Here is a 72,089-nt window from a genome sequence, read left to right as displayed (position 1 = left end):
CAACAAGTAGTATTAAGTATTACCTATCAGTAACTTTTATTCAGATTTTTGGCACAACTGTATTGTCTCACTGGGGCTGGAGTTGTAGTCTTTGGAAAACGACAGAAAGACTCTGAACCAAAACACTGACATCAGTTAAAATAATGTAGGAGACACAAGGTTTCTGGCTAGGCTCATGCAACATTACCTATTGGCCCTGATTTTGGCTGGAGTGTACCATTGTTCACCCCTAGAAAATCCCAGCTCCAGCATTATTCAGGTTTTCTGCCCTTCCCTAATGTAGCCATGTGGGCTGGTTCACGAGGCTGGAGAAAGAATTTTACAAAGGCTCACAGGAGAACAGAAACAAGCTTTGTGGGGGATATGCTGTGGTAATTAAAACAAAATCCCAGAAGAACCACTTTCCCTCGAAAATACAGGCCAATTTGTAAATAAAAGCAAAGTTTCTTCTTGAGACCTACAGGAGAGAGAAAAGAGGTTGGTTTTGGAAATGAGCCTAACTCCAACAAACTTCATCTGATATTTACAAAGCTACTAAAGTGTAAATGAGTAAATGACTGGACAAATCATTTCACTGCAGCAGCATCCTCATGTTACTTAGCTACTTGTCAAAAGACTAATTTCTTGGGAAAATATGTATTCAACATTGCCAAAGATAAATAATCAATTCATGAGTATTTCTCTACAAAAGCAAATGGATGCTGCAAGAAAATTAAGACTTTTGCTCTACTACTACTGTCCCATACTGTGCTCACGGGTATTTTGCACAAAATCTGTCATTGCACAAAAGTACTTTTAACCTTTCCATTTTTGAAAGTTCCACTCAATTCTGATTATCTTATTTTATTATTTAATTATTCTGCATAATATGACTTTGAGTGGGGAAACAAAAATAACCTGGCTTTATGACCGGTCCTGAAAATTACTAATATGCTATTTTTACATTTTTCTTTTTTCTCAATGAAAAATGCTATGGTTTTGGCTTGTCTAAGGGTTTTTTTTTTGGGAGGGGAGGTGGGAAGGTTTACAGGACTACAAGTGTAACCTGTCTGATATTAGCAGTTAGTATAAATTAAGAACTTGGCTAGAGAAGTTCTGCTCTTGGTGAAGAAGTGAGGTAGCTTCATTTAGGATGAAAAAATTTCTTAAGAGTTTATTATCAACACTGGACAGAAAGTGGGAATTTTGGGTTGGACATAGGAGAGCATAGGCCTTCTAGGTAAAAAAATTCACAATCCAGCAAAAATGTATTATAAATCTGTCTGGAAACTGAGTATTAAGAATTACTGCAATACTACTAAACATTAAATGGTATTCAGAGTATTGATTAAACAATAAAAAATTTACTTTGGGAAAAGTATGTGACAGAATCACTACACAACTGGAAAAAATTCGTTTCAGTTATAACTTGAGGGTTTTACTGAAAAGAACTTTAAGACAAAATTCTAAAGATCATACCAGCATTTTATACTGCAAAGTATTTGCCAGTTTTCACTCAGGTTTATAACTGAAGGAGTATGTTAGAACTGACATCAGTCCTTTTAAGTAACAGCAAAGGATAGGAGCTTTTTTCCACCTCCATTTGGTAAAGAAGATGCAGCTGTTTCCTCTAGCTGTGGAGCCGAAATCCATTGCCTTTTTTTTTTTTCCTTCTTCTCTTGTTTTGTGGGCTTGCTTCTTGTACTGTTTGCTTGGAAACCTCATACCTTGGTATCAGAAGGAATGAAATGAGGATCATTCCTTTGGAACTCTCATTGGGCATTTTTTTTTCATTAATGCTTCTCAGATTTACATCAAAACTTATAAGCAGAAATTCCTGGAGTGAATTCTGTTTGTGCAGATCAGTTTAAGTCTTTAAGTTGTTTAGAATACCTTTTGGCCAGAATTTCAATAACCATAAACAGTCCAAATATTCAAGATAGGATTCTATTCTGAAGCCCATGTAAAGCAGGTTTAACTGTCTCAGCAATTAACTTTCCTTCATTGATGTGCCAGGAATGATTTGTTGATGATGAGAACATGTTGCAAAATTCCTCTCTAGTGTGGTAGGCAGTTTGGGAAAGGGAGAATGGACATGTAGGACAGCTGAAAGAGTCTAAGATTTGTTCTTTTAAATGGATGACAGATGATATGTGTTTAATTAAATTCTTCATAAGTGAGTTTGGTGTGGAAATTTTTGATTTATTCTACAGATATACAGAGTAATAGATACATGCATGCTATTGTAATGAATTAAAGATATACAATATATAACTATGCTTATGATTTGTAAAAGAAGCTACAATAAAAAAAGGATTTGTTCAAATAATTTCGATCTTGAGGACAGTGCATGTCATGAGATCAATAAGCATCATTTATTAAGCAACTCTGTTGTAGAAGAGACAGAATTCTGGCTTCATTGAGATCTCACTGGAAATGCAGGCAAATGGATGAGGTGGAAGAGACTAAAGGTTAAACGACTAATGTAGCTAAGTGGAAAAAATAAAGCTATTGAAATGTGTCTACTTGAATTATAATTTAATCAAGATGTCATTTGTCCTCAATTACATAAAGATACCTATAAAAATACCTATACTATGTCCGGTGCAAGTTTATTACTTTTTAATATGAACCCAATTGGCAGTCATATCCAGTTAAAGGATGAAAAGATGTAAGATGGAAAGTCTTATTGAGAATATTAAGGTGTGTAGATCTGCGCTTTTACATTTTTTACCATTTAAATCGCAGTGGAATGCAAGTCTTTGATGCCTGTTAGATCCACTTTTTATGAGACAGAATTTTTAATATTAGAAGTTGGATAGCACTACAGCAACTTCTGAATCCCTGTTGGTAGGTTAAAAAAAAAAAAGGAAGAAGAAAACAAAAAAAAGAAGAAGAAAAAAAAAGAAAAATATTTGAGGAATTTGGTGATGAAAATAATTGGAGCATGCATTAAATTCTCATTTCAGCCAGTGGTGTTTCAACCCATTTTGGAGTATTTACAAGTATTAGAAAAATTAAGCTGTATTTAGTGAATATCCACACTTGGAGGGGGCTGATAAATATTTTCTTTGTGCGAAACTAGCATTTGTAATTGGCTAGTGCATTTTTCTATGCCATTTTGGTATATCTTAAAATTATGGGCATCAGAACTTTTTGTGTACATTACCTCCATGTTGAAATATATTCCATATTGGGACTTCTGCATTCTTTATTTTGCACTGTATCCAAATTGTGAGGAAACATATGAGTCGGGAAACCAACCAGCAGGGGTTCAGTGGTTCAGTTCTGTTACTGGAACACGGACATTGATGACACCTGGGATTACCTGGGCCACCACGGATATTGATGCCTGGAAAATACACTCATGATCTGTAGAAGACCCCAGGGACATCTCTGGGCAGCTGGAACCCAAGGGAGACACTCTGCAGTATATCCACTTGTCACTTGACGGGCAGCTGAACCGCATACCGAGAGTGGAATTCAGGCTTTCGATTCTGCAGCCAAAATTTAGCTTTCCATGCTGAAGACATCCATGTGTGAGTAAGGTGTCTATGCTCCCACTGAAGACAGATTTAATCTATCTTAAGGGCTATTCAGAGCAGCCAGAAATATGCAACTTAGACTTCAATTTATTCAGCCACACTTGAGTGTCTGGTGCTTTTTTTAATGTCTACTGGAACTTTGATTGGCCTCCAGCTATCAATTCAGAAAGGCAAGGTATCTCATAGGTTCTACAATATGTCCAGGAGGTCTGTATGGATTACTGTGGTGTCTCATATGATGTTAAACCACCCTGTGTGGACAATCAAGTCCTCACATTTAACCAGCTTAATAGCTGTCTGTACCCCATTCATTGTAGTGTTTGTCCCTCACTGACAATGTATGGGTATTTGGACATAATGGCTCAGATGTTGACAGTCTTATTTACATGTTGAATCTGGAACTGGATGCCATCCCAGTTTTTTTCAGAACAGTCACAGAATAATGGTGCCCATGGAAGGCTTAGCTGCTGATGGAATAGGGTACAATAGTTCAAATTGTTTACACAGGAGTGAATTCCAAACAGGCACCAAATAACAGATTTAACATGCCCATTTTCTCTACGTGTCATGAGAGCTCAGCTGAATGAGTTGAATGAGCATTTTACCTGTAACACAGTGTAGCATTAGCTGCAGCTAGATGGTTTCAATCTGGAATTAATTTTCATCCATGTAGCCTGGAGTCTAGGAAGAGAATGTTTGTGATTGCCAGTAAAAGGTATGTACATCCTTGAAAGAACAGTATCTGCAACTTTCCCCTTTGAGATTCTACCAACAGAGGTGAACAGAGTAAACAAACTACCTTCTTCTGGCAAAAATACTTGTTACTCTGCATAATAGCAATGAAATTTTGGAAAACAGAGGAGCCTGGAAGATAGTCCATGTTATACTTCTTTATCTCAAGGTTTGCCATCTACTCTTGGAAAGCTGAAAAGACCTCACTTTCTTACTATTCAGGCATCTGTGCCTGTCTGAGGAATTTCTGAACTACAATTTCTCAGGTATTAGACAGAACTTTTATCCTCCCTGAATTCTTTATTTTCAGTTCCTGCATTTTGGTCTGTTTGAGTAGGGCCACTCAATCTCCTCCTGCAGGAGTGACTCTGTCCTCTAAAATAGGGACTAACCTTCACAACATTTTGTTGGTTTCTGCTTCCACTCTGTTATTCAGTGATGTGGACATCTTGGAAGACCAGTGACTCCACCACCATCACAACTGTGCACGTCTAGCCTTACTTAAAATCTGAAGAGTAGAAAATATAGCCTGTTACTTCCTTCAGTGATCATCTCTTTTGTTAGTCCCCAGCACAGGGGTCCTGACCAAAAATTCTGAGCATTAGGGCAAATTTCTTGTAATAGTACTGTTAAAATTCCTACTGCTGCTACTTACAACTGCTACTACCTGAACTTCATTTTACTAAGCTAGATAAAAGTTTTTAAATACAATAAAATCATCTTTATATTGCCAGATGTATTAGATAAAACCCTTTTTAAAAATGAAAAGAACTACTTTTTGTTTTGGAAAATGCCCTTTAATAAGAAAGGGTTTTTTTCCTTTTAAAAACATTCAAACTGAAATTTTTCATCAGGAGTACCATGTATTATCAAAAAAGAAGGGAAGCAGGATGGATGGCCACTGCAAAAAAAAGTTACTATTGTGATTCATAGTCACCAAAGAAACTTCAGCTTTATCATGGTGAACGGTATGCACTTCCATGGGTAAAGATGAAAAATAAAATAAACCATAGCACACAGAAACTCATTGTTGCAGTATGATGACTTGTCACTGCTAAGGCAAATGCTGAATTATCTAAAGAAACTCACACAGAACAGAATGACGATAAGAGACAGACTTGCATACAAATGCTCATCTTCATTAATGCTGAGCTGAAAATAGGCAGTGTGCCAGCTTAGTACATGAGTATTAAGGTCAGATCATAATCTTTTCCAATAACGGCTACAGGTACTTTAATTAATTGTAAAATTACAGTGGAATTCCTACAATGCTGCATATCACATTTTCATGAATACCACATTCATTTTTGTTGGTTTATCAAAATAATAGCTGCATTAATAAGGACTGGTCATTTGTTTCAAAGTGATCCTGTCAGCTAACACATGGAAAATCCTCATTCATTCCTTCCCTCTTCATTGTATTAACATTATTCATGCCAAACCCTGCTGGCATGCATGCAATAGAGTATGGAATGCGAGAATATTTTGGCATTGAGCAGCACCCAATTATGAGAAATTATTGACATTAACAGAAATGACGCTGATCCTCATTTTATCAGCAAGGAGTACTTTGCCTCAGTTCTAGCCACATGATAGCTCTCGTAGCCTCCCCATTCTCTTTGTTGATTAAAACCAAAGCACAAGTGGGTGAATTTTTTTCTCCCCCCTGCCCCACCACCCCGCCCCCAGCCCAGTATCCTGATATCTGACTAAATTAACACTGCCCTCTGATCACCAAACGAATGGTCTTTGTGGAACCAAACCATGGGTGATCAAACAGAACATCCGCCTGGTTTGACAGGTACAGAGCTGAGTTGCACATGTGCCTCTCCTGTGCCTGACATCAGCAGCAGGAGGGGTGGAGCAGTCCAGGGAGTCAGTGCATTTACAGTTGTTACCAGGGAAACAAGAAAAATTGCAGACGTTCTGTATTATAGATAGTGTGATCTGAATCTGGCTGTATCACAGCAGCATTTGGCTAATATAGCAATGTACTGCGCAGTATTAGCAAAAAAGTCCAATATTTTAATGGCTGTAGCGGGGACCTCTTATGTAAAATGTTAGTCATTAGAATTTGAATTAGACTTAAAAGAGAAGAAAAATGAAAATATCATGTTCAGCTATCTCCTCAGAAAAAAATGGCCCTACACTGAATTTCCACTGCAACTTCATTCATCTTCCCAGTTTTGCATGGCCAGCAATGCAGATGGTGCTTTACTCTCTGAGAGTTCCCCTTCCAGTATGCCCCATATTCTTCTCTCTGTGCATGGAGCCTAAATTTCTCCTTAGTATTGCATAATTGTCACCAATTTCATTCCAATTTAGACCTTTCTGTTCCCTCTGACACAGCTCACAAGCACAAATAGCTTGAAAAAAAAAAGGTTAAATGAATAACTGAAGATAACTGGAATCAAATTTTTGACATGGCAGAAGAAAAGCAATTTTTGCAATCTCATTCCTGCCTTCTGTGGTGTTACAGAGCTACATGGTGTCCCACAGTCAGGACAGTAAAGATGAAAAGTAGCAGGTCTACCGAGTGAAGCAGCTGGGGCTTAAGAACTAAGGTCCTCACTGTATGAAACTTTGACTTAAACTGTCTGGGAACTAACTAAATCAGCCTGTAAACTAAATTCCTGCTAAGGCTGCACTGTGTTAGACACGTTCCTGCACTGCATCCCTCAGTTTAGTTTCATCTGATGCAGTTTTAGCACTCTGAGCCATTCTATGGTATGAACCAAATAACAGCAAATGGGGAAATTGGAGATTTTTTGGTTGAGAGATAAACTCTAGATATGAATTGAAATGCTAATGCAGATACACCCTAAGTAACCCACTATCTTAATTAGCCAGTGAAAAAGCACAAAAAGATATTCTGCCACTTACATTCATCTATCCTTTCTGCCATCTCTTCTCAGCAAAAGTGGTGTGATGTTATACTTGAATAGTGTATCTTATGCCCAGAATAACTAAACCAACATATTTCTTATTTCTCCTAGAGCAGAATGTCTCTTCATTTTAAGCTTTGTTTTGTCTTGGCTATATCTTTAAGGTTTTATGTTTATTTGTTTAGGTTTTTTCAGCAAAGCTGTTTTAGGCTGAAAGACAAAATTGTTTTTCAGCTGTCTGAATCAGAGATCTTTTTTAGATCCATCATAGATATCTCTATAATTTAAGCTAAAGCAGTAACTGGTGGAAATAGAAAGCTGCCACTCTCCCTGAGTTATAAATACTTTCTCAGTGCCTTGTGCCAAGCCTTTGTTATATGTCAAAGGAACATGAAAAACCATGAATTTCAGCTTTATCTTTTGTAGCCTCTTTGCTGTAGAGAGCAGTCAAGTATTTTTCTTGATAAATTCATCCTGAATGGGAGACACATGCTCCAAAAGAACCACCAGAAAGGGACTCTTAGCAACTCCACAGATGTCTAACTTTGTAACCTAATTGCGAGATGCTAGCAGGGTGCACTTCAGAAGTGAGAAGCAACAGAGTACAATTATCCACAATCAGTAAAAAAAATTTCACCATTTCACTGTTTTTGAAGCATCAAGATGATCACTTTTGATATGAGTTGTGATTTTTTTTTTTTTTTAAGATGGATGTTGGGTAGTTAAGCAAAGGCTCAGACACCAGGATTTGGGACTGGAGCCTGCTCAGTGCAGATTTAGAGATAAGAAGTCTCTAACAAGCCCCACTGCAGGTATACAGCTGCAGTATATAAACTGATATATCTACCTGTTTTAAAAGTCTATAATCTAATCGAACCCATCTGGTTTTCAAGGTGACAACAGAAGAAAATATTTTCTGCAATATTTATGCTAACTTTCATCTTCCAACCAGCACTCCCCTGAAAAAGAAATGGAAAATTAATTTAACACTATCAAAACAATCAGTAATTCCCTACCTTTCTTCTTATAGATGGTTTTCACTTGTTCCTGGTGTTCTACGGTAACTGAACCTTTATGAGAGGAAATAGTGAAAAACTATAACCAGTTAAATTTGCAGAATTATTGGCTAGAGAAAGCAGACTAAACTAAAAAGTGATAGACCTGCTCTGTGCCCAAGTTCTAGCTGGCATTTCTATTTCTGTCCAGTGAGTAGAAGGTGGCTTACAAATGTTCAGGTGTTAAAGTTTAGCACCATCACTCTGACAGGACACTGCAGTGACAGGCGGGGAGACACGGACTGCAGCTGCTGTAATTCATCGGAAGTGCTGGGATGGGAGCTTTGCTGACTTCCATCCCCTCCCCACCACCCTCCCTTCTGCCTTGATAGTGGGCCCATCTCAGCCTGCAAAGTGCGTTAAACACAAACACTATCCAAATCATGCCAGATCCCTCTGACTGACAGCAGCACTTTGTCAGCCTCAGCAGCTCCCTGTGCCTGCATCACAGGAGGGGTGTGAAAAGAGGATGTATGGAAGCGTATTTTAATTACAGACATTTTTACTCGAGGAGAGGAAGTAAACATGAAAAATGTAGAAGTATGACAGATCTACATAGTTAACTGGGGCCCCAATGAGACTGACTCTGGGTTGCTGGCAGTCACTGGACTTAGTAGCAATTTGAGGATGAGGAGAAGAAAAAGGAAAGGCACACAGACACTGGATTGTATGTTTAATTGAGAGCATATTAAAACATCTCCACTATACTTGGTCATCTCACCAAGCTACATGTTCATTTAAAAATATAAATAAAAAATTAAAACAGTTTAATTATTTTCTTTTAGAATTAAAGTCATAAAAAATCCCTCTGAAAGACTTTTTAATCAGCTTCCAAGAAAGCCTTCGAAAAGCAAGCTCCCCCTTTCACTTTTTAAATGGAATTTGTAATCTAATGAGGAAATTATTTATGAAGTATTTGCTCTGCACCTGAAAATACCTCCAGTGAAATTATGTTTGGCAACCTGAAGCACTTTGAAGTCGATGGAGTGGCAATAAAAATTAGGCCTTCATTAAAGAGCAATGCTTTTTCTCCTGTAAACTGGCACTGCTTCAAGAGGTCAAACTCTGGGAAGGCCACAGATCTCTGCCCAAGCTGTGCCTCTGCACCACACATGGAAGCAATTTTGTCCATATTCTCTGCTGTTCTTTATGAATTTCTTCTTCCCCTCCTCCCCACCCTTTTTTCAGGCTTCCCTCAACAGCTTTCATGTTGCATTTAGGAAATTAACAGTAACTGTCAAATTACTCTGCAAATAGGAGAATATAAGTTTGGAAGGAGTAGAACTTGCCTTTTGCCCTAGGGCCAAGTCAGTGGAAAGGCAACAAAGGGATCCTTGAGAAGTGTTTGGATAGACTGTTTTAGCAAGCCAGGCTCTTATTTTATCAAGTGCACACAATTTTTCCATTGGCAATTTTTCCCCCCTTCCTGTAAATTATTCTTTCCCCTTGCGCACCCCACTTGCTGCATGGATTGGGAAAAGTACTGGGAAAGATTATACCTGCAAAGACTGGCAGGGTGGGTATTAACCCTTGGAGAGAGATGGAAGAGGTCCGGAAATGGAGGATCCTTGTGGGATTATGTACAAAAGGTGGTTTTGGTCGAAAAAACTACCCCACTTCTGACATGTGTGTACAAAGACGATGTAAAGGAGGGAGTAGTTACTTTAATTAAATACTGAAATCTTTTGGGAAAAAAAGTGAGAGAAGAAAGCTCAGAGGAATTGTAATCTATGGAGATGTAAGCTAATTACTTAATCACTTGCATTTGTAAATCTTATTATTGGAAAAGAAATTCCTGTAGTGATTAAATTACAGATATTTATCTGCTAATAGCCCTGATTAACTGGTGATGCTAATCTGTCATTCTGAAAGCCAATATTAACGGCATCAATCTCACAGAACAATAAACAGTTTATATGAAAGAAAACTTTGTCTGTGCAGAGTCCAGATGTGCGAAGGGAATGTAGGATGTGTGAGATTCTGGAACCAGTTTGCTGGACCAAAACAGCCAACACTCTCAAAATGAGTTGTTTTGGCCCATTAACCCGTTGTCAGGCACAATGACTTACTTAGCTATGAACAAGTGCTGTCTTATACTGCAAAAGCAATTTAGTTAGCAGAACTTCTAGAGTAAATAAATAAATTCCAGGCCTAATTTATTACCAGAAAGTTATTAGGACTACGGCAGGTAAGCCAGAGTGAGTTGTTACTACATCTTGTTTGCAGGTCCTGAAAAGAAAAGGTAGCTGATAGAAGGCAAAGAGAGGTATAATTTATTTATTTTTAACAGATACCTGACTGATGCTATTGATTTTCACTTTGGCTAAATAAACTTTTTCTTTTTAATCAGTGTTTCTTACCACGAGGGAAAGTGATGAAGAGGAAAAGTGGAAAGACCAGTACCTTAATTTCCTCTCCATGTTGCAGGGCAGGTTTTACAGGGAAATGAAACTCCAGCAAATAAACCCAAGTTAGGCCTTCAGAGGAAATTTGCTGTGAAGCAGACAATGGCAAAGTACCCAGTGAAGATCAAGTTTCCTATTTAAGCTGTTCAAGAAGTACTGCAGGAAAAAAAAAAGTGAAACAATTACTGTAAGTGCTCGCCGTACAGAGGTCCTATCTCAAATATAACTGGAATTTACCAATGTAATCTTTATGATGACCAGATGTTACTATTTCTGGGAATGTCCTGAGTTTTCAAGGGCTGCTCGAGTTTCCTGGCTGATTATATTGAAACTGGTGTTTGCCTTAGTTAAAATAAAATCTGCCAGCTGGCTCATCTCATCCTACCAGTGCCTCCCATTGCAATCTCCTTTATCCCAACAATTTAAGCAAACTTTCTTTGTGCAGAAACCACTACAATAATCTTTAAAAAAGACTCGAGACCTTTTGATTAAATTGCATTGGGTTGAGAGTTACTGGTAAAGGAAAAGGAAGTATGGAAGGTGAGAGAGCATGTGTTCCTTGTGCTGGATGCAAAGACAAGGGTATACTGACGGCATCGACAAGAAAGGGTAAGAAAATGCATTCACTTCAACCCAATACACAACTAGTCCTTTTTTTTCACCTCATTATTTTCTGTGGTTTGTCCTAATGAATTTTCTTTTTTTTTTTGTTTCTCCCCTCCTCCAAGAATGACAGAGATTTTGCTGAAACTATCAAGTCAGATGTAATTAGGCATTTACAATAGGTCTGAAAGGCTGCCAGAGAAATCTGCATCACCCATTCAATACAGTTCTACAGTATGAGCTCAGTGAATCCTTTCAGAAAACACCAGATTCGTGGCCCGTGTTAGGCCCAGTCTTTAAACACCTGCCCATAAAGTTGCCTGTACAGCAGTCCCAGATAGCACTTGCCATGATGAAAACACTCCTTGCAATGAATGTAGGCCTATGAAGTAAATCTGAATTATCTCAGACAATGTTGGCTTTATGGTCTGAGTGTAGGCATCTTGTGTAGGCATCTTGCGTAGTGCATGCACCAGTATTTTTGTGTCATAAGTATTTAGAGGAAGCCCAGTTTTCAAAGGTTTTGTACTCAGTAGGAAGAACAAGCGAAAAAAATGAAAGAACAATACAAAAGATTCAAGAGCCTGAGCATTCAGAGAGACTTTTTGAGGAACAGAACCTTGCCAGCTATCTGGTGGGGTTAATAATGGAGAACGCTTCCATTTTGAACTAAGTGTGATACACACCTATGTGGTTAGGAACATGGGAGAAAAAAATACAGAACTGCCTGCTTCTATTGCTCCAGGCATACACGAGGGTGATAGTCTTGATACCTAGAAACCTGAGGTGGTTGGTAAGGTTTGGTTGAATAATGGTACCTATTTGGCACTCTCGGGCAGCTCAATGTGATCTGGATGTCACCAGGAGTGTGAGACAAGCTCAGGGGTCAGATAACTTGGGGCCTTCTGAAAACCTGCAGTGGTAGGTGAAGACAAGGTTGGGGGACCCTCCCATTATCAGACAAACACTGGTAGGGAAGAGGAGACCATGTTTTCTTGTAATGCAGAAATGCTCTCAATTTATGACTGTGCAGACTGGGAAGTGGAATAGAGGGCAGCTCTCAGGTTCCCTGTCAGGTTTCTCTTCCAGAAAGTTGGAAAGTGCAGAAAACCCTGTGACTAAGGAGTGATATTTAGTGGCCATTGATGAATGTTTCTGGTTTCTGTTGGCTGCAGTTTTTTGTGTATGTGGAATTACTTCCCCAACAAATAGCATGCCTGCTATGTAAAGGTTCTTACCACAAGATTCTTACCACACAATGACAAAAACTTTATCCTTGGCAGTGGTGACTTGATTACACAAAAACACTCAGATAAAAGGGATCTTCTATTTTTTTCATCATATTTGAATGAATATGTGTTTCATTGGAAATGAACCACAGCAAGCAAACTCAAAAGAACGTAGTGTAATGGAAGCTCAGTGAAGTTCAGAAAGATGAATGGGAGCTCAGTAAGACATTATCTTTTAGTTCAATAAATTATAGGTGAAGCTCAGGAAAAAGAAGGATCTCCAGTGAAGATTTCAAAATAATTTTCGTTCACGTAAGGGAAAAGAAAGGCACATTCTTTATTTTTCCTGAAATACTTTAAAAAAAGGTCTGTTTTTATAAAACCTTGGTGGTAAATGAGAAAATATAAAAATTCTTCTTTTTAAATTAGGCCCTTCATTTTCCTTTCCAAGTGTCTTGTTGGCATATTTTCTCTTCAGTGGTTGTACTAATTATGGCACTATTATAAGCAGAGTTATCCTTTCGGTAGTAAAAATGACAATTATGACAAACAAAAAAGCTTTATCTCATTTTCAGTTTGTCTTGTCTCTTTTGACTGGGAGCTCTGCAAGGCACTCTCTTAGTCTCTGCTTACGGAGTAGGGATACAACACAATTCTGCTGTCAATGGGAACTGCGGGAATTCTGTAATTACTTCTAATGTTCCTGTTTTGCTGGTAAGGGAGCTGGAACAGTGTTAGAGCCAAGCACACATCTTGAGTGTCTTCTGAACATTAGGAAACTGAGACTGCTTCATCCCCCTGCAGTCCTCTTTAAACAAAGTTTTATTTTTTAAAAGAAATACAGTTTTCAGGTTTTGGTGCAGTAATGGTTCATCAGTAGAGATGATGGACAAGTATGGAGGAAAAGGATGAAAATCTTGTTTTCTAATTTATATGGTATGTGCAGCAGGAACTCTTATTAAAGTTGAAATATTTGGGCATAAAAGAGGCACATCAGTTTTTATCTGAGCTTAATGGTAGTTTCCCAGTTTTGTTTCCTTCCTGCAAGTAGTAGTCTTTCAACCATAAAACACAAATTCTAAGGGGCTTTACAAAACATTGTCAATATTTATAATGATGCCTAAATGCAAACCTGCAGTCAATGTTTGGACAACAGCTCTGATGTTATCCTTCTTTTTGAATAAACAGGTCTAATAACATACCATTAAATAAATGATTTTTCACAGGCTTTACCAACTGTAGCTGCCCAAACAGCAACTTGAGCAGCCTTACACACACAAATAGTACGTTATGAGCTATAAAACTGCCATGAATTCATTTATGAGAACAAAGTCTTTACTGTGCAAAATATCAGAGGATAAAAATATATTTCTCCATGTATCCTCCAGGTCTGTGATTATAAGATGAACTTGCAGAAGTTATAATTTTGGTTTTGCAAGCAGGCCCATAAGATTTCAGTCAGTGTACATGCAATGTGCCAAAACATTTTTAGAAGTATAGCCTATTCTGGGGAAAGACAAATCCTTCTAAATCTTCTGGATCTGGATGAAGAAAAACAGGTGTTAAGAAGAAGCATGAGATGGGACTAGAGTCACAATCATCACTGTTGTCCAAATGTTTATGTTCAAAATCTTTCTTATATATTATTTGCAAGAGCTGTAGAACTTCCTCAAAAACAGTAACCACGCATCGTCATTCTGTCACCCCATTATAAGACTGTCTACTGAATTTGAATACCTTGACTTGCTCAGGTTACTGGTCCAGTTACAGAGGCAATTTTCAACCATTTAGATGTGGGTGCAGATCCTCTGACCCTGGTAGCTGCCTGTTCACCACCCCAGAGATCGATCTTTCCCCAGGCACACTGGGGCACTCCAACCTCATGGGTGTGGCATGACCCAGCATAGCAGAATGAGGAAAGCGGGCCCTGCTTTCAAAGATTTGTAAGCAGAGGCTTCTTAAGGAAACATGCATGAACTAATCTTTGGTAGAAGGACAGTCTGGAAAATTTATTCTGGGTCTGAATGAGAGATTACCTTCTGCCAAGCTGAAAAGAAGACACTGAGATCCTAGAAGTTAATGAAGAGTGTTTTCCCTGGATATGACTAGAGCACCATATTGGTGATCAGGGTCACAGGTATCTGTGCAGATAACCAACCTCTCGTGTCAGTGTTGGCAGAGTCGTTGAGATTTTTCCGAGGAAACCCTGTAGCTTGGTCCATGTTGGAGAGCAGTCAGGTTATAAAGCACCTAACGTCAAACACCTTTCATGCCTGACTTGGAGGAGGTTTCCACTCTCTTGTGGGTATCTTACAGGGGTGTGATGGCGCTTTCACTTCCTTTATCTTGTAAAAAAACACCTAGACCTGTTCTGAATGTACCTCCCAAAATGTAAATGTTCATTTAGAGGATGCTGTTTTCAGGGTCAGCTATTAGTCAAGTTTAATTTTCACACAAATTAATTACAACTATTGTGATAATTCATACTTAAGTGAGGCAAACTTCCACATACAAGAAGAGGGGGCAAAAAAGGGTGCACCCCATAGCATCACTGTAGTAACAACTGCATAAAGATGTCCCAAACCAATAATGTGTTAATTCTGTCCTTATCAAGAAATATTTTTATTCACCTAAAGTCTTGTTTTACCTATAAATAACTGTGTCCCAGTTAGGAAGTGCATAGGAAGGTAAGGAATTGGATAGTTTTAACCTTGCCTGTACATCTTTTCTCAACAATCTCTCTAGCTGAATAAAATCATATACTTTTTCCATCTTAAAAAAAAGGAAGAATCAGAAAAAAGTATATTCCTGTGGATAAATTGTTAAGTATAGAAGATCTGCTTTCCTGTACTTACCAAATACCTCAATTAGCTAAAATTATGCTAAATTTCTAGAGATTTCAAATGGTGATGTTGTGTCAAAATAGATTTTGCTTCACTGTCACACAGTTTTAATTGCCTTTCAAAAATGTAATTTTACTCCTTTTGATTCTCAGAAGTGAAAACTAGAACTAAGAAAAGGCAATACATTATAACTTAACCAAAATAACTTACATTATACGAAAAGTGCCCTTTTCCCATAGCAATTTTTAAAAACACCAGGAAAGTAAAAAATTTTAGTTGGCTGGGAAACAATTTCTCAAAATCATTAAAAAAGGTCTAAACAAACCCAAACAAAACCTCCTAGCAGACCACAGAAATGCTATTGATTGAAAGCACAAATTAAACTCTTAAACAAAGTACAGGAAAGGAAATTAAAGACTTAGTAAAGAAAATCAGTAGTACACATAAACAAGGCAGAAATACCAATACAGTTTTGTTCAGTTTTGCTCATTTTGTACTGATCTGCTTGAAGAGGATAAATAAACGACAATGTCTTGATTCTTACTGCGCTGTCAGATTTTTCTAACAAAAACCAGCAAACCCAAAAGCAATTTTTTAAAAAGGCCATGTGTCAATTCATGTAGGTATGTGTGCTCCAGCTGGGTTAAATTGCCAGTGATATTTAGCCATCAAGAAATAGAGACAAAGTCTGTAAGTATGTAAATATATACGTATAGTATTTGGGAAAGCAAAAATGATGCAGTTGCACAGCTAAAGGAAAGAGGGCACAGTTTTCCCATGATATAATTCATTATTTTCCTGAGTTTAGTTAAGTGGGAGGTCTATTTATGTGGTGGTTGAGGTGGCTGTCAAAAGGGCGCTTGGCACTTCTCCTCCTTTGTGCTTTGAAGTTCACTTCCTACAGTAACAGGTTCCAGTCACAACACCTCCTTCTTCACAGCTAAAGTCAAGTCTGCTAGTCATCCCCCTGTGCGTCAAAATGTAGAAACCATAATTTAGCCCTAAGGAAATAAACCAATTACAAGGAACCTGGTTTAACTTCCTGCTGTGGCAGACAAATGGAGATCTACTATGAAAGTAAGCCTGAAAGCTTAAGAAATATGTGTAGGTATTGAGCAATTACAGTCAACTGGAACATGCTAAGCAACAAACCAAATCCCCTCCTGAAAGGACCAGTTGCTGCACGTAGCATCTGAGGATAACGAAACCATTATGGTTGCTGCACTCTAGAGAGAGAGGTGTCTGAAATTTCCTGTTCTGGTTGTAGACTTTGGTGTTTTCATGATAATGAAATAGAAGACTACTCTATAAACTGCAAAGAATGTGGGTCAAAAAAATAGTTTTTATTTCTGCCAACAGAAAAACAGAGGTATCCTGCAGAACTTCATAAACATAAATGTTATGGATGTATTCACAATTAAAGGCTTAGTCTAAAAACGAGTAAAATTCTGTAGTAGAAGTTTAAGATACTCATTGCTTGATGCCTGAAAATTTAATATTTTATCTGAAACCTGGGAAATATCATAAATTCTATCAGTTAATAACATCAGAAGTTAATAACCTTCCTTATTTCATCTTCTAATAGTGCTGGTTTAGGAATGGTAGTCCAGGAATACAAAGTAAAATAACCTTTTATGACTTGTCTCTACAGAATTTTCTAATTTATTGGCTGGGTTTATATCACATGTAATCCCAATACTATTAATTTTTTTTTAACATTTAAGAATTTTTCTTAGAAATTATGGATCACTTTTATCCCAATAAATAAATAAGGTATACTGTGTGCACTCAAGACAGACAAAAATATGAATACATGACCATGTCATACTATATTAAGAATCTGGTTTAAAACAATATTTTTTAAATTATTGCAGTCAACCTTCTACAGATACTAATATAAATATTCAATATATTCTGCAAACATTTGCAAAATGCCTAATGATATCAGCAAAACTGGTTTGCTAATGCTGCTTTCTTGAGAAAAAATGTTTTAAACATGACCAACTAGTGGTTCATAAACATTTTTGAAAATACTCTCAAGTTAAATAGGCTGTGTTACTTATTTTGCTGTTGCCTTTTGAGATGTCACTATATAGTGTGCTAAACAATGTGGTGAATAATGTAAGCAGTGCATAACAAAAGGCAATATAATGCTCTGGAAAGAAATTATTACATTTTTATGAGTCCCATTTTTTGGGATTTATTTTCATTCTAAAGCATAGAAAAATTAAACAACAAAGTGTCAGAATAAGGCGAGGTGGAAACTCCAAGCTTCAAGATATCCTACAAATACTGCAGAAAACTGGTAGACATTCAATCAGATATCTCCAACACAGGATTCCTCATTTCTTGTTTACTGGATAGGCAGCAAGCATTCTTTTTTCCAATGGAATTTATGTAAATTCCTTTAAGCTGAATGATGCCATATAGGGCAATTGTACAATCCTTCATCAGCGCTTACAAGTTAAATGACATCAGGGTCAGGCTGAGGATTAGGATTGCACTTGAGGTCTCCAAAGAGAGCTCAGGATACAGCAGGAAGTGGTCAGGGTCATGAGGCAAAGGGACACATCTGACACACCCTGGCCCTGATGGGAAGCAGTGCCCTGAATGTTTGGAGCAGCCTTGCAAGTGGAGCTGCTGTCTCAGTTTGAAGCGAAAGCCAATGTCCTGCCCCTGTAAAGGCTATATCCAGTTGCATACTTGGCAAGCTTAAAAAAACTCAAGCATTAATTTTTTTTGGCTAAAAGCTCATCTGGGATTGTGGCTATGTTAGCCAAATTAATTATCTGTAGTTAAGTTGGCCAAATTAATTAATTTAGCCAATTAATTCAGTCTGTATATTTGTTTGTTTGCTTGTTTTTTCATCATTTATTTTCCACTTAAAGCATGAACAAATATTTACCTTTTCAGGATGTTTCTGATGAAAGGCTTTTGCAAACAGGTTTTTTTTTTTGTGATCATGTTATGAACCAGATAATGATGAACTGTAATTTTCTAAAGAACTATGCATTTAATAGACTACAGCCATGCATGCTGTGGAGACTTTCAGTATTAGGTAGTCATGATAAAAAAAACTTCAAGAGAAATACATTTTTAATCAAAAAACCCCCAAAACCCTAAAACCCGAATATGCCCAAGCTGAATTTTTCAATCCCAAAAGCTATGAACTTAGAGGACTATGCTGTATATTCATCTCACTTGTCAGTCTTCTTAAGTAATTTCCCAGCACACTGGACACTGGATACAGCAGTATTTTATTTTATTTTATTTTATTTTATTTTATTTTATTTTATTTTATTTTATTATATTTTATTAAAATAGGTGAAGAAAACTCAACCTACCAACCAAAAAATCCAATGCCCACAAAAGGGAGCAGATGATTCAAAGTTAGTTACATTCTATAATTTTTAGGCATACCAGTGTCATGTCAGAGGAGATTGAAAGCACACCTCCACTGCCAGGTATGACTTAACAGGCACAAAAGGACTGCTCATCTGAATATCAGGCTGAAAACCTGAAAATAACAGGTTTATCTCCAGGTGAGCCAGGGGTTGTCTGTGAAACAGGGAACACACAGAAGGGAATGGAAACTACTGTTATCATGAGATAGCTGATGACCCAAAGATTATAAAACCACAGGATAGGAGGCTACATTAATTCCAGTGATCATGGACTAACCTTTGCTTTTATATGGAAGGAAAATATATCAAAAGTTGGCTTTGTAATTTTGATATGCCATATGAGTAAATCAAAATTAAATTTATACAATGATTTAGTTTTCATTTTTGTATTGTCTGTTATTCATATGTTATTTCATAACCTGCTGTGCCTGTATTGATCAAAACAGGTGTCAAAATGCCAAACATTTTGTGCTCAGTGAGAAACCTGAGTATCTGTCTGGCTTTGTTTAAGTATCTGTTTTGCAGAGAAGAGTAGAACTAAGCAGGCAGTTGCTTATTTATTGCTAATTTTATATTCTCTTACCGTATGTTATTTCATTTTATTCTTCCATCTGTGTTTCATAGGGAAATAAGATAATTTCCAGATATATGTGTTCCTGATTTGTAGTCCTCTTGCCAGATCCCCACCCTCAGACCACAGCCTCACAGCATCTCCTCATCCATCTCACTATGCAAGTCCCAAAAGGCTTCTACCTCTACATCCCACCAGTTTTGTGACCATGGAGAGCTGCCTCCAGCATTGCATGTGGACAAAGCCTCAAGCCAGGACTTGTGATTTACCCATTGCTTCACCAAACTGGTTCCCACCTTGCAGCCAGCATTTTGTCTTGCATTTTCACACTCCCAAGACCTCAGGAGACCAGATGGAGCTGCTCCTCCAGCAGGAAAATTTTCATGGATATCTTTTTTTATTAGGTACTGTTTTCACGATGATGAAATGACAAGGAAAGCAGCAACTGGGGCAATGCTGGAACAAGAGCCATGGAGAGTGGTGAGGCAGCACCTCAGATTTAGACTGTTGTCTCAGAAGCTGTGGAGCTCCCACAGTGGGGTGTCTGTCCTCACACTGCTTTTGTCTTGACATTCACTTCATAGTGAAGGGCTTGGCAATGAAGCAGCAAAGTTACATGCCAGCAAAAAGGACACAGGCAGTGATGTCTTGGCTTCATAAAATGTCTTATTGCTCTGTGGTATCTCACCCTGCAAAAGCAATTTTTGTCACGTGTGAAGGAGGAAGGGCCGACTGAGGAAGTATCTACAATGTGGCTGAGTAGCTTATGATAACAGTGCAGTAACTATTGCTGGCAGTAAATATGAATAAATCTAGGCAATGATGGCAGCCTGTAAAAACTTTCCCCAGTCAGGTGACTCTATCAGCACACTCCTGGGTTCTGAAATATTTTTAAAGTAGATTGTTGTTATTTTTTAAATTTTCAGTTTTCTTTTCTTCCATCCAAACTTTGCATGTCCCTCAGCTTCCATTAAACACACTCAATCTGACCAGTAACCCTACACATGTGGTGAAAAAAAAAAGTAAATAAGTAAAGGGGTCAGGGAAAGGTTGGTTGAATAGGCAATTAGTGGGAAATTTCATAAACAATAAGGGAATATTGTTAGAAAGCAGCCTATTTTTTTCTACAAAAGTCTCCATTTCATCTCCAGGAATATTTTTTAATGCATATTTAGTTTAAGAAGAAAATCCCATTATACATCTTTCAGGATATTTTTCATTCTTCATTTATGATCCTATAAATGTTTAGGTAATAATGCTGGTATTGGAAACAAGTCAAATGAGTGCAATTCAAATTAGTGGGCAAACTACAGCAGAGTCTTTCATTTACAGTCTGCTTGATCAGACCACATTAAAATCAGCAAGAGTTAAGCCTACTCTGTTTACGGCCCACAGGTTGTTATCTAGTTTCAAACCTTTCTGTTCAGAATTGTTAAACCAGTGCTGTACTGCATGCAGCTCAAAATTAATTGGAAGCTTGGATTCTAATGGCTGGTTTTTGGGGCGGGAGTTGGAAATCCTGAATTCCACACTATGCCCTAAAAATGTATTCATTTAATTTAAAACCTTTACATTAAATTACAGGTTATTTGAAAGTTAAACACTTAGTCACAGCATTCTGTATCAGATGTTGTGAATTTATTCACATCTAGATTTTAAATTACCTCCTTTCCATTTCAGATGCCAATTTCACTAGGCAACCTGAAACATCATTTACATAGAGTTATTACATCAGGAAAGAAAAAATCCTCTCTTGTGTTCAGTGCCTTGTTTCTCTAATCTCCACAGACAGTGAGGAAGAAAGGTTGGCTTTATACTGTCAATTTCTTTTACTGCACCCATTGGCACTTGTCAATATTCCTTACCAGACAAAACACTCAAATATTCTAGGACATATAACAGCTTCAGAAGTTTGCTGCCACTTAATGTGGAGGTACTGTAAATGTCTACACATTAATTAATGGAAAAATAGGAATGTTTTGATGTTGCAAAGCCACAAATGGATCTCTACTAGCTGAGCTAATGAATCAGTTCCATGAAATGTTCATATTTCTATATCACTATCACATTTAATAAAAAAACCCCTTCTGGTACTATTTAGTGGGGAAAAGTCACTGTATAACTAACAGAATCTTGTAAACATACAGTTCCTTAGGGCTTTTCTGGGAGATGGAGTAATATATGCTTCCATAACTCTCCTGTTATTTTTAAACATGGATTCAAACTGAAACAAACACAAGATCTGGGGCCATTCAGCACTGGATCTGTACCTTTTCCCATAGCTCAGTGCCCTAATTTATATACATTCTGCAGTCTCTTGGTAATGGTATTCATTCTTCTGCAGTTGTGCAAATATATGCCCTTTCAGTCAGACAGGACTCAGTCACACCTACTTGCAGACATTCTCTTGTCACACTGAGTTAGAGTGACCACTAACAAATGAGAAACAATTGAGAATCATGCCAGTATTTTTTTTTCTTACCTGACAAGTCCTCCTGAGAAGCCCTAGATGTTAGACCTGTCTAAATGTAATTTGAGAAACTGAGCTCTGCTTAGCCAGCTCTCCCCACAGTGATAACTCAGTGATGCAGACTTTGCTCCTTGCTTTCTACTCTGAGCTGGACTTGTTTTGTGTACCATTTCTCAAAATACAGAAAACAGTTCTACTCTGGGATGTCATTGAGACAACCCTTCCTGCCACCACCTGCTTAAGCTTTTAATGGTGAAAGCAGGTCTAGATGATGTATGGTGCAGAACATCTGAAAAACTTAATCCATCAGATGCCTCCGCTGGGTACTAAAGTGAACTGCATCAGGGCTCCCATCTAACACACCATCCTGCACCTTTCCAGAAAACAAAACATCAAAATGGGGCAGGAATAGTTGAGACCAAAAATAAAAGGATATTTCTCTCTATATATCTAAGGTTCAGTTAAAACGTGGCAGGCGTGTGTATATGGACTCATTAGATCAGAAATATTTCCATCTCCCACAACTTAAATCAAGTCTTAGAGATCAAGTACTTGAACTTAAATTGAAACCCTGAATGGAGTGATACACCCTTTGAGGGTATGTTGCCTTTGAATTATTCTGAAAATTTAGTTCTTAGTTAGAAAGAATGGTGAAAGAAATTATAAAGCTTTTATAAAAATAAAGTAAACAAGGATGCAGTTTCACAAATTGGATGAAGACAGAAGTTTTCTCTAAGCTTTTGGCTACTAGGAAGGTTTTAAACCTAGGGAGCTCTGGTAATGAAACACCCACATGTATTCCTGAACCATCATCCTATCATCCTTCTGGTGTTAGCATCCTTACCTTCTAATGCTCCAGTCCAGGATGAGGCAAAAGGACAGAAAAGCTATAAAAGAAAGTGTAGTGTTGTTGAATACAAGACTTTTTGTAATTGAGGAGTCTCTGTTTTAAATTTGCACACCATTTAATATCAAGGTATATCATGCAATTTGGAACAGCCTATACTGTGCTAAAGCTGCATGATAACACCTGACATTTAGGTCATTTGCACAGAGGGCATGAAAGAAAATCTTCACTACCCTGACTTGAAATGTCTACATCTGATTGTGGGTGTCTATACACGGCCTAATAATCCTGAACTCCCTCTACACTAATGAGAGAAACACAGTTTCCAGGGGTGACAGTTTTCACTAAATATAGATGTCTACTTTGGGACAAGACGAATGACTTTCTAGAAATGTCTGTTTCTTTCCATTAGCTATAAATAGACCCACACTGATTAACAAAGATGTAGACATTTAGGCTATACCTTCTGACATCCATTCAGTTGAATCCCGTGCAAACACTTAAGAGACACTTATGAATAAAATAATATATTATACCAGTAATTGACAATGAATATTACCACATTATCAGATAAATCCTTAATTTTTCTCTGAAATACAAGAGAATTCTATCTTCCTGCATTGTATTTTTGTGCTATAATTTTAATATCAGAGGAGTGTATGAATTTGCGTATGTTTAAATGCTCTTCCTCTAAGACCTTTTAAATTGAGAAAAGAAAGAATCAAAACTTCACAGAGTTAAAAAACCCACTAATGGTTGGCACCTTTTATACTTGTAGAATTGTACTATCTAATTACTATCTAATTTTTAGTAGGTAGTAGATGGACTTTAAATGATGTCTCCTCTGCACAAGAATAATGATATATTTGTATAATTTTCGTACACTGCATGCATGACACGGTTTCCCCTCTACCACTCTGTTATTCTCATTCATATCTCACAGGACCTGGAAATCCACCTGGCCATGGAAAATAAAAAAGGCATTAAATGTTGAATGAGAAAGCTGAGTGAAGGTATGCATGGTGTGTTTGCTAACTTTTTGTAATTATATTTACCAAAAAGTCAGATAAACCGGGTAATTCATTTGCTCTTTACAGCAAAATATATGTATATTGTGTGGGGCTTGGCTGCAAGTACTGTGTTAACAACTCTGTGTCACAGAATTTATTCCCATAAGCAGTTAGAATCTTTGATGACCACTTCCTAAACTACTGCATTGTCTATGACTGTTTCAGTGCTGATGCTCTGAATATTTGCCTGGCTGGAGGGGATACAGTCTGCATAGGAAAGACAGGCAAAATTACCAGACAACCTGCACAGATGAACAAGGAGCTCCTGGCCAAACTTAAAAATAAAAATAAAGCATACATGGAATAAGGTATAGACAGTATGAGAGTGCAGATGCACTGTCCAAGCATGAGATGTGGCTAGGAAGGCCACCTGAAGTTAAATTTACTAATGGCTGTGAAAGACAAAAGGAAAGACTTCTGTACATACCTAAGTGGCAAAGGGAAAGATGTGGAAAATGTGGGTCCATTGTTGAATGGGGCAGAGGACCTGGTGACACAGGTATTAAATACTTTCTTCACCTCAAGCTCCACCAGTAAGACTAACCTTCATAAAACCCAGGCACTGACAACCACAGGGAAAGCCTGGAGCAGTGTAGACTTAACCTTGATGGAAGAGCACCTGGTTAGAGAATATGTGAGCAAGTGGGACACATTTAAGTCCTTAGACCCTGGTGGGATGAATTAATGAGTGCAAAGGGATCTGGCAGATGTCATTGTGGAGAACAATCATGAAAAATAGGAGAAATGCCTGAGGACTGGAGAAAAACAAGTGCTTACCTCTGTCTTCAAAAAGGTCAGGAAGAGTAAGCCATGGGACTGAAGGTTGAACAGAAATAATATGCGTTCTTTCACAGGATAATATAATGAATTTTGCATTTATCTTTTGTAGGTTACGGGCGGGTTCGGTCGGGACGGAGACGGATGGAGACGAGAGAGATCTCTATAGGCAGGTCTTGGGACACATGGGGTTTATTGTAAAAGGCGTGGGTATAGGGGCACTGCTCAGAGCTGCCAGACTCAGCTCTGAGCAGGCCCAAGAAAGCAAGAGAGTAAGTGGGTGAGAGAGAGAGAGAGAGAGAGTGTAAGAGCAAGAGTAGAAGTGGAAGTAGAAGTAAGGAAAGGAAAAGTGTCTGAAGTCCTGGTTACAATACAATAAATCATCTTCTGTACTGAATATTCTAATTGTCACTAACCAATCTAATACAAGATACAAATCCTATAGCATTTACATACAGCCTGTAAGAGTTCTTATATTACCATAGAGTGTTACATCTTAACTTCTAAAAACTACTCTTTGGACCCCTTCTGCTGAGCTAGTAGGGTCTGCTCTGACCCTTGGACCTGTCTGCAAGCAGAGGGTATTGTTCCATCAAGAGGGGATTATCTTCAGTTGGCCATACCATTGTTTTCTAGTTGTTCAGTAACTAAGACTTGGTATTTCAAAAGTGGCTTTCATTTCGATGTTGCCTGTAGTTTTCATATTCCCAAAATCTTTTGTCAGGCAATCATATTTATAAGGCTTTCCTGTTTCATCTTCCCCAACAATCTTTCCCATCTCCAGTTTTCTATCTTAGCTTTAAAATACCGTCAGCTTTAATCCCATCCCTTTCATGGAAGGACCATCTGCAGCTTTCCCTTGGCCCTGGATCAGGCCTGGTGTGCTTGTCCATCCTTGGAATATATTATCAGCTACAGTGAATGCTGTCTTACTAGATCATGAATTGACTCACCAAATTAATGCCAGGGGATTTTATTTTCTTTTGAGCTTTTTTTTCCTTCTGAAATTGGCTTCCATTTACTAAAAAAATATTGGCCCTCTACTGTAGACAATAAATCAAAGCAAGCCTGCTGTGTTGCATCCAAGTTGCTTATGTACTGTTCCAACTAACAATAGAAAGTATCACATTAGGGAAATCTATTGCCTCATCTGTGGAATCTATCCTGAAATTAAAAAATGATTGGTTGCTTTCTGAATCAAATAACGAAACCTAAACTTGCAAATTTTTGAGATACGGGAGAAATGCATTGAAGGAACTCATCTATAAAATTGAGGAAATAGGTTTAAGTCATCTCCTAAGTGAATTTTTAATTTTGGAAGGGAAGCCTGGTGTTTTCAGAATTCCCCTAGATCTACTCCTTACAATAGATTATGAGTTTTGATATGCATATTATTACATTGCTTAGGAAAGATAAAAGAACAAATAGATACCTGAGATTACTTGAAACATTAGAGTGCTACTGTGACTTGTGAACCAATGAACTTCATGGACTAAGCTGGGATTTTAAATTTTTTTTCCACTATATTCTCTAGTTCTATTAGCAAAGTTCCAAGAGCAGCATTTAGGAATCTCCCCTTGCTGCACTGCGGGACTCAAAAGGACAGCACAATTCAGCTCAAAGATGGGCTTTGCAGAGGAAATGGGTTGAATGTAGAAGGTTTACTTATCTGGAAAAACGAACCAAAATGAGATGATGAGGGGAAAAAAATGGTTTAGTTTTAAACCATAGAGGCACTTGTGATTACAGGTTGAATTTCAAAAATAGTGTTGAAATTTTCTGACAAGTTAAAGGAGGAACTACAAAGATATTTTTCTGGCTGAAGGAAAGAACCTTGAAAAACTTATAGCATATGCTTGTAAATAAGTAGCTAGGTGTGAACTTACAGAGAAGTAATTAATGATTCACATGTTAACTTGTCTTGTTGTAAATTATTTATATGTCCACACTAACAAGCATTTCTCTTTTGTTTACTTGTTCTCCATCAAGGACCACTTTATGTAATTGCTCAGAATATATAAATACTTCTACGGGAAGAAATTACTGAGGGTTGCAGTGAGAGAGAGACTTAAGTGTCTGGCACTGAAGCTTCTCTTCATATCAGAAGACCATCCCTCAGTGGTCATTGCTTACTCTGCTGTAGTGCATACTACATTTCTCCTGAATAACTGCTGGTAAAATATCTGAGATTAAACTATCATGAAAAATGTGTTAGTGAATTTGTGAGGCTGGAAACAACCTCCAGATGATACCATGTTCTTTCAAAAGCACTAATGCTCCTTATATTTCCCATTGATTTTTCTTTAAATAACAGGAGCAAGCCTGAGGATGTTAGAAGTCTTTATATCTGATTGATTTAAACAAAAAATAAAAAACTTATATTTTCCTCATGTTATTTTTAGCAATTGTTTTACCTTGTCATAATACATCTATCATCACTTAAATGTTATTAAGAGGATTAATTGAGCCGTTAAGCATCTTCTCCTTTTATTGGTTGGATTGCACACACACTCACACACATAACACTAATAGCACCTCACTATATTTACTTTAAGGAAAATATTACCAGACAGTATTATTGATGTGACTTAATAACAGAGAAGAGACATTACAAGTGCTGGATCAAATTTCCCATGAGAGTAATCATTTCCTTATACCAAAAACAAGTCTTTTTTCCTCTCTTCAAAGCTTTACATTCTAGAAAACAGAGCTGAGAGAGCTCGTCATTGATCCATCCAGCCTTCTGCAGCTATCTGTGCATGTCATCTGGCTTCTTAATATTCACATAGCTCATACACTTGCTTTGGGGTAAAATTCCTGTTTAACTACTCCAGGATGTTTAACTTCATGACTGGAACCTTATAGTAATCTATTATCATACAGGAAAAAATTGACATACTTGTGCTACTTATATATTTATAATATATGTGTACTTTTTTCATAAGCGATGGTATTTTACACTGCCATATGACTGGAAAATATACTGTACAGATCAAAGTAGATTTTTCAGCTAATACAAAAGAAATACAGCAAATAATATATACGGCTTTTATTTTTTTTTTTTATAATAAGTACTTCTGCATTACTTCCTCTCATACATACTTTGTTGGAGCATCTTTCATAAAACTACCATTCTTTAGTACTTATGTCTTAACGGGGAGGTTTCTAGGCCGTACTTCAGCAAAAATTTTCAGATTTTTTTTAACTAACTCCAAAATGGGAACTGCTCCTGTATGGCTTCCAGAGTGCCCTAAATATGAAGGTTCTATAATTTAAAAAAATCAACAATTATGCAAGGAGGGCATCCAAAGTAAGAGAGGACTTGGAAGAATAGGGACTGTATGGTAACATACATGTCAAATATTTTAAAAATTTAGCAACTAGACAGATTTTTATTCACTTGATAGTAATAAGTAAAGCACTTCCTGGTTAACTGTGTTCTATAAACTTGAAGCCAAAAAGAAGGAATTTGAAATTACAATAGCTAAAAAAAACCTCACAGATCAGGAATAAATGTGTTGCTGCATATAGACAGAAGAATTTGGAGCAGTGACATGGAAGATGTGGGAGTGTTCATATGGTACTTTTTTCTATGTTTGGAATGAAAACATGTTTGCAATGAAACCTGTGTCATAGGAAGTACCTGTGGCACTACTTTACACTAAAATCAAATCTTATTTGGTCAATGCACCCAGAAAAAACCACTCCTTTGAACCCTCAGGAACTAGATAAGGAGCTGTCTTAATCAAAGAAGGGCTCAAAACAACAATTTGCAGAAGGGTTGAAGGGTATCTTTTGTTCTCCCACACTCATTGAAACAATGAAGGGTTCATTATGTGCTGAATCATGGTGACACGTCTATAAACTGTGGCTGAAGCTAAACAGGCTCTTAAATAATTTGCAGACTCCTTCCTAGAAAGATTTCATTAGGTAGGCAGTATGGTTTCCAAATTATGACCAAGGCATAACTTTGCTCTTAAAACCCAAAACCCCTGAAATTAGAGGACAAATGGTAGTACTGATGGATCACATCTGAAGCTAGGAGAAAATGGGGCCAGGGTTTGAATGACTACTTACTTCATCTTTTCAAAATCACAATATTAACAAATGTTTACAAAGACATGTTCTTTATCCTTGCTCCTGGTTTATAAATGACAGGATATATATTTTACTTCTGAATCAAGATTCTTTGCTAGTTTTGCTGTAACAGTGGTAGTAATTTTGGAGCTCTGCCTGCATCCAAACATGTCCAATTTTGGCAGATGCTTCAAGGCCCAGGTCCCACCTTTTTTTGCAGTTATCTCAATCAGATCACAATATTTAGCATCCTTGTCACCTTAATCAGTTGTAAACATAAACCACCAGCATTTACTGATCTACTTCTCAACATGCTTCTTAAGCATCATGGATTTTATATCTCATGAAAATACAAAAGTGTATTCTGGCAATTTGGTAAGTCTGGGAGCTCAAGACACCTGGGATTTAGTTCCAGCACTGGTTCTGTGTTCTAGAACGAAGTTCCAGACTTAGTACAGAATAATAAATCTGAGAAGTTATTCAGCTCCTCGAAGATGCGTGTCCATCTTAGGCAGAGTGAAACATCTCTTCAGGCTCTGTATTAATGATAGTGGGGGAGTAGATATGTAGATCACACCTAGACACGGCCGCTGGTGACTTCAGTGTCCAGGTGTCTGAATCCTGAGCTGCTACAATCCAGACAGCATGCTCTTGCATAAGGAATAGGCACCCCAGGCCATTTGAGTTGCTTTAAGAGCATCAGAGAAATCTGCACAGATTGGCAGGTATGAAGAAAGAAAGGGAGACCCACACCTTTCTGCACTCCATAGCACCTGTTTAGCTGACTGAATCCTACTCTTTGTGTTCAACATATTGTTTTAGCTCACATGGTTGTCTTGGATCTCTGTTCTGTTAGGCTGCCTTTCAAGGAGTGTTGCAAATCAGAGTGGGGATCATTGCACCCAGCTTTAGCCATATCCTCAAAAACATCCTTGTATCTACTCAGAAACCAGCTGCCCTGGGCAACCTTGTCTAAGTTAGTGGTTGTCTCAGCAGGAGCAATGATCCACAGGGGCCCTTGCCAACATGTCAGACTTCGTGGGTCTGCTTACATCTGAAATTACTACCCTGGGGGCACATCTTACAAATGTAGGCACCAACCCTAGGGTGAGGTGATTCACACCCTCTATGTGCCTATTCCTTGCCACTGACCTTAAAGAGAGTGTATAGTGACAGATTCAGATGTCCAAAAAAAGACAAATTATTTCTATAGCTTGTCAGGTAAATCCCTTCCTCAATAATTGTGAGATCACTGTCTTCTGAAATTTTTCTGTCCTCATCAGTAAGACAATAAAAACCCTCTGTGGTCACATAACACTTGTTTCCCTCAGAAATAAAGTTTAAAAATGTAATGGGGTAGCAAAGTTTAAGAGAATAGTGACAGGGAGTACATTTAATGGTTAGTGAGATGACAGATTTTTTTTCCCAACTTTTATCCCCACTTGCTGTGTGAGCATAGGCAAGGCACCCTGTGTGCCTCAGTTTATTCAAATGTAAAATGGTTATAATTAATATTCAGCATAATTAATGATTAACTGCCTTGAGAACATGTGATGAAACAAACTCTAGAAGAGCAGAGTATTTTTGCTTCAACCTCTTTAAAACTGTATCCCCTCGCCACATATTTTCAAAAAGTCTACAACTCCTTATTAGAGCTAAATGACTAATTCAAATGAATAATTTATCTGAAGAATTTTGCTTTGTTTTCTCTTTGCAAATTGTTCTCAAATAGACGGCAAAATTCTTGGGCTTATTAGTTATTGCGAAATTATGCACAGATCTCTTCAGTGACTAATTCTGTGTCTGAAGCTCATTGAATTTTTTCCTGAAAATGTTAGTAATTTGCTGTTTGTACTGTGCTGGTAGTTCTTTCCTATTATTGAAAAGCATATGTAATTAATCAATGCAGTTTTACCTATATGTAATGATATTTTATAAATAAATACATATATATGAAAAATTCCTGATTCATGGACTTTAAAGGTCAGAGAGCACCAGGAGACCACCTACTCAGAACATCTGTAGAGTCAGTTTCCTCAGAATTGAGACTATTAATTTGTGCTTGACTCAAAGTGGCAGACCCCTTTTAAGAGGATCTGCAAAAGATTATCGAGAAAAGGAAGCATATTTTCAATAGACTTTATATTCACTATATGGGGATTGATTCTTTCTTCTCCTTCTACTATGAATCAAAGACGACTAGAAATGATTGGATTAAATTACATTCTCTGTTCATTCTTGATTGGGTGGCTTTAAGAGGCAGAAGACAATGCACTGCTCTTGGTACGTTTTTCCAATACTTAATTACAGTCTCTGTTAGAAATGTTTCTTACTAATAATATGAATTTGTCTCAAAGGCTTTAATTTCCCTTTAACAGCTCTTATTAACAACTTACACATAACAATCATGTTACCTCTTGATCTTTTTCATGAGCTAAACAGATTGAGTTTACTGTAAGCCTGTTTTGAAACCCTCAAATAATAGTTTCTTCTGAACACTCTTAAATTTGTTGACATGCTTTAATATTCTACTGTCAGTCTCAACAGTGCCATTTATATAGCTAAAGTTCATGACATATTGATTAAGAACATCCATTTCCTGCCTGGAGATCAGGAGAAATATCATTGTGACTGATGTCAGACAAATGATGAATCACACACACTTAAAAAAAGTTGCAGTCAAACACACCCATAACACATGCACACAGAAATTCAATTTGGGTCAATGCAAATGTTTAATTTGGCTGAAAATTCCGTTTTCTTTTCTAGTATATATTTGTGTGTACTTGATCTATTTAAAATACTTTGGTTAAAATTGGCATATTTTTAAAAAGAGAAGGAAGCAAATATTTCATTTGTGAAATAAGTAAGTATAGTGGTTCATTTTATGTGTTTTTGAATGAAATGCAGGACCCAAATTTTGATCTCTTTCAGCTTCCACTTTTCAGTGATGTTGAAAATGATCTAAATAACTTTTATCTGTCTCTCTCTGAGACTTATGCCATTAACTGCATGAATTGTTATTGTTAGGGCACAATATACAGTGAGACATTTTTTCCAACTAAGGTTTGGAATTGAAATTAATTCTACAGAAACAATTTTTATTTACAGGAAAGCAAGCAAGAAATAAGGTCACCTATAGGAACCTGAACCAAAATTTGCCTTAAAATCAGAAAAACAATCCAACTGTGAGAGAAATATACTCGTCATGTACACATCAGGAAAACTGATTCCAGGAAAGCCCTGCTCTGTGGTCTCCTCCAGACCCCTGATATTCAACAGATACACTCGTGCTGGATTCTGTAGAGCTTGGATCAAGCTCTAAGCACAGGAATTTGCTGGCATCACGTAGCAGGTTATATGAATGGACATTTTCCTTTACTTTGTGCCTTCACCATCTGTTCTGCCTTCTAATTAAAAATGCAAAATGAACATAATTAAATACTGGCATCACAAAAATAAGCTAGAAGTTTTTTCAATGCATATGCATGTTCTTTATTAAATGCAACAAGCATCTGTTTTGTTTTCTTATGTTTCAAGACACAGATAGAGGGAAATTGCTCTTTCCTGACAGAAAGGATATATTTTATTAGTAAATTGGAATTAAATAGAAGAGGTAACACTTTATAACAGTTGGTAAACAGCAGTTTCTGTAAACAGAGATTCAGGTCTGAGTTCTTTTCTGAGGAAGCACAAGAGGAACAGGAAAAACCAGGAAGGAAAGCCATTAATAAACATTGTTCTAACTGGCTACTGAAGTCAAGCACTCGCTCTTTGTCCAGGTTCTACCAGAGCTGTGAAATTCAGGTATAAGTTACAACTTTTGAGTAGGCATCAAGACTTGATCCATTTCCTCCAAGAGCTGCTGAACCAAACTAGTGTCTTTCACAACAGTGTACGCTTTGTGCTTAATCCTTATAAAGGGTTACTAAATAAGTGTCTTGGTACTTTACAGCATCTAGGTGGGGTGTAAGGAAGTATAACCACTCCAAGTTTTCAAATAAAGTGGGGCAACTCAAAACCATTATGATCTGTATGTACCACATATTGAAAACTACGCAGATGGCCAAGAAGGCCAGTGGCATCCTGGCCTGTATCAGCAATAGTGTGGCCAGCAGGACCAGGGCAGGGATTGTGCCCTTGTACTTGGGACTGGTGAGGCCACACCTTGAATCCTGTGTTCAGTTCTGGGCCCCTCAGTACAAGAAAGAAACTGAGATGCTGGGGCTGGCCCAGACAAGGGCAATGGAGCTGGTGAAGGTCTGGAGCACAAGTCTGATAAGGAGCAGCTGAGGAAAATGTTTTTTTTTACCATGGAGAAAAAGAGGATTAGGGGAGACCTTACTGCTCTACAACTACTTGAACGGCAGTTGTAGTGAGGTGGGTGTCAGTCTCTTCTCCCAGGCAGCACTGACAGGATGAGACGAAATAGCTTTAAGTTGCACCAAAGGAGGTTTAGATTAGCTATTAGGAAAAGAATTGATGGAAGGGGTTGTAATGCATTGGAACAGAGTGCCTAGGGAACAGATGAAGTCACCACCCCCACAAGTGTTCAAAAAACTTGTGGACAGGGCACTTGAGGACATGGTTTAATGGTGAACATGGTGGTGGTGCTAGGCTGACGTTCGGACTTGGTAATCTTAAAGGTCTTTTTCAACCTGAGTGTTTCTATGATTCTATGAGATATCTATATCAGCGAATAAAAATAGGGAGAGGGACTCACCTCTGGGCTTGAGAACATGTGGCATACAGTGGATGTGTCCTGGCCACTCGGGATCAACCTCCTCTAGAGCTGCATTGGTATTACCTAGTACTTGGTCCTATATTTCTTCAAGGTTCCAGTGTCCCAACCCATGATACCTATTTTTTGTGTGATTAGTTAGTTCAGAGTGCATGAAATAAAGAGGCACTGTGGTGAAGCCAGCCAGAGCAATGTTTGTGTAACTCGATATTGAGGGCACATGCAGCATGTCCCAGGTGTAGCCAGAAAGTGTGTAACCAGTGGTCAGTACAAATTCCTCTGAAATAGTGTTGTGGTGTCTTAACTAGGAGAAGGCAAACTTGATGCTAGCCTGTCCAACCTGCTTTCCAGAGTGAGCTGTCTCCAAAGTGTTCCAGGTTTTGTGTCAGAGAGCTGAGGGAGCTACCTCAGACAGCAGGAAATAGGTGGTGAGCCCCAGGGGCTCAGTGGGTTGCACACAGCTGAGTAGCAGTGCTCACTGAGACTAGACCCACAAGAGAAGTCAGTGGCTATAGCACTTGCCCTGCAATAATCATCAGGCCTTTGGTCACTTGACTAATTCAGAGTCCCAGATTAGGTTTATGGAGTTCCTGTAGAGGCTCCAGGAAGACTGAGGCATCCCTGATTGGGATCTGCAAAATGCAGCCTGACAAGAGTTTCTTGTGTTATTTAGTAGGGTGGCTAGAAAGAGAAGTTTGTTTTAAAATAAACTGCACTCTGACTGTTAATTTCTGAAATCCAGGCTTCACTTTGAATTCAGACATTAATTTTTTCCAGTAGTGTTATGCTGAAACTATTCTTCCACCACATATTTCAGAGTAAACATTTACTGGATCATAGACTAGAATTGAAGTGTCCCAGTTCCCAGGCTGTGGGACAACCTGGACAGAAGCTGCTCAATATAAAAATATAAAATCCATGAGAGTGAACTGACTAGAGCATCTCATCTTGTGAATCAAGGCTTATGGTCACTCTTGAATAGACATGCACTCCTACACGTTAGTTCAGTGCTCCAAAAACAAAGCAATTGGGTAACACTACTGCAGCTCTTGTTTATTGCAGTGCTCAGTGTTGACAATACTCACTCAGCCTGGACTGGCATGAAAAACCCAGGAAAAGAACCTGGTGTTTGTGTCCCAGTGGGACTCTAAGATAAGTTAGATTGTCAATGTGAAACTTACTCTTTGAGTGGCAGGGGAGTGTACCCTGCTGTAATTTTGATTTGGTATTGTTTTCACTTCACTGTTCTTCCACCTGCACCAGCAACATCTTGCTGGAACTGAACCAAATGACTTTTCAGTGAGTCCAAAACCAGGTCATTAGGCTCTTTCAGCTGGATTTTCTATGCCCTAACTTCAACTCTTAAAAATTGGGCGTGTAGTCCAATTTTGTCATTTGGGCTCCCTCTAGAGCCAACTGAGGAAGAGAGATGCTCTACCACATTTTTCCAGGCACAGGATGTGTGTTGAAGACAAATAGGGTGACTTGCTCAACACGTATAGAGGGAATCTTGCTCATTAGCTCAGTCTAGATGCCTAAAATTAGGAGAGAAGAAAACTACCCACATGGGTTTTCCTAATGAAAAATGAGGAATGTTTCAAGTTAGTTTGGTAATTTAACTTTTCATCTAAAATACAACTCAGTATCTGTGGCTATTGGTGTACTAAATGCTAAACCAAGTAGTATTAGATCTTTTTGTGAATTTTCTGCTGCTACTAAATCAGCGGTAGATTGTCTAAACCAGTCCCCATGTACAAATGAATGGGATTCCTCTCTTCCTTGATGATCTGTTGAAAATATATAGTGACTATTATACTACTGCAACTCTCTTGCAGGTTACATCAGCTGCTAAAGGTCTAATTTAAGAATTCTATTTAAAAAAAATAAAGTTAACAAGTCCTATTTTTATATTGAATATTTGACTATAAATGAAAGTTATAGCAGAGGACAGGTATAAATTGCCCATATCTCCCTGAGAAGTTTTTTCAAGGAAATCTCTTCCACATCTGCTGACCAGAGCCTATAGAAGCCCTACAGAAAGACTAAGCAATATTACTTCAGAAAGTTCATATGGATGATGAGTATCTGGTAGAAAGAGAGAGGGAGTGTAATACCGATATGAAGTATGTTTCTAGAAGGAGGTGGGAGATGCAAAATTCATATTCAAGGCACTACACACTGTAATGATGCTCAAAATCACTGTCCCCATTTCAGGCACTCCAAAAATTGTTCATTATATGCCCTTCTGTGTTGTTTTTTAAATGCAGTTTGTCTTGGGGAGGATAACAGCAGCTTGGTACTGTACCTCACACGGTGTGAGGAGGAAAGAGTTTGTTTTTCCTTGAGTCCTGTTGAAGTGTTAATTTAAAGAAGTAATAATGTAAATCTTATTTCAAACATTCTTTCTCCCCGGCAGACTTCTATATTAAGACATTTGGGTAATTGACCAACGTTACTGTAGCTCAGCAGGCATTATTTTCTTTTGGTAAAAGGATACCATAGTAAATTTCAATGAGAAGGAGCAAAAAGAAATGAACAGACTTAAATAAGACTTGAATATGAAAGGAAAATATAAACCAGATGGGAGTGATGGAGACAGGTTTTCATATCTCTCTTTTCTTTTAAGATTGGTTTAAAAGTTTCCCTTCACTGCATTGGCTTTCTGCCGCTGAGTAACATGAGGCAACACATTTGTTCAGCAGCAGCAGCTGGGAGTGATTCCCTGGCTGCAGAATGCTGGCCAGCCACAACAGGGATGGATTTGGTGTCCAACACAGCTCAGTGGGAACGTTCCCGCTGCCTGCTGTGGGTGCTGGAGCAGGTGCTGGAGGGAAATGGTCGGGTCTCCCTGACATTGATGGCAAGGTCTTTGGTGAAACCAACCTCTCCTTGGGTCCTGAAGGCAAATCTGGCAACTCCATTGCCAGTCTTTTTGGGGAAGAAGCCTTTATAATGCTCCTGTGCTATCATATGCCTCTCTGACCATTAATAGGTTTAGAAGCTGTAAGCTAAGTAGCTGTGGGGCCTGGCTGTAACAGTGCTGGACACTTCATCCCTCTTACACCCACTAACAGAGAGGAATTTTCATCTCCCTTCCTGCTCCTCCTAATTAAGCCATAGCAGCCATGGTGGTTCTGGGGCTCTTTCTTCATGTCGTTGTTTCTCACTACGGTTTTACTGACACATGAAAAAAGCTCAGGGGCAGGAGGCACATGGTGTTTTCTACTGAAGCTGGAGCTTTAAAGCTGGGACTCAGACTGCTTCACTCCACTGCTGACAATTTAGCAAATGGTCCATGTTATGCCGCTTTGATCTTGTGAAAGTTTTCAAAAATTTCATCCTTGAAGAAAGCTACAGGCCCAACAGATCCCCCAGTTCATTAGCAATCCTTTAGCGGTTCCCAACAATTAGAGCTGTCAGCCAGTCGAACTCCGTTCGGAGGCCGTGCATTCAAAATCCCTGACTAATGACTTGGTAAAAAGACTTGACAGTGTGTTGCAATTTGTTATAATTGAATCTAAGCTGCATCAGCTGTTTGAGGGGCTGAAATGTTTTCAAACATTACATTGATTTAAATTAATGCCACAAAAATATTCAGAAATAGTGTCTGTCAGATTCAGTGCTAATAATCATGTTCTCTTCAGATATGAAGAAGACATTTCATCACCATTTGAAAGCATTGTCAGGCAGGCAGTTTAAATTCCCCCTCCTCTTCCCCCTTAGTGGAAAAATAAGTTGATGATCATTATATTCATGAAAGGAAAGCGCTTGGGAGCTGGAATGGGACAGGGTAGAAGGGAGATACCTCCCAAACTATGGCACCTTTGGGAAGAAAATTTGAAAAGCCCATTACAAGTAATAATTTTCACTGACTATATTTCAAGATAAAAAAAAAAATCCAAAAAATTAAAACCACTTCTGCAGCAACTGTTGGAGAAAGTTCAAAAAAGAATCATATTTTCTAACTCATTCTCTGCCTTTATTTTAACTGTGGACACATAAACTGAACAGTGGGACATTTGGCAAGCAGACTTCCAGCACAAGTTCTCTGGTTAAAACTTGCATCTGTTTCCAGAATACCTTTCATTCAAAAGCAGTGGGATGACATGAGATATCAAGGCAGCTTTACTTTCCAAATAAATTGTTTGCTCTGTTTTTTTTAATCCTCTGATAGTACTAGAAAGCTTTCCATTTAACTTAAGAGGGGCTCAGACTGTAAGCACTAAACCTGAATTTTCCTACTTTGAATGCTCTAGGGTCTAAAAATGGAATTTAAAGTCATTATTCCATTTATATGAGCACTATTTAAAAGCCAGATCCAGACAGATCTTGTGACTTTGACCATCAAGAAAGTCAAGACAGTTTGGATTCTCTTTTTTTTCTCTTTTGAAGTACAGAACACCTTGAGTGTACAAAATAATGAGTTAAGGCTTAATCAGTACAGAAATTTCTGACAAATCTGTACAGAATTACTGACAAAAAAGGCCAGTGAAGGAACACATTTCTCTCTAATATACCTATGGAAACTAGGCTGAGCTGAGACACTACAGGTTTTAGTTATCATCACACTATTTTGCCTAATAGACAAAAAATCTATTGACAAATCCTACCATAAAAAGAACAAATGAACTTTTCTGACCTCAGAAACTGATAGCAACTTTCTTAACACCAGTTTTACACCTCTGTGGTTCTGAAAGTCACAGCATTCACCTAGCCAGCAGTGGATATCTACTGTATACGTACCAAACTCTGAGCTGATCCATGGAGACACCTGATGGGAGTAGCTGATAAAGCTTGGCTTGAACTGTAGGAAGCTGAGATAACCACAGTTCCCAATCAGGAATTAGATAGGCTTAGAAAACTGGCTGATTGCCAAACCAGGCAAGGAAAGAAGCAAACAGCACCCACTCTGAATCTCTTCACACTAATAAACTCTTCAGAAGTCCCATTTCTTCTTTTTGAAGCTCACATAATTTTCCTAACCAATGTATTATGAATAATCCTTAAAATTAGTAATTACATTTGTCTCTATACTTGTTATTAATATTATGGTCTGGATTTTTAATAGATTGCTAAGAAAGTCTAAGAAGAGTCTTTAGTAAAACTGCAAAGACCCTCTGATACAAGTATATGAACATGTCTGTGTTATGTTAGAGGTAACTCATCCTTTTCTGTTCCTTTCAAAGTTTTGCACATTTAGACTTCTGTATTAGTTAGATTGTATGTGGGCAACTAACAACATATTGGTTAGTCTTTTATTCTTGCGGGTTTCACAAAAGAGTGTGGCTCATAAAACTCCTTATACAAAAAGGCTTTTATACAATATCTGACTATTAAAAAATGTCGGTGGACAGCTTTGAGTTCTTATGCTTCATCCTTCCCAGATTTTACAAAGATGTGTGTTCCCAGGATCATGGTTATCATTAAATAAATCACAGAAGGATATTCCACTAACACACACTATGTTCATTTAACATATTCATTTTCTTTAACTATTATGGACCTGATTCTACTAGGCAGGTATGATTTCAGGAATGCTGATGTATGGATCATATTGAGTGCTTCAGGGTGGATTTATTTCAATAACCTGATCTATTGAAGCCAGTCATCTGGGCTCCTCCTATAGTCACAGTCACATGAGAAGCATCTCCAGACAGTGATTTACCTTAGTACCTATCATACACAACCATCTCCAGATGCTGCTCCTGCCATGGACATGTTGTTCATTCAGATGCCTTGCAAGGTCAGAGAACACTGCAGCTTTTCAGATACTGATACAGAGAAAATTCCACAGGTAAAATCCATGAAACTTCCCCTGCCTCAAACTGACCTTCTGTATTTTCATACCATTAGCTTGTGAGGACTTGCCATTTAAATCCACCAACGGTTCATGACGACATCTAAATTCCTTTTCATGGTGTCCTGGCCCATGGCATGGGCTTTGAAACTGGATAATCTTTAAGGTCCCTTCCTGTAGGGTATGCCCAGCCACTGCCCTGGAGGGACGTCTGCTGAGATAAGGAGATTGCTCAATCTCCCAGCAGGACCCTCCCTGGGAAGGCAGCTACTCTGCAGTTACGGAGAGAAGAAGACAGACTCAGAATCCTCTGGGAGACCCTATGCAGATCCTTTGTGACCCATTGGCCTTTACCCTCTGACACCCACCCCCTGTAGCCCTATAAAAGCTAGCCCTCTGCCCCTGTGAGACTGAGGCCCTCTGCCCGTCCCTCACCTCCCCTTTGCCGGAGTACGGACCAATAAAGCTCCCTCGTGCAGAACAGCTACACGGGCCTCTCGTCTCTCTCCCTGGTTTGGCCTGGAGGCTGCCCTGCAGAACTGAGCTGAAATCACAAGCTGACAATCACTAAAGAGCTGACAGCTCCTGCATGGGCCCTCCTGGCCAGCAGCTGAGGGAAGACACCGGGCCTTGGAAGGCGATTCCTTTTGGGGACATCTCTCCGACCGGTCACAGCTTCCTCGGTCAGAGCTACTGACCCCACACCAGCTGTCATACCTTCCAACCCAAATCATTCTCTAGCTATCTTCAGTTCATTTGAACCATCCCCCAAAGTTCATACTGTAATAAAAAGGAATTTTCTGAACAGATAGAACCTGCACAAGACTCTTCAACCCCTGTTTGAGCATTTCAGATATATTCTGGTATACTCTGAGTGCATAACAACATCTGATGAAGTCAGAGGGAACATCTTCATACATGCTTACCAGTAAAGGTGTGAATCTAGATACAACAGTGTGAATTGGGCAGCTTGATATTATATGCTATTTGGTAAATGTATAGAAAGTGAGCTTTCTTCTTTTATGTAGTTATACCTTACCTACTGTATGTTGTGCCAGTTTCTTGCTGCGGTCCCCATATCATCCTTGAATCCCTGCTGTGAATTGCTACCTGGTAATTATTTCTAATGTGCTTTCATGTTTCTTATTTTGCTTTATTCTGTAAGAAGCTTGTCCTCTAAAAAATGTAGTTTTGCTTCTTCTTTCATCACAATCAAAATATGTAAACTAAGGCAAAAGCTATTTTAAAAAGGTGGGAAAGAGGGAATGTTAATTATCCAAAGGTGTTATATCTACAGAAAGAGCCAAGTCACAAAAGGGTTATCCATTTAACCTAAATAGCCAAGTCAAACAAGACACAATTGGGGTTAATTTAGCTTTCCAGGCTTTCATAAACTCATACTTGGGAGGTCGAAGGAGGGAAGTCAATTAGCCCCAATTGTGTCTTGTTTAACTTGGCTGGGTGAATCACTAACCCCTTTGTAAGTTGGCTCTCTTTGTAGCTATCACACCTTTTGTATGACCGTACAGTTTTCTAACTTGCTTTTTTTATTGATGTCAAATATTTTTTATCAGATATCACAGTTTCTTGGGGGCAGTGTTTTGATAGCAGCATAATTAAATAGCAAGAATGCATTCACCCTTTTCAGTGCTCATAGAAAGCAAATAAGTATGGGTAGAACTTTGTATGAAATCACATACTCAACAGGCTTTGTATTCATAGATTCCTGAAACAAAGCCAAGTGCATAATCCACAGGGCTGTACGAAGCAGTCGGTGAAAACTGGCTGGAATGTCCATGTGTTAAATTAGACACCAAAAGAAACATCAACACTCCCACAAATGGGACAAAAAACCAACACAGACAAAAACCTGTTCAGCTTTGTAAAATAAGCCACTTACTTGGAAAAACGTGTTGTGCTACTTTAGAACTCTTGATTGAACATCTTCTTGAATACTACTACTGACAGTTGTCAGTTTTGTTTTTTTTCTTTGGTAATCCACAGTCTGCTGAATTTAGTTGTAGGAACTGTTTCCACCCAAAGCAATAAAATGTACCTGCTGACTGGGAGCTGAGTTATGGCCTATGTAAGTAAGATGCAAATTGTGAATAGAGAAAAAAATTTCTATTACGATGTCATCAAGCAATAATCCTTCCCTTCTGAAACAGAGTGGAAACATGGCTGAAACACACAGGCAGCATGTCTGCAGCGGTTCCCCTGTCAATTTATGTCATTGCAGAACATATGTATTCCAGGAATTGCCACTGCACTGGCATTCATCCATCATCCACCACCCACATGAAGGCTTCCAGTTCTCTGTGTATGTCATATACATGCAAGCTACTAACATCACTTTAACACAGTATTTGTGTCCCAGTAGGGTGCTGCAAATATTTCAGCATTGAAATCAGTGACTAGACAAACAATATTTGAATAAATAACAGAAGTGTAGGATCTGGATCTTGAGTAAGTGTTTAGCAGTTATGTTAGATAATAGTATATCTGATATCAGGTGCCTTTTCATTAATTTCATTCAGGTGATACCTAGATATGAGAGTTTAGCAAGAGTCTTTCCTAAATATTTTTTGCTTTAGAATTATCATTCTTCCTTGCAATGTTGCTGTGTAATGCTGCATTTCTTTCTCTGTATGTGTTATTAGAAATGTTTTTTGGGTGGGTCTAGAAATTATCAAAATATTAGAATTGCTCACTCTCCACTAGTATGCATATTAATTCTCTTTAAGCAGAAAGATTTTTGGCAGTTTAAAGAGAATTAGGATGAATTGAGCTACTGTCTGGAATTAATATGACTAAGGTGAATACAGCTCTCTTCAATTTCTGGATAGCAGGAATAACTCAGTATGAGCTCTCACTGGTACTTAGTATGTACTGTGATGGATCCATCCAGTTAAACAAGTAATTAATTAATTAAAGTATAAAGAAGCCAGATAAATTCAAAATGTTTTCCTTCTGACAGTGCCTGTTTGAAAACGTTTACTGCTAGAGCCATTTATTAGGTGTGTAGATATTTACATACACACTTATGTTCCATGTGAGCTCATAGCCTTGTAATGTACAGTGCAGCACGTGATGCTGTGCTTTGCTCCTCTTGCATCCACACTTAGCTGATGGATTTTATTTTCCTCACTTTAAATGATCTTCCCATGTTTCTGTGGTCTCACCTTCCTAAACCTGAGTTGCACACAAAGAGATTTCAATAATATTGAATATTATTTTGATATATAATATCAAGCATTTTGCTTTTGCATTTTTTGTAGCATGAGACAGAAGACATTAAGGTAAAGAAAAGGTCTCTGCTTGGATATCACAGGACAAAGTAGCTGTCACAGCATGTGCTCATTTAAATTAAGATTTTTTGTCTTAAATTTGTGTTATGGTGATATTTGACCAGACTCTTTGGGGTCGTTTATCATCATCCATTCTTATTGTTTCAGTAGATTCCATCACTTCTTTGATCTCATACGGTATTTTATGCTGATCCGGAGGCCGGTAGCGTAAGACCACCAGTGTATTTGTACAACTTAGTGAGACTCAGCACACTTAAAATAAGTGCCAAAATGGCATTTGATCTTGTCACTACCACCCTCAGCAAAGCAGCCACAAGAGTCAGAGAGGCTTTTTCATGTTATTACACTCAGAGGATCTCTGCCTGCCAATAAGGAAAAAGGTGATTGTGAGTTCACATGCCTACAATGGCTGTAGTTTTGACTATTAGCGAACTCCAAAAGCCTTAGCTACTTTAATGTCCCTTTCTTTCATTACAGCCAAGGTCACATAAGTGCTGTAGAACATAAGTTCCCTGACCAAATATGACATGGTTTTCCTTTGGAATATAGTTTCATGTTACAGCGCTTGAACTGAGGTGTACAGTGCTCAATAGTGTATGGTGCTTGCCATTACAAAAAAAAAAAGGGAAAGGAAAAATCAATACAAACTTTTATAATAGTTCAACCAAAACATATTTGTTTCCAAATGATCACTGTAATAGAACTGAGACTTATGTTGAAAGAGAATAAAGTCATTTATTTCTGTCATAGAAAATAAAGATGGTAGATATGAAAATCATAGAATGACAGAGTGATTTGCATTGGAAGGGACCTTAAAGATCATGTAATTCCAACCTCTCCACTCTCCAATTTGGCCATGGGCAGGGATGCCATCCACTAGAATGTAATACTCTCTCTTGGTTTTCTGAATTTAATCCCCAAAATCATGTTCTTTTATGGAAAATATAAAATGCATGACAAAGGCAATGATTTCCCATTGTTTCCAGAGGTTTTGTAACCTTCAGTGTATGTCTCCTGACACTCTGAAATCCTGTTCAAGCTTTCTGCACTCTTTCTTAGCATGCTCAGATGACAAATTTGGAAGTCTCTTAGTACTCTGCATTAGATGGACCATATTATAGAAAGGCCTTTTATTAAATGAACAACTGCTTTTGGAATGATTTCCATCATATGGGGAGATTCCCATATAATTGAGGGCTCCTCAAAATGAATAAAAAAAGCAACCAGATCTTTAAAAAAGTTATGTTGTTCTAGGAAAATCAGGGGTATCCAAACAGTATGGATTGGGTTCACAAATAGGCTCAGGCTAATGTGGACAGGGAAGATCTTGTAAGAAAAAAATCAGGGCACAAGTGCGCCCACACCAAATAACTGTGCACAAGAAAAGAAAATCTAAGAGGCTGACATGGCAGGGAGGAAAAACATACACGCTTTGCCTGTGAAATTAGCACAAGAAAGTACCTTTCTGAAGTGCTACACACTAATGTCTGCAGCATGGATAAAAAAAGAGAATTGGATGTCTATGTGCAGTTACAGGGCTATGAACTCACTAGGATCAGGAAGATGTAATGGGATAACTCACAGTTGAGTCCTGCAGTGGATGTATACAAGAAAAACATAGACATACTCGAGTGAATCCAGTGTAGGGTCCTGAAGAAACTAAGGGATTGGAGAATCTGTCATAGAGGAAATCTGAAAGACCTGAAATCTGAAAGGCTGAACCTTTTCAGCCTGGAGAAATGAAGGCTCAGGGGGTTTCTAACCATGTGTGTGAATGCCTGATTTGGAAGGGAAGGGTGCTAAAGAAGACGGAGCCAGATTCCTCTCCAAGTGCTCACTGACAGGACAAGAAGCAATGGTCAAAAACTGAAACACAGGGAATTCCATTTAACTTAGGAAAGAAATCTGTTATGATCATGGTGGACAGAGAGAGGAACAGCTTGCCTAGAGAGGTTGTGGAATCTCTTGTCATTGTAGCTACTCAATTTCAGATGGACACCATCCTGGGGAATCTGTTCTAGCTGACCCATCCCTGAGCAGGTGTTGTACTGGTCAAGCTGCAGAGGTGCCTTTGAGCCTCAACCATTGTGTGAATATCAAGATAGGTGTGGCCAGTGTATATTTTAGGTAAAATAAGAAGCAAATATGCCCATTAAAAGGCAGAGCAAGTAACAGTTGCTTCAAGAGAAGAAGAGCCATTGTAAAAAAGCATCAGATTCAGGGGTAAGAAGGAATTTACTGTGTATGTGTGATACAGCTCATTGTAGCTGGCAGGAGATAACCATCAATTCAGTGGGTCAGTAGAAGGCAATATAAAATATGGCTTCAATGTATTAATTCTGTAGGAATATACAGAGCATAAAATGAAAAAAAACCCACCTCCTTCCAAAAGACAGGCACATATATATGTTGTGATGCAGAAGAAAAGCACCAGATAGTCTGTTCATCTTTACTTTCAAAAAAACCAGCCTCTACATTCACTATTTCCCACCAATACTAAACCTTGAAGTGCCTTCTAACTCATTTAATTTTTACCAGTCATCTTGTTCTTGAAAGCCATCCACAGGTCAGGGACTAAATGCCAGCTCCTCAATGGTCCATTAGGGTAACAATGGTCTTTTGGCAGTTCTGTTGTTGACAGACACAGGTGGTTATGGAAACTGTTTCTGGCCAGTGGGGTGATGCAGTTCCCACTGAAGAGCAGATTAACTCTGTGTGTGGCACCTTTCAAGGAAACCCTTCCCTTTTAATCAACCATTCCTATTAGAGTGGAAGGCAATGAATAAGGAGAAAGGGAGTAACTGGAATTCCTTGTCCATATGCGTCCCACTTCTGTTGAGCATTCCCCAGAAACTGAATACCTTAGCCACAGGGGTTTAATAGGTTTCACCTGTACCCACAAACCGAACTACAAAGATGAAAAGGGAGCAAAACATACAATCTCTTTCCTGTTATTGCAAATTTTGTACCTGGCAAAGCCCACATTGTGACACTGCTTTGCAGCAGCCATCTGCAGCCACTCTCTTCTCTCAAAGATATTAAAAGTCATGGTGAGGGTGGAAACTGCTTCTGTGTAGCGTTGCCTGTATTTTCCTTCAGCAACAGGACTTTGAGTAAACTTCACAGAGCCTGTGAACAGACTCACATGCTGATGTGCAAATGTCCATAAGTGTAAATTCCTAGCAGAGACCCTGACGAGGTTCTATCCTAGATCAGATAGCTGTTTCCTGAGTTGGCCTTGAGGAATACTTAGGGACATCGGGTATCCCTAAGATAAAGACTGTCTCCAATAGGCAGTTATGAGATTATCCTGTTCTAGAGGAAGACCATTCAGTCATATGTACAGGAGGAAGCCTGCCCTATTTTCATATGGTGTATTATATCAGTATAACTATAACCCTGAGATTCCAGACAGTCCTTTCCTTTTTCTTAAACTGTTCTTATCCTTGCTATAAGGTGAATAAGAGAACACAGGGTGCCTACATACCACTGCTGAGGGAGGTAAACAGAAAATCTCACAAAATTTTGTGATAGGAATTTACTTAGGTAGCTTTCAGATATTAGACTGGATTTCTTTTTGAGAAGCATCCCCAATCACATAAATCTTTTGTGTTGTCTTCGTATCAGGCTGTAGAAATACAAATCATCCAAAAAGAAGAGCCAGTGTTTCCTCCACTCTATTTATTTTTGTTTGTGATCATACAGAAAGTAATACAGCTTATTTGTATCAAACCCACAGTTAATTCATGGTGCATTGTCAAAGATTTGCTATAATTGTTCTTGTGCCTACTTCTCATTCCAGTGCAACTGGGATTGTGGTGGTGATTGCTTCTGCAGTACACTTAAATATTTCCAAGAACTGTGTCTTTTTCTACCCAACAACTGTAATCTATCACGCTTTGCCCTTGCTCTTTATATTTGTGCCATGACTGCAGATGTCTTTCAAGCAAGACTATCAAGACGATGCATTTGCATTCTAGCGAGCTCAGCCGGTGCTGAATGATGTTTGGCCTATGGAGTGTCACCTCCTCTCAGCCAATCTGTGTGATTCAAAAGGCACAGCTGTTGTGTAGAGGGGGAAAAAACCCTCTCTCTTCTGGATGTTCAGGCATTCATCAAAAAATATCAGCCACTGAAATGTAATAATCACATGTTATAGGTACACCTCAAAATGGGCATTTCCTCTTCCATCAGCTGTGCTATCTCACTGTGGCAGTGTGAAGAATGGGCAAGTCTTTTCGATATATGAAGTCTCAATCTTTTATTCAGAAAGTATATCCTGATCAGTGTCTAAATGTGATAAGTTACCAAATGAAGACTCTTACTGTTTAAATTGCAGCCTTCAAGGCACAATGAATCCGTTAATGTCCCTGCATAGTTACACTACGGCAGCTATCATGATGGCATTTCTTCTTATCACACTCATTTGATCCAAGTAGAAACTCTTGAAAGGTAATTTCCCCCATCTTTGATTCTCTTTCATATTCCTGGAATATTCTAGATTGAGAGGTTGCCAGCTATCCTTGTTCACCCACTTTCTAGTCAGCCTTTTACATTTGTGCCACATCACCCTAATTAATTTGGAAATTTTTATTCAGCTAGAAAAGCTAGTCCTAGATTCTCTTCTAACAAGTCAAGCTAAAAACTAAAAAAAACCCCACTGACATGGTTGCTTACAATGTTCCAGAACCAAATATCAAGAACGTAGAATCTCCTGCATTGCCTACCAGACACGTCATATGGCAACCTGCTCAATTAACCTTTTTAACAGAAACCTTCAGACATAAGCTGCTTCTTCTACTTGAGGATTTCTAAGCCCCCAAAGTGCTTGTGTTTGTATGAATGTATGTTGTCATACAGAGATACCTTGGGATGCTTTACAGTGGGAGCAAAAAGCCAAGCAGTTGATTCTTTAAAAATCATAGAAAATTTGGAACTGTTTCTTCATCATGTTTTAAATTGCTCCAAGTGATAATGCCAGATATTGCAAAACTTTATCAGTTGTATTCTCATCAGACAGCCAAGCATACCTCAAACTATGCTACTTTTTTTTTCCAAAAGTCAGAGGTCTCCAATATTGATCTAGAAAGAGATTGCATTTCACGAATTGTCCCGGAAAGAAGGTGTTTTCTTGGCTCTGTTGGGCTACTTGTCCTGTTGACCTGTAAATGGGATATTTTTATATTTGCAGTAACAGAAACCGAAAGTTAAACACTTCCAGCATAGGAAGAACGAGATACTCAGATCAGCATTGGCAGGCTGCTAAAGACATAACCAAAATTGGTTCGACAATTGGTGTGGATGGCTCAGTCTATGTTTTTGTTCTTACCTGTGGTTACAGAAATTAAATAGCTGTAGGCTAGTGTAGGGAACAAAGGAAATGGTTTTCTTTCACAGAAGGATAGATTTCACTTCACTTGATGTTAGTTTAATAGAAATAAGGCAATAAATAAAATAGCATCATGTAGTATCTCACTCTGGAAAATGACAGGCATCATCAGAGAGCAAATAGTTATGGTAAATTCCTCAGATAGGTGGAATGAATCACCTGCTGGAAATGCTTATCTACTTCTACTGCATTTAGGGCAGAAGCTGAGCTCATTGGTTTACTCAAGATGTTTAAATTTCAAGTGGCTAAAAGTCAACATTTTTATTGAGCCAACTCCATTTAAGTTTCAAACTTTTCAGTGGAGAATATTTCAACTTGCATTTCTCTGGCAATGTGTGCATGTACCTCAGCATAAAGTCTGTAAATCTGTTGCAGTTCTGTTGTACATCGCTTTGTGACATACTTCGTGTATTATAGTTATCCTCTGCCTCATTTAAATCAGGGGAAAGCTAATACAATAACATAAACATGGCTATGCAGAATTATACATTTTTGATGTCTTTCACATAAAAGTACTAGTATTTACAGACACACATAAAAAAGGATTTTCTTTGTCCTCAAGTAGCTTTTATCTACACGAAGTTGTGAAAACATACTGAATCCTTGACCGTTATATTTCATTTTAGAAAATGAAATATTTGTGGCTGCATGTGAATTACTTAAGTCAAATGGCAACGGCATTTGAAAGAGAATGTTGTGCAGTTACAGGAATATTCTTGAAAAGAACACTGTTCACTTAGAAAGCCCATAAAACTTAAGGTTGTTCATGTAATATTAAAAAAGGATCTCTCTCACTTACAATCAATGTGTAAACAATTAATAATTAACAGCTAACAAATGTATTTAGTAACAATTCTGTTACAAAGAGGGAAGGAGTAAATGTAGAAATGAAAACCCCACTGACTCCAGATCCTGTTGTCATGGAATCAGTTACATCACAATGAGCATCTGCTCACAAACTCATGAAATTCCATTGTTAGTTTAGGTTGTTGACTCCCTACATGTCTACTGGGCATGCTGTTCAGATTCTCACTCCTGGGATGTTTATACAACTTCTTCAGATTTTAAGCTTCAGTATTTTGTGGTCAGTTCATATCTGTTTTTTTCTTATGCCAACACTTTCAAGGTGGAGAAACAGTATTCCCTGTATTGTTAAACAGTCACTGAAAGTCAAGGAGGGGGATCGATCTCAGGAAAACAGTTTGGAAGTTGTGTCTTCACTCTACTGAAGCTTCATTTGCATAGGTAATGTAATGAAACAATCAGCTCTGGAAGATATGCAGCCTCATTCTAAACCAGACGTGTTAAGATCCTTAGATACCTCTCATGACTTCTTCACCCAGTTAGTACTGGTTGTCACATACATGCAGATATGTCTGCAATGTCTTTTTTAACTGCAGTATCTATTTTAGCAGCTGAAATTCATCCTGTATCATCTAATGGACATGATCTGGCTCTTCTATCTTAAAGCAAGAGCCTTTTGCAAAAGTTCTTTTTGGTAGTTCTTACTTTCCTTGATCTCAATAATAGTCTGCTTACTCACATTTCTAGTTCTCTTGCTCTTCTGATCAGCTGGTTCTTCCTATGTGTTCCTCCAATATTCTTCTGTAATGAGAATAACAGCCACCTCTATGTCATCAGCAGTTTAATTGAAGAACCTACCAACTCCCTGATGTTATTATTGAAAATAACTTGCTGAAGTTATTATTGAAAATCCTAAATACAAAGTACTAGATATTACCAGTCCCAAGATCAAAATTTTGGGATTCCTATTAGAAATCTTAATTCAAATCAATAGCTGTCTCTTTCAGCTCAACTGATTGTAATTTTTTGTTTATTCCTTTCTGCATCTCTGTCATTCTGTATCTCTCCCATCTTCCTCTCATAACTAATACCTTCCTATCATACCAGATGCTTTATTGTTGTCCCAATAAAAAAAATTAAATTCAGCAATAGCAGCATTTTCTGTTAGTCTGATACAGAGTAGACTACTTCTCTTGGGGTGACTTTATGATGTGTAACCCATATCACTGCTCAGGAATTAATTTTTATGCCTTTTTATGCCTTTAAACTGAGCCTGAGAGGGGGAAGGAAAAACTGAGCAAAACTTTTTCAAAGCAGTTTGCAGCTTGTTCAAGGTCACACAGAGGTAGCGACTTTTCTTTCCAGCTGCGGCAGGGGAGCGAGGAAGCACCCGGCTTGCAGCTGTCCGGTCAGCTTTTGGCCAGTTGTTCAGTTTCTTTTTCTCCAGAGAGAGACTGAGAGTTGAACTTTTTTCCTTCCCTGGAATTTCGGATTTTCTCCCTTTTCTACTGGACTGCTTCAATATCAGAACACATCGGGAGGACTTTCCACCAGGCACAGAGGGCCTGGCCCTGGGCCAAGCCCCAGCTCTGAGGAGACCAAAGGGAGGACTCTGACACTTTCCCAGGTTTTTTCTCCACGGCGAGAGATTTTTATTATTTAGCATTATTTTCCTTTTCCCATGTGTTTGTTAAATAAATAGTTTTTATCTCTTTCACTTTCCTTTGAGGAAAATTTAGTTTTTCCCGAACCTGGTGGGAGAGGGGTGGTGACCTGCCTTCTCTCACAGGACATATTTCTATATTTGGCCAAACTGGTACACTACTTTTGCAGAATTCACAGTTTGCTTTAACTCAAGAATCACAAAGCAATAGACAAAGATAATTAATGATAATAATAGCAACATGCAGCTTTATTTAGTCTGCAGCCAACCCCTGAAGTCTGTCTTTGAGGCATAAATCAACCAGAAACTTTAATCAGAGTTTCCAGCTTATCTGTGAGCCAAGTTGACATCCAGAACTGGAAAGCAGCAGTCTTGTAATTTTCTTCCTTGTCTTTCCTTCATTTTACAGACACTTAGTTTTTATATTTTCTAAGAAGCATCTCCAATAAAAATCTAGAACTCTACTCTTCTGTATTTTCTCTATATAAAAATATTTATAGGAAGAAATCATTCTCCCCATTTCTCAGGCAAATACTCAGTGACTGGCATGATATTTTTGATTGCAGGTAACTTTTTCACTAGTATCCACTAATATAAATGTTCTATTTTGCAATGTTTCTAAGGTACTTTGCAACATTTTTAGATGTTTCTATGCGATAAATCTTTTTATCCAAGCATAAAAAAAATTGTAAGGGATTTCTTTGTTAACCTTTTCCCCAACAGTATAGTGACAGTTGATAAAATCCTACATTTTTGAATAATGACATTTAATGATAGCATTTCCATTATTTTCCAGAGAGTGACACTGGTCTAATAACCTTTACATTTGCCAGTAATCTGTTAGTTTTCGAATACTGACAGAAAATTTACCGTCTTCCTATTTTTCATATCAGATGCTAACCAATGCGCTGGTACATACGAGGGAACCTTCTGCAATATGTGTAGTATTTGTCATATAATCAAAGCATAGTAGTGGAATTAGGAGAGTGGGGCTCAGCTAAAACTGAGCCATGGTCCCTCTGTTAGCAAATACAGCCACACAAGGCAGATGTCTAAATCTGAGTGAGTCACCTTAAGAGTCCCTTCACAGGTAATGCAGAGAAACAGATAGTTCTACAGCATCATTCCTTTCCTTATAAATAAATGTATAAAATAGATTAAATGAGTCACACCTTAAAAATTCTCATTTCCTTCCCTGAATATGAAGGAGAACTGCAATAACTCACTCATCTGCAGAAATGTAAAGCAAGGTGGAATAAATTGTAGCCTTAATATGTTTGCCCCCATCTGTGACATGAGCAACAGCATAAACACAATGACTGAATATTTCTGAGTCTTTATTCATTAATATTTATAAAGTACTTTAAGATCTTGGGATCAAAGCAGTAAAAAGAGGCAATCAGCACTACATGGCCAATCCACTCAAGTGTCAAAATCTTATTTTATAGAGTATTGTATGTCTAGGTAGCCCTTCCTTAAAAATCTTATGAATTAATTGAGAAGATAGTTGGACAACAGAGGCTAGGTGTTTCTGTTCTAGCACACGAGGATAGTGCAGGAGCTTTCAGGGGGCATCTTGCTTCTCTTAGCCTTGTCATAATATCCAAAACATTATCCTCCACACACGTCGTACATATCCTGCAAGTTGTAAGAGTTGCCTTCAGCCACTGTGCTGTCCTGCAAAGCTCACCAGCCTAACAAGGGGATCGTAGTACAGTCCTTTCCATCTTCAGGCACATAAGTCCCCTGCTCTGCTTCACTGCCATGTACTGTGACTCCTGGGTACTGCTGCCAGTCCAGCAGCAAAGGCTGGCTGTTTCTAACTGGGGGAAGCTACCTAGTGATATACTCTGGACCTGAATACTCACTTAAAAAAGGAACAACCAACCCACAGCCACTATCCCCACACACCACCCCAAAGAGCTCCATTATCAGTCACACATATACGAGAAGTATTTTTTAATCACTGAATACATGTGGAAAGCTAAAGGGGGTTAAGGGTTGCTGATTTCGCCTTTCTGTATTTGGGAGGGCTCTAACCACCACATAATGGCAATGCAAAGTGCTGTTTGCTTATTTTTCTGAAAAAATTGTACACTTGGCACATGGATCCTTCTGATTACATTGCTGGAAAGGTAAAAGGGCTCTATAAATCCACACATCCAGCCAACACACACAAATGTTCTTTTAGGTTTTCTTCTTTTTCAGTCTGAGCTAGTTTTACACACACACACACATACACAGACACACACATATTTCCTAGTACATTTTGTATAATTTAAGTTATTTTTGTGTTATATGCTCTTTCTGGTGTTCCCATGGATTCGTTAGGATGAATAATTTCTGTCAATAATGAACACAGGAACCCAGTACATGAATACTTGACGAGATGAATATATGCATAGGTTATACATATCAATTTGTGGTGAATGCATGAAACAAATGCATAAGAAACTGATTTAACTAGCATGAAACACAGATGAAATAGATGGCATATAAATGTAATTATATTACTTTCAGACAAATAAGACCGTGTAGATAGGAGGGTGATGGGTATGTGGATTCTGTAATGAACAACAGGGCAGTGGAGAGGCCCCTTGCAAAGATAATGCATCATTTTATGTCTTTAAAAAAGCCACAGTCATACAAAAAGCCAATAAGAAAGCACTTCTAATAGGTGGAAAAATAAATATATTCTGTGGGTTAAGAAGCTAGAAGGGGTATAAAAATGAAAGCATGTGCATGGAAAGAAAACTAATGAGAAGTATATGAAATTACTATGAACCTACCAACCAGGCAGAATTTGCATTATCACCTTCAGTGGATTTTGAACCTGCCCCTAACAGATCAACTGACATGCAGCATCAGCATGACAATGGTATTATTTATTTTTATTTCTGATCAGAGTAAGAATAGAAATTTAAAATAGTCATATTTTGAAAATTTCTAAACACTTTAAAATCCCTTTTTAATGACTTGACCTTTTTCTTTTTCTTTTTAAGGAACTTGAACCCAGTGTTTTTTAATGCTTAGACAATTTTGATACTAGGCAATAATATTGTATGATAAAGTTCACCATGCTGAAACGCCTCTGGGGATGTGATCTCTAACAGTGTATGTGTGGAAAACCCAGTCTTCCAGCCGATTAGTTTTATTTTCTCCTCTCTTCTAGTGCTATAAAGCATCTCAAGTTCCCAATAAAGCAATGCACAACTCCTTATCTGCTCCAACATATATCTTTCACCCACCAACATCTTATTCACAACTCTTTTCAGGCACAACCCTAAGCCTACGTTTCACAATCAATTTTTCCTTGGTGCCTTGGTTAAGCCTTACACATCTTTCAGCATTTCCTCAAGAGTTTTCTAAGAAACCCATAGTAAGAATAAGAGGTAAAATCACTCATTCTGTGATTGCCCCTCATTTTACCCATGGTGTTCCCCGTTTCCTTCACTTCTGGATGCCAAGGCACAGAGCAGCTAGCTTTAATGGGAACCTCGGTCCAGAGCTCGTCACCAACAACCTCATTCCTCTGCCAGAGGAATGACCCCCATCAAGCATGTGATATCTCACAAGGTTGCCTATAATGGGCCTGTGGTGTCCTGTGAACTCTTTTGTTATCAGAAGGGTTATGCTCCATGTCATGCAGCATAAAAGTGAACACTCTGAGTAGTCAAGAGTTAAAACATACCTTGGCTGTTTCAATAAAATGCAATTTAATACGGCAAGAAACACATTTCATATCTAATGTTGACATTGAAGGATCTTGTATTGCTTTTTTACCAATAGAAATGACAGTGATTCATCAGCTTTTATTCCATTTTATATTGCTCTGGTGCTCTATCAGCCAGAGAAATGCTCTAATTTTTGGCAAAGTTTATCCACTGAGTTCTTTTCCTTGCTGCCTTTCAAATAAAAAAATATTTCTTGTAGAAGGCACTCACATTTTTTGCTATACTCCTGGTCTTCCCACCTTATAGCTTCCCTGTCACCCTGGAATCCACAGCTCAGTATTTCCTATAGCTTCTTTTTCAAAATGAACATATATAGGAGTGTGAATTCTTTCAGACTTCTTGACTATTTTTCATGTCTTTGCATCCTCTGTTTTATTTTTAGAGTTTCAGCATGCATTCCTAACTTTATATGCTGTGCACTTTGAATTGCCCTAGACTCAGAGGATTTTCAGAGATCAAACAGCATCAATATTAATTACTAATAGAGTTTCCCTTTAAAAATAAACTTGGGTTTAGAATACTGAGACAGCATGTTAGCAATTAATACATTACATTTACTTTTACACATGATCCATATATTTTAAACATGAGAACAAGAAGTGCTTAGATTCCAGTTCTATATTGAAAGAGGTTCAACATCAGCAGTTGAATTGGTTTGTAGATTTGAGGTTTGGACTGAAATTACATAAAGTGTAAATCTCACAGAGGCAGCTGTCATGAAGCCTTTACTCTATGAGTTAAGGGGAGTCTTAGTCACTTCTACATGTTGCATTCAGCTAGAATATTAAAAAAAAAGAATATCCAGAGAGAGAAGAAAATTAAAAAGAGGTTAATATTCAAACCTAAACCAACTTAGGTTCCTTTGTGTACTTAGTTTTCTTTTGCAAATTTGACTCCTCTACTTTCACCTCTACTTGTATTTGAAAGAATTTGGGATGTGGAGGTTTCGATGGGTTCACATTCATCAAAGAAGAATGAAGCAGATCATATTTATAGGAAAACACACACCAAACTGTTCATTTTGCAAATTGGGTTGCATATCCACATCTGACTGGAAACAGAGACAAGAAACAAGAATATTTAGAAGAGCAGGAAATGTGGCAAAGTTATCAACAGTCAAAGGCTGTCCTCCCACCTGACACGGTCTGAGTGGCAGGCCCTGGCAGTAAGAAAGAACAACTTCTCAAGCACAGTAGTAAAAATAGAAAAGCCACAGCTGTCTACTCAAGATGGCTTAGAAGTTATGTATAAAGCAATAAAATAGAATCTCACTTTTCTAAGGAGCATTCATTTTCTAAAATGATGCAGCCTATTTCTGTGAGCCATAAGCCTACTCTACCAGCTAATCCGCAAGATCTAAGGAATCTCGATACAACACCTCATGGTACCAAAGTATTTTCTTATGCTCTTTTATTCTGTCCATTTCTCCTCCTCACTAACATCTCCATTCCCAAACCAGCACCAACTCTAAGAAGATACTCAAAATGAAATTTCTCCACTCCATGCTTCTTCTAGTAGTCAAGCTGTAAACCCACTTTCAAAACAGGATATAATTTCCTGAATATACTTTGCTCTGGAAAATATAATGTGGAAAGATAGAAAGAAAAAGACAAAAGTACAGCCTCTGAGCCGGAAGAGGTGTTATTAGAGATGCCAAAGAAGGCAATTTTAAGGCATAGTGAACAGATTGAGGCTTAGAAATGCTTAAGCATTAAGTTGGAAAACAGCACGTGCGTGAGAAGCTCTAGAAAGGCACTTGGTATGAGACACACCCAAAAAAACCTATTCTCCCTTTTTATGTCTGAGACATCATAGAAGAAATCATAAGCTTAGTGTGGATTCTTTATGTTTTGCCAAAGGTCTGGCTGGAAATGATTCTGCTGCCATAAAATCTGTTTATGACAGTATTAAAGTAAGTATATCACTCTGAACGTGCTGTCTATTCTACCCAAATAAACGCAGCAGGGAGATCTGGAACTCACATTAAAAACGGGTAGGGAAGAGACCTTGACAAGAGCATTGGCACAACCTCACCACTGTATCATGCAAGGACCATGGGCTGCCAAGAGGGAGTGGGTGGTTAGTCCTCTTTCAGAGACCAGCCTCAAGAGCTTTCTAGGAAAATGTGAAACAAATTTACTGACAGTGTCTGAGCTGCATGTATTTTGGTGCCATGGGAGCAGCAATAACTGTGGGACGGTGTGTCTGTTGCTGCGTTGTAGTGTCTGCAGTTGTCACAGTTGGTAGTAAATGAGTATCCAGTGGGCTTTGCCCATTTTCCCTTCAGTGCTCACGTGTTTTATGGGTTTGAAAGTTAAGGAGGAAATAGAAATGCTTGTAGGAGGAAGTGCTTTTAATACATCATAGTAATTTTTTACTTGTGACGTTAGTGTTAACATATTTTGTAGCTCTTTCATGTTCTCCTTTCATTCTCTCTCCCCTGATTTTTGCTGTGCAAACACTGATATTTCCTGATAGAAGGAGACTTTAAACAGTCCACAAAGATCGACTGCTTTCATGCTTCCAAATTTTCTCAGGCAGTTAAACTCAAGAGACTGGCGCAAGAGCATCATGGATCAAGTAACTTATTGACACACATTCAGACATGCACTGGAGAAGGGGGGACATGAGCCAGCTGCCCTGACATGAAAGGGCAATATGATTTTGCATCACAGGGCCATCATACTACTTGACCCACGTGAAACCAACCTGGGAAAGTCAGCTTCTCTGTGCCAAATGACTGCCCTGCCTCACATTCCTAGGCTAGTTTAGAAGTAAAAACCCAGAAATACCACACAAGCCTTTTCAAGGAACAGTCATCCTGTTAGTAAAGAGCAAAGCTATTCCTAATGGTCATCCCTCCCGCGTCTGTGCACCCTGAGTGTACTCATCTATACCAGGATGTCTGTATCTATCTATCTATCTGCATACATGTACAGTGCTCTACTCCATGGAAACAAATGGTACTGTAGAGTGAAATTGGAACAAATTTAGAGAATAGCAAGGGAGGGAGTGAAGTCTGTGGCTACTTCAGGAAGGAAGGAAGGAAGGAATTCGGAAGGAATTTGGAAGGAAGGAAGGAAGGAAGGAAGGAAGGAAGGAAGGAAGGAAGGAAGGAAGGAAGGAAGGAAGGAAGGAAGGAATTTGGAAGGAATTCGGAAGGAAGGAATTTGGAAGGAAGGAAGGAAGGAAGGAAGGAAGGAAGGAAGGAAGGAAGGAAGGAAGGAAGGAAGGAAGGAAGGAAGGAAGGAAGGAATTTGGAAGGAATTCGGAAGGAAGGAATTTGGAAGGAATTCGGAAGGAAGGAAGGAAGGAAGGAAGGAAGGAAGGAATAAGGAAGGAATTCGGAAGGAATAAGGAAGGAAGGAAGGAAGGAAGGAAGGAAGGAAGGAAGGAAGGAAGGAAGGAAGGAAGGAAGGAATTTGGAAGGAATTCGGAAGGAAGAAGGAAGGAAGGAAGGAATTCGGAAGGAAGGATTTCGGAAGGAAGGAAGGAAGGAAGGAAGGAAGGAAGGAAGGAAGGAAGGAAGGAAGGAAGGAAGGAAGGAAGGAAGGAATTTGGAAGGAATAAGGAAGGAATTTGGAAGGAATAAGGAAGGAATTCGGAAGGAAGGAAGGAAGGAAGGAAGGAAGGAAGGAAGGAAGGAAGGAAGGAAGGAAGGAAGGAAGGAAGGAAGGAAGGAAGGAAGGAAGGAAGGAAGGAAGGAAGGAAGGAAGGAAGGAAGGAAGGAAGGATGGATCTGGCAACCTGGAGTGACTTTCACATTTCATCCAAGAAGATGTTAAAGCAGTGGTCTGAGCTATCCTGGTCTGGCAGATCAGTATGTTGCCTCTGAGTGCAGTACACAGAAGCAAAGAAGTAAAGAAAAAAGTTTGGATGTGGTCAAGGGGAAAGTGGAAGAAAGCTGAGCAAATAGTTAACAGAGTCTAGCAAATGCTAGTAAAGGCATGAGGGCTAGAACAGCAGCTAATTAGGACTAGCTATAAACATACTAGGGAAAAGCTCTGCTTTCTCCAAGAAGGTAGCTCAGAAGTTGAAAAAGTCACAAGCTGACCTCAAATGCAAGGGCCTGAGCTCACCCTCCAGGTATTTTTGACCACTAAGGATATTTCTGCTAGAGTAAGGATTTTGTTTGTTTCCATTCCAATGACACCACCTTTCTGTCAACTGATAGAAGAAATATAAGCAATTTTGAGCTAGAGGTTGGGTGTATTTGTAGTTTAGTTTCCTTTTGGCATGAGCTGCTGCTGTAGCTGAGATAGTTACAATCAACAGGCATACAACAATTTCTTTCAGCAATTTCAATACAGATGGGATTTGAGGCTAGGTACACAGATGAATACAGACAGGAATATTCCTTGGTGCACTCTGGAATTATACTTTTCCCCCACACCAATCCTGCCATTATATGAGAATGTGAGAGAAGATATTCCCAATAGGATAGAACTGGTGGTCCAGCCAGTCTGGCCCTCTGTCTGCATAAACAGTGACTGGGCATTTAACACATGAGCATGGCCACTTCATACCAGACCATTTCCTTCGCACTGCAGTTGCTTCTGCAGTTGTTGGATTCAAGATGCTAGAGGTATTTTCCTGTCTAGTTCTCCTGGTATCTGCTTATAGACCTGTTGACCATGAACTGTTCTTCTCATTTTCTCATGCTGCTGGTACAGCTTGCCTTCGCCCTCACTGTGGGAACAAGTTGCAAGAGTTCATATGCATTAGGTAAAAGAGCACTTGCTTTTAAATGTCAGCTTTTTGCTTCATAGAGTTCAAGGGCTCAGTCAGTAACAGCTTTGCATCCAGCTTACACAGCACCCTCCTGACAGTGACGTGTTTATTCCTCCTGTTCAAAATGAAGGATCCCAAAACTTTGTATCCTTCTGGAAGCCAATTATTTTATCCCCTGGATCCTTTTTACTGCTTCTCTCTGGTATGACCTCCAACTCCACTAACACCTTCCTGAATCACAGAGCTGGGACTGCACACACAGCACTTGAGGTATGACACATTCTAGCTTAATATGGTGGCAAAAAGTCTGTCTTGCTCTCACTGATAATGCTTTTCTGATGTTTTGGCTCAATGGTACCTTCAGGGTTTGGGAGCTCCCCTTCTGTTCTCTTTTTTCCCCTGTGAGGAATTTCCCCCATATACGTTGCTGGGGTGACAAATTGCTGGGTGCTTGAGAGGAACAAAGGACCTGGCCAGGAGAGAGGAGCCATGGGGGGCTACTCTCTTTCACCTGGGTGTGTGGGCTAGGGTGTGTGCTCTGCATTCAGAGAGAGAGGCTGCTGCCATCTCGTCAGCACTGGAGACTTCTGCTTTTTCGGCTGCCTTCCTTCTACCGGAGAGACCCCGGGATCCCAAGCCCGCCTTCCCTGCCCTGCTGGGAGTCGGGCTGTGGCTGACCTGCCCTCGCCCTGCCCCCGCCGTTGCTTTGAGCCTTCACTACTCTGTAGCCCTGCTCACCCTGCCTGCCCAGACCTCCGGGGGTTCCCACGGCAGCTCCGCAGTTTGGATACATCTCGTCTGCCACCCGGGATTTGTGCTTGTCCCTGCTGTTCCAGCCTGCTGTTCCCGAGGGTCTGGCCGGACACCGGGATCGGCTGCCCAGGGGTTTGTGAAGCCTTTGTTCCATCCCTTCCCGGGATCCCAGGGCACCGGTGCCGCGTGCTCCCCGAGCTCGCTCCGGAGCGCCCCCTGCAGCCGCGGGGGAACCATCGCACCTGCCCTGCTCACCGGGAGCCGCCAGCGCCCCTGCCGGCTGCGAGCGGAACTGCACCCGAGGGGAAAGGGCCCGACAGCCGAGAAGGCTGGCACTGGGTTTGTGTTTGCTGTTACTGCCATAGTTATTGTTGTTTTGTTTGACTTGTTATACACATATAGATACATAATAGTAAAGCACTGCTATTCCTGTTCCTCCTGTCTTTGCCTGAAAGCCCCTTAATTTCAAAATTATAATAATTCGGAGGGAAGGGGGTTGCATTTTACCTTCTCATTTCAAGGGAGACTCATGCCTTCCTTGGCAGACACCTGTCTTTCAAACCAAGACAGGTACCCAATATTCCCTGTTGCATATTTCACTGTCATTTGAGACAATGATTTAGAAAATCAGCCAGTGATGATTCCAAGGTCTCTTTTTGGTAGTTGAAGCTCAGTTACAGCTGGCATTTACAGCTCAGGTTTCAGTGCCCTAGAAACAAGGTTTAGATTACAATTCCTGAGATGCATTATCCTGCGTTTCTTGGTGCTGGAGCTCATCTGCCCCCTTTTTTCCAACTCATTCAGTTTGGTGAGGTTTTCCTGGGGTTTTTACAGACAGTGATCTGTTGCCCACACAAGACAGACTTGCAGTTTTTACTGTGCATCTGCTTTCCCACGTCCTTGCTGAACACAGCCAGCACTGGCACGGGTGGTTGGTGGGCAGAACTGGAGGCAGAGCCATGGCTTCCAGACCCCTCCAGGCCCTTCAGTACATGGGACTTACCCTGGCCTCTGTCCCCTCTTGGCACTTTGGTGGCCACAGGATCTCACTAATCCCCTGGACCTTCTTCCTGCTACGGCTGCCTTTGGGGAGCTCCTTATTATACTCTTCGCTTTCTTTTCAGCTATTCTTGTTTGTTTATTTACTTTCAGCTTGCTGTGTGTATGGGTTTTACTGTTCTTCTTTTCTTGGCCAGATTTCCTTTTGTTTCTTTTTTTCCCATGCTTTTCTATGTGATAGCCTGCACAACTTCCCAGTTAAGGCATGAAGGGATTTTCTGGATTGCATTGTTTTCTTTCTGAATTGTGGTACACTTTTTACCTGGCTTCTAGCACTTAATTTTTCAACAGCCTCCAGGCAGCTCCTAGGCTTCTTTTGTTTTGGAAAGCTGTTTTTATGAGGTTTTTCCTCTTTTATTTGTTCTTTTTTGACCAGTTACCCCATTGTTTACACAGTTTCTCTTCTTGAAATTCAGTACTGTAGTCACTATTCTGTCCTGTACATCACTCCAGATTATATCCAAAAGACCCTCCTTTCTTGTGATTTCAGAGGTTTTTGTTCCAGGAAGCAGCCATCTACTGTCTCCAGAAAATTTATCTCCTGGCTCACTTTTCAGTATTGATGTGTAAAAGCACATGTAATTTTTGTTCTCTTGCTTAATATTGCTCAAGAAAGTCAAATGGTGGTCTAATTTGCCTTTATTTTTTTAATGCAGTTGTGGTTTTTTCCCTCTTGGCCTTTTCAGAGATTCACTGGACACTAGACAAATCCAATTTGTACGTTGCATTATTCCAAGTGTTTTTCAATATCTATGCGTTGTCTCCTGTTTCTAGTTTAGAAAACCTCATAGATAAGTGTTAAGTTACAGTGACACCTTGTGAAGTCTTGTCCCTTTGTGTGCAAAGGCCAGGTACTGTGCCATCACAAGAAGTTATCTGTCTGATGGTTGATTCTCCACGGTCATCAGCTGTTTCTTTCTCACTCCTGCCACAGAAGCAAGGGCAGAGCAAGATGACACTAACGTCAGGTGGAGTGAAGGGTCTCATTCAAAAAAACTAGAACTGTCCCTTGGGATCTAGTCCCAGGCATCCCAGCAGACTCACATTTGCTTGGCACACAGGGTCAACATCATAGGAATGCAAACCAAAAGCTTCACACCCTTTCTGGTCTTTCAGGAGCCAATATTTTTTAAAATTTTTTTTCTTCCTTGTACTTTTCCTGAGCAAGACTTCCCTGCAGTTGTCTCCTTTGCCACTGGCAGCAATATAGCATTTCTGCAAAAGCCAATGTCACTCAGGGACTGCATATAGCACTGCCATATTGGTGAGTCTGACCAGGAAAATAATAATCTGGTGGCACAAATCATTGCCATATATGGGTCATTGACTACAGTCAGAAATGTTTAATTGACTTTCCGGACTATTTCTATCTGAAAAATTTAGAGAGCAGCTCAGAATTTCCACCCACTCTTTACATATATTGAACAGTTCATTAAAACCAGTTTAATTTCTCAGTTTGATGCAATAAGCCCCTTATCTAAGAGACTTATGTTCCTCTGTACTATTTTTTCTTGTTTGCACCATCCTCTCTATTCTCAATATGTTAGACATAAAGTCCTAATTCAGTAGTTCTTGAAATAGATAGGAGCATGCCAGAAATTTTTTATCCATCACTTAACATAATTCTGTAATATTTTATACAAGGATGTCCTTGTTCTCTGTAACCACATGATGAGGGAGAAATTAAAGCATGAGGTTTTCCGAACAGCATTAACTGCAATTCCTGCAAATTCACATGCCTTTGCCAGATGCAATGTCTGTGACTGTTTCTGAAATGTGCATGCAACAGAAAAGCATACTCTATATGGAAGAAAAATCCCACAGTTGTATAGAAAAAAAATATCCCCACTGTAAACATTAGGAAATGACAAATACTCTTAGGACATATTTATGTATCCAAAACAATATCAATTATTAAAGCAAAAGGGGAAAAAAACCAAAATTTAACTAAAAATAATGCTGAGTGTTTAATAGATTTGTTTAATAGTAATAAACAAATAACCCATGAATACTTTAAAACAGTTAGTGTTGCAGGAAGCAGACACCCAGAAGATTTTATTAAATATTCAAACATTTATGGAGTGTGCTCTAGAGGTTAGAGCAGAGGCCTGACAGTCAATAGCGCTGCCTTATATCCCTGCTCTGCTGCACATCTTTCCTGGAGTAAGCAAATCACCATGCACATGGCTGTTCTTGTGCTGTAGTGGGGATGGAATTGTGCTGTGTCAGCTGTGCTGAGGAGCAGGTGCCAGTCTCAGTTTTGCCACAGGAGTCTGTGTGATGACAAAATGCCCCATGACAATGTGTTTCTGGGACACCTCTGTGTCATCCTGAGCCTGTCTCTATTCCTATCAGCTCTTTCAGTTCTTGCACAAGAGGCAAGTGTAAAGTTGTGGTATACTTCTGCAAACTGCTGAGGTCCGGGCGTAGGCTTTGGCCACTTTTATCCCACTAAGGCAACAACCAGGAGTATAACCATCCCAGAATATATGACAGGTCTCATATAAGCCCAGTCTTGGGCTCATGAGCTGATGCTGTTTCATGAATGAGATTTCAGTGCCAGGAAGACCAAAACACATGAGGAAAGGGGAGAGGAAACTCACTGGCACCAGGAGTTCAGAATACCTGATTGGTGCTCACTGTAAATGGAAACAGGTCCAAAAAAGCTGCATGAGACAGTTTCCACCTTTTCTCCTGCTTGCTGTGATGAGGAAAGCATGAACAAACAGCCCACGCTGTGCTACTGGTAGCTTTACAAGTGGGGAACTGGAGTAATGATTCTGCTCTACATTTGAAGACAATACCCACTGATGATTTTCCTGCATCTTCCTTTGCAATCTGAATATATGCTTCAAGTAACCTTAAAACTGGTACAGGAATCATTTTAATGCTATGTTTATAAATGAATTATGTGTGGGATGTGAATTAATTAGTAGGATGAGGGTCCATAAATATCCAGAGACTTCACAAGGATCTTTGCGTTTCATAAGAAGATCTGAGTCCCAAGTTTCCAGCTCTCCCTGGGTGCATAATCACTAAATATCAAATGAGCTACCCTCGTGGAGTTATGAATATTAGAGAAAAAGGACAGGTGGACTATCACACCTTGCTCAGAATTTTGGTTTCTCTCAACAATGCATGGTTCTCCGAAGATGTTACATAGGAAGGTGTCAGTACTGTCCATGACTGGCACAAATTCCAAAGGGTAAAGCATGCTCTGAGGATACTGGGGTTGCACCCACCCCTGCTCAGGTGTTGGTGCCCTGAGAGATGTGCTTGAGGTCAGAAACAGGGCTGCACTCAAGAGTGAAACTCTTGCCCCCATATCATAGGTACAAGTAAAACATTGTCCTCTTCTCTTAATTCATTTGGCCTGTCAGTTGATCTTCACAGAAAAAAAGTGAAGCAGAAAAGATGGCAGCAGAAAAGATGTGAACATTGAGGAAGATGTCCTCAGAGCTTTCTAAAAGTCATTTATTGCCCTCACAGATTCCAACCTAATTTTCCTTCTTGCAGGTGACTATGATTGAGGTGACTGATCCTAACAGATTTTAAATCTAGGGGAAAAATACCCAGCCTTTGATTTGTTAAGAGGTATTGGAGGACCCATAGTAGGGTGCTGTATGAGCAGGTGGGTATTCCCTGAACAGGGACAGCTATAAACTGGGTCAGATGGTGATTCTGTGGAGAAATTTCTAATGAAACAGACTGATTTATTTTCTTGTGACATCTCTAAGCCGAGGCACCCAAACACTCAACACTATGAGCTCTTAAAAAACAAAAGTGGCATTGAAGAATTAATGGTTCAGATGTCGGACCAGCACCAGCAGGTGAGTCTAAGAAGTGAACTGAGGGTTGGGGGGTGGCCCTGCAAAGTCACAATGGCACAACACCAGAAACCCTGGTGAGCTTGCCATGGACTCACTTGTGACATGGGTGAAACTGTGAAATGCAACTTCTTTTGTATCTAGGCAGGGAATGGAGGGCATAATATTTTGTGGCTGCTCCATAGCCAACCACTCGTCTGCATTAGGAGAGTGCCCATTAGGCCTCTTGTGAGTTCCACAATCAACCACTATTAATGGTAAAAAAAGAAGCCAGTTCCACAGCTCATCCTCTGCCCTCCTGGCCCTGCCTTTTTCTCTGTAAGTCTTCCCCCAGAGAGAAGGTCTTAGCAAGTTTCTTTTGTTTCTTTAGAAAACATCTTAAGGCAGTATGCAAGGCATGCATTTTTACTTTCAGAAAAAGGTAAAAGAGAAGACAAATATCCTTGTTTTCTTGTAATCCAGATCCTAAGTAGATTTAATGGCCCTGTTAGTGCTGGGCAAAATTAAGACCTTATGAAACATGTTACAAAGTACCTTTGTAGATCTCATTTTCAATAAAAAAAGGGTTTAGGTCATGCTGAACAATCTGCAACTTATTAGCACTTTGCCTTCAATAGGTTACCTTTCATGGTATAATACTCTGTTTTCATTAAGGATTGAATCCAAAAAGGCCATATTTTTAGACCTCAAGCAAAATATATTACTGATATTGTAAGCACAAAGATAAAGAAACACAAAACACTTAACTACAAAACTCATTTCTTACACAAATCTGTCAGATTCAATGCTTTTCTCTAAATGCAGTGATCATTACAAGAACAGCTTGTACTCTTTAAACTTGAAATGTTAGGTGTAAAATTTGTTGTCCAGCCAGGAAAGAAATGGGGGAAAAAAAAGCAATAAACAAAAATAAACAGAAAATGCAGACTTTGACATGTTCAATCTGCTTGCTCTACATCTCAGAATCATGAACACCTGAGAAGAAAGAATATGAGGTAATGTAAAAGTCTACTTAGATTTTAATAGATAAAAATATGCTACCTACCAGTTGTATCAGGTTTTTTATTTCTTTGTGAGTCCATTTTGTTTCAGGTTTGGTCAAGGAATAATTTTGATATTAATAAAAAGCTCTCCTCATCTTTTTTAACAGCAGTTACTTTGAAACATAAAAACCTGACACTATGCTCACATTTCTTAAAGATTATTCCACCATATGGACTTATTATTATTTCTCACCAGTCATTTTCTTTTGAGTGCTTGCCTAGTCCAGCCTCTTCTAGGACACACTTCATAAGAAGAAAGATTCTTCTCCATAGAAGGGAAGGAGAAGGACGAAGGGTAAGTAACCTTCTCCTGCTTCGTCCTTTGCAAAAGTGAGATAACACCTCTAAACCTCCTACTGTACAAAGTACACTTGTTCCTTTAGGAGTAATACATTATTTGTTTTGACTAAACAATCCTCCCAGCTGATGAGTCACATGCAAGCAGGTGCATTTGCATGGGATGCACTGACAGACATTTGTTCACTGCGGACTAAAAGAAGTACCAGTTGATGGTGAGATCAATAGTATCTGTCAGGAGAGAGAAAAGTTGAAATTCTCTACAGCTTTGCTTTGTAATGCAGCCTGAAAGCAGAAATCAGAACTACCTTCAGTCCTCTGTGCCATAAACAGTGGCAAGGAATTTCAAGCACCAGCATTTTTTCCTTATGTCAATGATGTTCAGGGGTGTATATATATATACGTTTTTGGGTTTTTTTTAATTTTTTTTTTTTATTCTGGAATAAGGTCTTGGAAACTGATACACTGTGTCTTCCCTGTTAGTGGACTAAGATGACATAAAAGACACCCCCACCCACTTTACTTCCCAAAAGAACAGATATGGGGAGATACTCTCAGTTCTCTGCATCTCACTAGTGGACTACAGGCACTGGAGGATAATCTTCCTAAACCATGTTGAAGGAGATTTCAGCAACAGTCTTCAGCAGTGCTCAGTTATTAGAATAGGCTGAAGAAGCTGACAACATGCTGGTCCTCCTTCAGACCACCAGCAGTTTTGATCTGAGCACTGTTCCTCCCATCACCCACAGAGCACCCCCTGCACCTGCTCCTCTGTGAATCTGTCTTTTGGAATGGGTTGTGAAGTACACGTGACTTCAGATTTAGCTAATCCTGATGTCACATGCAAAGCCAGCAGTTCTTGCCCTACTGGAGACACATCTCTTTCTGCATCCTCACAGTATGTTTGCCATTCTCATGCCAGTGTCTCTCTCATATTGCTCATTCTGGGGTTAAACAGACTGTGAATAAAACACACAAAAAAAAGCTCAGTATATGAACTTCAGTCAAAAGTATGAAATCTAAGGGTGGGTAGTCCCTAAGGGATATCTACAGTCACTCAGGAATAAGTTTTAGAGCTCAGAACTGGAATAAGTCCTGCACTTAATGTTGCCCATTGCTCTTCCTTCTTCATCTTCTGAGCAATAGGTTTCTGTTGCTTGCTTTGTTTTACTAACCATTTTCACATGCCCTATCAAATGAGTTATGAAAGTTATGATTAAATAGAGCTATCAAATTTCCCTTGCTTACTAAGCAAGTGCTCTTAGAAGAGGGAGGTAAGTGGTTGATTTGGAGTGATCTACCATTCTTATTTTTATCCCATTTTTAATTTACCTCAGTGGCTTACTTGTTCTTCTGTTCAAAATACATTAACAGTACCACTACATTAAAGATCAGCAGTTCATTGATTAATGTTTTGATTTCATGGTTTGTGGTTTGATTTGGTTGGGGGGCATTGTTGGCTTTGTTTTCTGTTTGGATTTTAATAGAACAGGAATCAAAGGTAATTTCAAATGTTAAATCCACTATTGAAAACAGTAGTACATATTAATATAGTAAAATAGGTAATGTTTCTTTATAAATTGCATGTGTAATGTACAAATTTGAGCACTATATTAATGTCTGAGTGATGAACAGGTAGATGATTTGTATGAGAGATTTCTTTGTGGAGAAGGAGAATTTTAATTCTGTTTCCATTCTCAGCAGATTGGAAATGATTTCTCATCATACTGTGGATTTTAACTGGTGTATACATCCTTGAAAGTGATAATCATACACGTTTGGGAAATTACTCCCATAAATGTTATTCCATTCAAGAATCTTATGTTTTAAGTATCATGTTCAGCACATATTGGAAAGAAGGTTGCAGTTAATATATGGAAACATCATTTGTATTTAATCACGCAGTTGGGAGTAGTTATAGTAACTAAGTAGATGCAGACAGTTTAAAATGCACAGATTGTTACTGCAACCTAGCTTGCCACGGGCACTTTTTCCCTTTGATAGCTCAAGTGCCGAATAAATAAAGTACAATCAATGCTAAGAACTGGTTGAAAAAGCCATTCCATGTAGGTTATGCTGTCAGTCCTGGCCCACACAGCTTAGCTACGATAGTGTGAAAACAAAGGGTATATGGGCAGCTTTATTGCTGCCTTTTGCACCTTGTCTCTGGCATCCAGAGGGCACAGCAGCAATTTCACCAGGCTTAGCTGGGCTCCCCTTTGTGCCTGGGTGTTTTTTACAGCAGATGGAAGCTGGGCTAGGATATTTGCCATGTCTCCAAGCATCTGTGTGATGCCAGCTGCATGCACGGGGTCAAAGGTGTGACAGGGTGGCTCTTGTACTGGGTCTCACCTGGCACTTTCTGTTCAGCAGCTTTCTGTTCACACACTGTTTAATTCAGTGTTTGACAAATATTGGAAAATAAACATGTGTTTTTCCAGGAATCATTCAGGGACTGAGTTTAAAGAAAAAATTAAATTAAACTGGAACCTGAAATGATTTTCTTAAATATTGTCAATCTACAGAAACAGATACAACAGTGGTCAAAAAACAAATGCATAGACCTTTTTTCTTATTAAACTTACATAAAAACTGTCAGAATAAGGATGTTTGGTTATTAAATCTTAATAGACTTTCTCAGAAGAAATAATACAAAATATATGCTGTTATATATACATATTGTGTATATGTTCTGATATGCGTGCAGATACCTGCACATGCAAGAAAGCCCTACAAAGGAGGAAGAAAATGATTCTGTGTTTGTATGAATACAATATAATTTGTTCTAAGGCACTTACATACTGCAGAAATGGCCATCAGAGAAAAGATGAAGCCAGACAAATCTGTCTGTACATGCACAGTAACATGCCTAGTTGTTAAAGGCTCACTTGTGCAAGCTTCGATAAAACACTGAAACACATCTATGCCCTTCTACTATGGCAGAATTGTTGATACAAAATTTGCTGCCTCCTACATTATTGTTACACATGATGTTTGTTTTTCCTTCCCTCCTTTTCCAAGGTATAAATGAACTGCTTATGTGGAGTTCAGTAACATAACTGTACAAAATTAGTGACAAAGAGAAATGTCAGAGTTGATATTCCTGACACAGCCTTTTTAACTCTTGTTATGTCTTAGGTTTGCATATCAGAGATCGAATAATGCAGCAGTCCAAGATCCCAGGAGGCTCTCACTACCATTGTCTTTTAGGTTTTTAGCCTGTGGCCTTGATTGAAAGGAGAGCTTCAATTGGGACTACTCATTCATTATTATTAAAAAATGGGCATCCTGGCATGCCTCTGTGAGGAAAAAAAAAAGGGAAAAAAAAAGGAGAGGAGTTTAAAATATTTGCTCTCTGTTCCTGTGTAAAAACTTCTTAGATGGAGTTTGGCAATTGATGTCGAAGTAGAGTTAGACAGCCTTTGAAACACTTACCTAGTTCACGAACATTATGGAGGATCTAGTTCACTGCAGTTTAGATTCATAGACAGCATTTTGCTTTTCTGTGATCAAAATGCCTGTACAGTTTCAAGGGCTTATCATCAGAGTTGAATCTACACAGAGCCTAACCTAGGAACAGCCAAGAAAAGCATACATTTGAAGGGCTTTGATGCTCCATCACATAGCCATTCAGTGGCTATAATGGAAGAGGAGTACATGACAGACTTTGGTCGTGCCTGTCATTCATAAATCTCAGTAACTATACCAAGTGTTCCAGATTTTACAGGGCAATTGTGCCAGTACCTCATACGGCTGCAGAATGAACTCTCACTGCTTTAATCATGTACCTTATTTTTCTTTACTCAAATTACTGAAGATATATATATGCTAAAATTAGATTATTTTATTTTCGAGGAGATCTCTTTAAATTATGTATTTACATAATTTAGCAGATGGTGTAACCTACCAGATCACAAGAAGCAGGAATATTGATGTGTTTTATACCTCTGGTTAAGGAATAAATATGTGCAAGCACTAACAGTTGAGAAATAAGCAGAAAAATGACAGATTTAGTATTATATGCAGGATAATATTTTTCTTATTTCTTCAGTCAGAGTAAAGTCCTTTTTAAAGCAGTTTGGAAAAGGATTAGGACTTGTAATATAGATGTGGTTGAGACAGTAAGTAGGTTAGCCAGAAGCTAGGATATTTTTGTCACAATCTTCAGCAGAGCCAAGATTTTGGCCCATGGTCTAATTCTGCATTCCTTCATCAAGAAAAATGCATGAGTATCAAATGTATCAGAAGTGTTCCTGCACAGCTCATCAGCAAGGCTGTGAACACACAGTAAATAAAATAGAGAAAAGGGCAAACTTTTTCCCAGTCATTCAGATGAGTGGCCATAGCCAAATGCTGCTCTGTTTGACTTTCTCAATGTCTTCAGATGTATTTCTGGTAATACAGCTCTCTCTTTTGCAGCATATTATCCTTTCTTAATCCAAAAGCACATGTTACTTCTGTATTGTTCTATCTATTTCTCTGTCTGAGATGAACATTACCATCTGCATCGCCTGTTCCTTGATTCTGATTTCTGTGATGGGTTTTATACATAGCTGTGTGGCTTCATTCTGGTGAACATGTGCTTTTATACTTTTATTTTAAATCCTTAAGAAGAATCTTTTAATTTTATTAAGAATAGGTATTTCAGCCCTGCATATTTCCCTCCTATTTCTCCCAGTAATTCAGTCTATTGTTCTTATCAAAACAATTAGCAAGCATGCATTTACTTTTATTCCTTTGATAAAAAATGAACAGTTAAATTATTTTAGCAGAGGAAAAATCCTGTTCTGTAAAGGCGTTTTCAATTGTTTAATTAAATAATTCTTTCTGAAATGCAAAACAAAATCTCTAGATGCTCATTAGTTGTAAGTGTTACTAGAGATGTGCAAGTCATGTCTCACATTCCCTGAGAATGAAGATATTCATCTCTGTTAAAGAAGTCCTGTAGCCTTTTGCATCCAAATATGCGTATTGCATCTCTCTGGAAAGCACACAAGGTGAGAGGGTCCTCAAAACCTTCAGAGAGGAAGAATCAAGAGAGGGTGCATCCTTCCCTTGTGCTCTTCCCTCACTCCATGCCCCATCCCTCCCTGGATGTCAGTGCCCAACCGCAGCCCTCCTCACCAATATTTCTCTGCAAGGCAATTCAAGGAGTGCCTCTCTCATCTGATATTTTTAGCAGGCCTTCTAGTCTTATCCTTGGAAGATGTCCACTAAATCTGCTCTCTGGAGGCAGCACACAAAAAACTTGAAAAAGTAAAAAAAAGAAGCCTATATATTTGTGTGGTAGCACAAACAGAAGTGGTCATTGGAGTCAGGGTCAGGGTTTCACTGCTCATCGGCACAGATCTGAGACTGAACCTTCGTTTTCCATTCACGCTGGCTAGAAGGTTCCAGTCTGGTTGACGTATTCACGTAATCCACACCCATCTGAGTAATCTTTTAGTCCCTGCCAGTGCAGATGATAACTAAGCTTGCTAAGCCCCCACTTTTACTGAGATATGAGTGGTGCTAATTGCCTGTTCTTTGCCAGACTGAGCAATATGTTTTCCAGATTCCCTAAAACGAGAGTGACTTGTTGGCTCAAAACTTCTCGTCTTCCTTCATCACTTCCAGTATTTATTATCATCTAATTCTCCAGTAATACCTTGGTTCTAAATTAGGTCAGTGACTCAGTAATTGGCAGTGTTTCTGTGACACTGCCACTGAAATGGTATGGCAGCTGATTTCTTAATCACTTTTATATAACCCACACTATACACAAGTCAGGTGAGGAATTTTTGCTCTTGCAGACTAAGCTCCAGGTTCCAGCCTCTACTAAAGCCTGTCAAGTTTCCCCCTTGACCTGAGTGATTGCTGGCCTTAGATTCAAAATAGATTGTCACTTGTTTTTATAAGATCTTTGGATTTTACAGCCACTGTCTTTAAATGTGTTTTCAATCAAATTATATTGAGTACTCTGCCTATCTATTCTTTTATAGATAATATTTTAAATATTCTTTGTAAAATTTCTCCATTCCACTTTAGCTACAGCTGTACTAACTCCATGGAACAGAGGTATCAACATTCTCCATGATAGAGTTCTTGCATCCCTCACACAGCAGATATTTCCAAATGGCTTATGGGTTTCTGGAAAGCAAAACATTCATACAAATGGTACTATCTGTAATCTTCCTTGATCTCCCACTCCACATGGGAGTTCATAAGATCCTACTGTTGATCTACAGGAAAAACATTGCTGGATTTGACCTGTTCATATTCACTGTTACTAGAATTAATGTGAGAAAATCAAAGTACTGTAGTACAATAAAGTCACTCATGAGTGGAGTTGCATCTCTCCCTCACAGGGAAACTTAAAAGAGTTGAGAGAGTTTAATTGTGAGTCCATGTAAGGTATATCATGCATGGAAGCAAAATGAGGGGGAAGGAGGCGTTCCCACCTGAAGGGAAT

Source organism: Corvus cornix, chromosome 1 (genome assembly GCF_000738735.6).
Source record: "Corvus cornix cornix isolate S_Up_H32 chromosome 1, ASM73873v5, whole genome shotgun sequence".
Taxonomy (NCBI): domain Eukaryota; kingdom Metazoa; phylum Chordata; class Aves; order Passeriformes; family Corvidae; genus Corvus; species Corvus cornix.
The sequence above is the reverse complement of the archived record's forward strand: the minus strand, read 5'-3'. Positions refer to the sequence as shown.